General features: G+C 45.8%; 1 protein-coding gene across 1 annotated transcript; it reads right to left on the minus strand.

Annotated features, from left to right (window-relative positions):
- Positions 1-15987: 15987 nt before the first annotated feature.
- Positions 15988-26015, minus strand: LOC117902577 (delta-sarcoglycan). The gene is made up of 6 exons (XM_034814063.1): positions 25897-26015; positions 20057-20861; positions 19863-19983; positions 18146-18407; positions 16620-16743; positions 15988-16497 (listed from the first exon to the last, which is right to left on the minus strand). Exons 2-6 carry the CDS (start codon positions 20723-20725, stop codon positions 16309-16311), a joined length of 1365 nt encoding a protein of 454 aa, XP_034669954.1. The 5' UTR covers positions 20726-20861; positions 25897-26015; the 3' UTR covers positions 15988-16308.
- Positions 26016-72089: the final 46074 nt, after the last annotated feature.

Genomic DNA, 72089 nt, shown 5'->3' on the forward strand with positions numbered 1-72089 from the left:
GAAGCAGCCGCATGTAAACACATTAACCCGTGCATTCATTAATACGACAAATATTTGCCGGGGCCAGACGAGGCGGCGACAACGGATTTGCCGCTGCCTGCCACTGCCGCTGCCACTGCCGTTGCCACTGCCCCCTGCAGGTGGGCATTTTAAAGTAAACAGAATTAACAACAAAAGCGCGGCAAGGCCGCGTTTCACGGGCACGCACATAATCACATTCACATTCACATCAACATTACCCATTCCATTCCCCTTTTCCACTTCCTCCACCGCCGTGTGGCGACCACAATCCCAGGCACGATCACAATGGGTCCAGCCATTAAAAAAAACGAAACGAAACGAAACGGTAGGAACCCAACCTGAAACCAACTTCTGGCCCCAAAAAGTGCTGGCCAAACTCTGGCTGTCCAAATGGCAAACCCCGCCATTGCCGTAAGCCGCAACTTTTGCTGCTTTAACGAGCGTGACTAAAAAATACTTTTTGGACTTGCCTTTGGGGGGCACACCACCTGCCTGGAAGGGGGTGGAGAAGGAAGTACACTGTTCACTCTGCTTTTTGCATTTGCAACTCAAGAACAGACGACAGTTAGCTGCTGCTGGTTCTGGTTTCATTCTGCTCTGGAGGCTGCAGCTTACCTTTCTGCATGACTTGTTGCTCTCTGCCTTGCCTTGCCATGCCTTGCCTTGAGGATTTTCTTCTCAAGCTAAACAAAAGGAGCGATCGGTTGGGGTTCTGTTACATCAGCCAACTGTGGCCGGTTCAGTTGTTGAACACCACACGACGCAAGAAGTGGCAGCAGCAACAGCAACAGCAACAAGAGTGCCACATGTGGGTTGTACCCTTTCTTGGCTCGCTCTCTTTTTATGGAAGAGAGCGCGTTGTGTTCCCGTTGCTAGACATGTGCATTAAATGTATTTGTGTTGCGTCTTATTGTTGGGCAACCGCCACTGGACACCCGTCAGTCAGCACACCAACCGCCACCCACCTGTGAGCACAACCTGTGTGTCGATGGGCATTTTTCAAGTGACTTATTTGCGTTTGTTGTGGTCAGCGGTGGTGGTGGTGCTGCTGCTGCTGCTGCTGCCATCACTGTTTGACTTTTTTACATATGTACATATTAATGGCGTGGGGGGCCTGCAGCAAGGGCAGCAGCCATGGTGGACAGCACAGGACCAACATCAAACAGCAGGAGCAGCAGGAGCAGCAGCAGCAGCAGCAGAACACACTTTGTTGCAGTGAGTGAGTTTTAATCCCCATTTCGCCCAACGTCAGTCAGAGTGTCCAGAGTGAGTGGCGTTGCTGTTTTTTTGTTGTTGTTGTTGCCTTAAATGCCGAGGCACCACCAGCCTCGGACTCGAACTCGAACTCGGACGGCAGGCAGGCAGCAGTTTCTTTGGCATTCGTTTGCCTGCTGCTGCTGCTGTTGCTCTTTGTGCTATTGCTGCTGCCTGCTGCCTGCTGCCTGCTCCCTGTTCCCTGCTTCTCCATGTTGCTGCCTTTATTGCGCCGTTTGGTCGCTGGTCGTCGTCGCTGTTATCGTTGTTGTCTTCATTCATCAGAATGGAACCTTGAATAATTAAAAGCAGTTTCTGATTACCTACCACATCGTTATACGCTCACAGTCCACGCTCACCCTCACCCACACCCACACCCACACCCACACCCACACATACACACACCCACACACACAGACACACTGACAGACAGCAGCCATGACGTAACGCAAGGAGGTTGTGCCTCTCATTCTGGATGTGCGTCTATCTCTCTCTCTCTCTGTATGTGTTTCTGTAGGTGTGTGTGTGTGTGTCTCTAATTAAACGGCAAACAGGATTCGAGTTGAGTTGAAAGCACAACGAAACAGGAAACGGAAGCCGGTCGCCATGCAAGGGGGCGGCCTCCTCCATCCACCCACACTCACACACACACAGGCACAGTCCGGTGTATGTGTGTGTTTGTTTGTTGAGGCTAAGCATCAGCATTGTTTGCCGCAGACGTGGCATCACCAGCACCACCCATGACCCCTTGCAACGTTAGCGGCAGCGGCACTCCTCGCACTTCTCGCTCGCTGTCTCTCCTGTCCGGCCTTTGTTGGTGGTGCAGTTGTTATTGTTGTTGTTTATGCACTGAGCACGCTCTGCTCATTTTGCCATCATTGTTAGCACCCCTCCTCCCCCCCCACGCACACACACCTGCCACTAAAATTACACCTGCAACTATTTGCAGCCCATTCCAGCATGTCCATGGGCACCGTACCCCCATCCTGCTGCAATGTCTCCTCTGTATTCCTACTCTCTCTACTCATTTTCATTTTGCTCATTTCAATTATTTTAATAACGCGTTTGTAGCTTCGGTCAGTGCGGTCTTGGCTCTGGTGTCCCTTCTGGTGTGCCTCCTTCACCTGTGCCCCTTTCTGCTGTGTCCCTTTCAGCTGTTGCTACTAATTTCCACGAGTTCGAGTGGCTTTTGTGCTGCTCAAAAACTACTCGTTAGAGTTCGCGGTTAGCCGTTTGGTGTCCTAGCAAAAAAATTGTATCTGCAGGGGGCCCAAGCCATCGAAATGGAAATTTCCCCAGCCCCACCTGAGGCTTGGCAGTGATTCCGTCGATAGAAATCGCTCTAGGAGCGTGCTGTGGCTAATAAATTTTGATATAATTTGGATTCCTTCAGGGCGGGCAGACTTTGTTGTGGTATTAAATGCTTACGGCAGACGGGTACTGTGTCTCCTGTGCTGACGACTTGCTGACAGTGCTGCCCGCTTTGCCGGATGTAATTATGCAGCTGCTAGTCCATTGGCCAAACAACAAACCGCAACAGCAGCAACAACAGCAACAACAACAACAACAACAACAACAACAACAACAACTACAACAAAAGTGAGTAATAATAATAAAATCCTTTCACTTTCACTTTCATTTTCACTTGCGCTGAGCGCTGCCTCAGCGATTATTTCGCATTATACTAATCAAGGTGGTTAGCAAAAGATGGAAAGGCATGAGGAGGGTTGGGTCTACAAAAGCAGCAGGGAGAAGGAATTCCGCCTAATCCGTGCCAAGGACTTTGGCTTTCGTTTCGCTGCTGCTGCTGATGCGGCTGCCTGATGCCGCCTGCCCATGCCCCGGCCAAGCAGTAGGAACCGAGCATAATGTCGCATTCATTAAGCCGAACAGCAGGTGATGCACACCTGCGGCTCCACGCCCCAGTTGGGGGAGCTCAGGGACAGCTCCGACACCCACACCCACACCCACACAGCCACACCCGCCTATCCGTCCACCCGTTCTGCTGCTATCGCGAAATTGTTATTTAAACCAGCTTGAGGGCCTTTACCGCCTCAGCCACTGCGACTCACTCCCACTCTGCCAGTGGCTCCAGTGGTGCTCCATGCCATACCTTACCATAGCTTGGCATTCCATTCTATCCTTTGCTTGGTTTGCGTATTCTTTTAATTCTCTTATGGGGCTGCCTATCCCTAGGTCGGGGGCTCTGCCTCTGCCTCTGACTCTGACTTTGGCTCCGGCTCAGGCGTCGGAAGCGGAAGGCGCTGAAATGCGCGCTAAAAATTTCAAAATAATGAATACCCCGGTGCCTGATCCAGCCCCCTGGCCGATGGGCTCTGGCTCTGGCTTTGGCTTTGGCTTTTGGCATGGGGGATTCGTGGATGGCCACTAAAAAAAGGTCTCCAGTGCTACGGCAGTATGCGCGGCCCACTTTACGACTTATTGTCCTCCTGCTACTGCTGCTGCTGCTGTTTCTCCTGTTGTTGCTGCTTTTGTTGCTGTTTGCGCAGAATGCGATGCAACGTCGCGAATGATTTTGATTAAGCGTCGCTTGTTTGCGCAAGTAATGCGAAAGCAAAAGCAAAAGCACCAAATGGCACCTGTCCTCCTCTGCACCTCAGTTTCTTCAGACCTACTACCGAGGACAGGGAACAGCGAGGAGGATGCGTGAGTGTGGAGTGAGTGTCGCTCGGTGCAATGCGAAATTAAAAATGGCACAAAAGCGACCGACTCCCTGAAATAAATGCAAAAAGAACTGCTGAAGCGAACTCTAGCATAAGGCATATGATGTGTGTATGTACATAAATATGTACATAAATACATATGTATGTATGTATATGTACATATATGCATATACATGTGTGTGTTTGGCTTTTGTTGTGGCAGCTTTTAGCGAATGATTTGCTCAACCCCAGCATGCTGCGGACTGGGGCCGGACAATGTCCAACGACTTCCGCTTCAATGCACACAAATGGCAAAAGAACTTTGTGGTGAAAGGGGAAAAAGATATCATAAAAAGATATGTTACCAGTTTGTCAGCTGCTATGTGCTGCTAATCCTTTTCACTCGTCTGAATGCTCAGCAGTCAATAATTTGTCAATATTCAAATAATCGAACAACAGTCAATGTCAATGGAGATTGTGAGCGAGTGTATCTATGTGTGTGTGTGTATCTCTGTGTGTGTGTGTGTGTGCTTGTGGGTATTTACAACCAGAGCAGACCAGACCAGACCAGACCAGACCAGAGCAATCCCTGTCAATCATTTAACTAAATATTTAAGCACTTTGCCCCTTCGGCAAATTCAATTTTGTGTGTGCACGCGCGGCCACTTCCATTGCGGCACTGCCACTGCCACTGCCCACCTTTCGATAAACAAACCACAAATGTGGTACACACACGCGTCAGATTGGAGGCTCTACACCCCCACTCACACACACACACACACTTCCACACTTCCACTCTTCCACTCTTGCTCTCCTCCGAAGCAGAAGCCTTCATCCGTTCCCATCAACATCCCGCCTCTTCGTATGTGCACACACACACACAAATACACACATATGTATGTATGTACATATATACACCCATAACATGTACACACACGCACAGGCAGTCAATGTCATATTTGCGAAAGTGCAATAAATTTCATATGAAGTTCGTAATCGATTTTGACTTATTGAAACATTATGATTGAAAGACATTTATGAGTATACGAAAAGGTCTCTGGAGGGTCAATGCCAACAGGAACGCTGACAGCTACTGGGGCATGGGCCTTGCCCTGGCTGTCTGCCCGCCTGCCACATGGTTGGGCGGCACGCAACACGTCGAAATATGGACTGGGGGCATGTTGACTGGGTACTGGGGACTGGGGTCTGGGGACTGTGGACTGCTTACTGGATGGGGGGGAAATCGCACAATCAGCAGTTATTAGGGTTGCCTCGGAAGTCATGAGACGAGCTGGCGGCAGTAAACATATACCACATAAAAAAAATAAGTTGGAACGCAAAGTAACCATTGCAACGGGTGTGGAGGAGGGGAGTATCAGTCGGGCCAAACACTGGAATAGATCTGTGGATCTGGTTGTGAAGTGTTCAAAGTGCCGGTTTCTGTCGATTGGCTGTAAGTGACTAAGCTTGCAGGATACAGGAAACACGACGACGATGTCGAACGGAAATCGAAAAGGAGCCACCCTCCGTCCAGAGGGGTTGCCAGAGCGTCGACCTGCTGCCAACAAATCTTTCAAAACAAAACAGAAAAGGGGAAGCGGCGGCAAAGGCAAAGGCAAAGACAGTGGTAGCGGTTCAGTGGGTTTGGCAGTGGCAGGGGAAGGGCAATCATCGGGGAATCAAATTGGGATGTAAACACGTAGATAATGTGCTCATACGTTTCAATATACGCACACACACACACACACCCTCGGACCGAGCTCTAGCATTGATCTAAGCCACGTAAGTGGCTGCCATTCGATGGGCGACCTTTGGCTGGCTTCACTCTTCGATTGGGGACTGAGACAGGAGTTGGGCCTGGAGCTGGAGCTGGAGCTACACCCACACACACGTCACCCTGCCATCATCATTATTATATTCGTTCGGTGTGCTGTCAAGCTTTTCTTTTATTTTCTTTCTTCTTCGTTTTGTTTGCGTGCGGCCCCCTTGCTCGGATTGGATTGGATTGGCATTTGTGTTCCCATGTCATGTTTCTCTCTCTCTCTCTCTCTCTCTCTCTCTCTCTGGTGTGGCTTGTGTCTTGTTTGCGGTTCCTAAAAATTGGACACTTAAATGTTTACCCGCATGGGGTCTTGGCTGTTGTTTATTTGCCAGCTCCATGTTTGCCAGCCCAGAAACACTGACATTTTTATTCGCTGTCAATTGATACAACATGCTCCGCTTGACTGCGACTTGTGGTTGTGGCCCAAGGAAAAGTCAAGTCGATTCAATTCGAGGCGAGTCCTTGCCTGCCTTGCGTGTTTGCCAAGGCTTGGGGCTTGGGTTTGGATTTGGGTTTGGGTTTGGGTTTGGGTCTGGACAGTAGGCAAGTAGGCAAGCGCCACGAATAATTGTGTGGCAATTAATTGCGGCAATTGGCCAACGATTGAATTTTGCATTGAAATTATTGCATTGAAATATGCATAAATTGTATTGGCGAAAGGCAATTACTTATTTATATTCAGCATATGCAAATAAACACACATTTTTGCCCGGTAAATGCGTTTGGCAAATAAGCATCCGGACAGCACAGGACAACACATGGACAGAGGACATGGACAGCCAGCAAACAGCAGTCACATGACGACAATGGCAAAACCAATTTATTTTCCACATAAAACAACTTTAGTGAATTCACTCTCTCCTCTATGTGTGTCCTATGCGTGGGATAGACTTATGCGCATGTTAGTGCTCCAAAGAGTCTATTAATTGTTTTAGCCATAGTATGAATCCGATTATTAACTTTTCTTTCGGAAGTCTTATACCCTATACCAGTTTAAGTTGGTGGCGCCATAGATCTGCCCTTGCGAGCAGCGCATGCAATGCCTTCCGTTGAATAAGTATATCTGGGCTCTTTGGCTGTGCGTCTGACTTGCGATCACCTGCGTCTTGGTTCTCTGCTACTTATCTTTGCTAGAAACGGCTTCCGCTTCTAGTCGCCCTCTCTCACTGTTACTTGTTCTGCTAACTGTACAGAATGTTACTACCTCTGTTAACTTTACAGTCTCTGTTGCTCGCAGTGGCTGCCCACACAGATTCTTCTAGCATCTCTACTCCTCTGTTACTTTCTCTGCTAACTGCACAAACTCTGTTGTTCTCTGTGGCTGCCCGCATAGATGCGATCAAACTGATTAGGGTATCTCCAGATCCGTATCGCTCTTTGGCTCTTTGGCGTGGTGACGAGTGATGGGTGTACAGGGGTTGGGTAACTGGTTAATTGTCAGCCGTAAAGTGAGAATAGAATGTGGGAGCACGCACTGGGCAAATCCTGGAGACGTATAATTTACAAAGTAAATTTTAATTAAAAATCCTCATGCAATCCTCAGCTATTTTAATTGAAGATAAATGACGTCACAGCATACTTTTTGGGCTGTCGGTTATCCTTCGTGGCAGTGGGCAGAAGTGAGGAGCACGTCGGCAAAAGGGTGTCCCGAGCAAAAAGGGGAAACGGTAATTAAGCGTGCCAGCGAACTTGACTCGGAATCGGAGATAACGCGCCAAAGCCACGCCAAAGAGTTCATAAAAAGAAACGCACTGAAGCAGGGCCGCATGAGGCATGGGGCATGGGGCATTGTTGGCGCAGACGAGTAGCGGGTCGCGGGCGGCTGGCAGCGGGCCGGTTGTGGCAGCTGAAAGAGGGAAAACAGCTTGGCACGCTTTGTGCAAATTCTTGAGAAACAAATTAAACGCTTTTCCCCAGACATGACGTCGACCCCGAGACATCGACGTCATTAAGCTCCCATCATCCCATCTCATTTCATTTCCTCTACTCTCCTCTCCTCTCATCTCATAAATGAGTTCAACTGCTTCAGAATGAACACGAAGACAATTTGCATCATACCTATGTAGGCAGCCTTTTTCAGCTTCCGTGCATTTGTGATCCTTTAGATCAATTAAATATATTTTATTCATGGATTATATGCAGCGAATTACCTTTTTAAAATTGAAAGAACGATTCAGAAGTTAATGAAAATACCAATAATTAACTTTCAGGTCAAAGAAAAATGTAATTTGAAATGTTTTCTTGTGTGCAAGAACCAAAAAAAAAAATATAAATGAACAAACTTTTCAATAGCTTTTTATTATCTTAACTAAAATAATGTGTTAAAACTAAAAGTTATTAAACTTGCATTGACAACTCATTTCAGGTGTGTTTAAGGCGAGTCTTTAGTGATGTAACATATTTAAATTGTGCACAAAATGCATATATAATTTACGCAAATCAGTATAGTCTTCAAAACAACTCAAAGAACACAAGTTTGACAACTAAAAAGTTGACAAAAAATACAGATTTGCAAAGATGGACCACACAATCCAGGGCCAAGTTTTTGCAGCTAAATTCGGAGAAGACGTTGATTTGCTGGTCATGCCCTGCCCTTTCCTACAACTAATTTAGTTGGAACGAAATTTGCCATTACATTGGACACAATTAAGTGTTATCTTCCGTGCCTCATAAGCATTGCTTATGTCCCTTATCAATGTGCCAGCAAACAAAACTTACTTTGGATGGCCAGCAATCAGAGTGCTTTTCCTGTGCAGCCAGTGTCCAGTGCGTTCCCAGGATCCCTGGGATCCCGCTGGTGCTCAGTGAACCGTGCAGCACTTGCAACCCCAACGATAAGATCTCCTGCGAGTAACCTTCTGCTGTCCTCCGCTGTGCGAGGGAGTCCCAGAGCCACTGGCTGGGTCCGAGCTGGCGTCTCTGTTGATGCTAATGTTTGTTTGCGCAAATTATTCGCTAGTTTTTATCATTGTTGCTGCTGTTTCTGTCTCTTCGATACTCGCATGGGGATGTGGATGGAGACGGAGATGGAGATGGGTGGAACGGTACAAAAATTATAGTGCATTGCGTAAGCTGATTAGCAAGCGGAATTATGGCGACCCCAATTGATGGGGTTTGTGCGAACTAATGAGCGCTCATTTTATGTTTTCAATTAAGTGATAAGAGCAGTGCGCAGCACAGGCAGTCCCCAGTCCCCAGGGGGAGCTCAACTGTAAATGATACGTCGACTGACCAACTGACCAAAATTTTGCGGTTCATAAACCACCACGGCATGGCCTGCGCCTTGTTATTGTGGCAACAAAAAAAGGAGGAGAGTGCGAGAGCTTTGTTTTAGTTTTTGTCGTATGCTTGATGCCTCGCTGAAGCATATTAAGTATACGACAAGCGTTTTGTGGCGACTGCAGCATGGGTTGGCTGCAGTCACAAGTGCAGCTGCTACCCACTTTTCTATTGTCCTTCGCACCCATCAGCGTGCCACAGCCGCACAGCCCACACCACCCACCGCCCGCAAGTCACTGCTGTTTGACCCAAGAACGAAACGCAACGCAACGCAACGCCTGTCGACTGTTTATGGGACTGGCGGCTGCTTTGTTTAAACTTGTGTGCACAAAACTTTAACAACAACAACAATAACAATGGTAAAAGCAACAGCAACAGGAGCAGGCAATGCCAAAATGCCATCATTACCAAGCGACAAAAGTTTGTCCTTTTACTGCCGCCGCTCCTTCTGCCTTCTGGCGTCTGCCAGTGGCAGTCATAGTCACAGTCGCAGCGGCAGCGGCAGCGGCGGCGGCAGTGGCGGTAGGAAGAACCGCAGTAACGACGCCTGCAACCGCTCCTCTCTCACTCTCTCTTTCTGCCTCTCATCCATGTAAAGTGCTCCTTGACTTGGTCGTGTAGGCAAATGAAGTGAACGGTTTCGGCGTCTGCTGCTGCTGCTAAAAAATAAAATACGTAATAAAGAACAAAAAGAAAACAAACGCTCGTACAGCAGCAGGAGGAGGCGAGCGCTGCAAACAAAAGGCGGCGAATGGGCACCCGCACACCGCCACAGTGGCCCAGGAAAGTTTTTGAACCTACCCAAAAGCCACGACGACGACTGTCGACTGTGACTGTGAATGCGACAGCCGACTCTCGACTGGCGACTGGCGACGACTGTGGTGTGTGTGCCGTGCCGCTGACAATAGAAATGCGTTCGAAAAAGTTTACTTTATTTTGTCTTTTACGTTATATTATTTTTCTGCTGTTTTGGTGCAGGGAACGACGACAACGACGACGACGACGCACGAGTTTTTTATTTGATTTCCGTTTGCCACACTTTTTGTGTGTGTCCTACGCCCCTAGTCAGAAACAGACCCAGTGGCACGGTCAGCGGCAGTCGGAGAGAGCGTATGTTTGTTCACAAAAGGATTAAGTTTGCACCCCAACCTATACAACCCCATTACCATATGCCATATAACCCCCCTCAGCCTCCTTCTACCACTCTGCTGTTGTGGCAGTAGTAGCACTAGTTCGTGCCACTGAATGGTGTGAAATGGCTTCATTTTGCCCTTGGTAATGATATGGTGGACTCACTTTTTGGCACGCCTGCAAAATGGTCTTTACATATACATACATAAATGTAGATACATATGTGTGTATGTATGTATTTACATCCATTTATGCTGATATTCTACACTGCGCACTATTTCCGATGCTAACAGATGGCAGAGCTATTTATCAGCTAAAGAGATTTTCTCTGGGTGCACTTGATGTGGACATATAAGCCACTTGCCACGTGTTGTGCCTCGTTTTCCGTATGGATTCGCTCCCTTAGATTACATTGGAGTTCGAGTAAAATTCAATTGGGATAACTTTTTGGGGTTTTTTCGGCGAACCCTTTGACATTCGGATGCAAATGCTGACTCCTCGAACATTTTTGGCAAATTCTATTACTGGGCAGCCGCAGGAGAGGCAGAGGCAAGGTAGATTCAATTCAATTAAAGCCAGTTGATAAACGAAAGCGATTGGGCTTGGTTAATGACTCCAACATAAATCTCCATTGTGTGGCCGGCAATTAAAATTTATCTTTAATTGGCACGCGTATCCATGGTTGACTCATTGACAGCGTGGACGGCGGTGGCGGAGTGGGTTGGCCATTTTCACTGCAGATAAAGCAACTCCTGCTTCAACTGCTGCCAACTGCTTCTGCCTGGCTTCTTGAACTTTTGCAAGCCTTATCGGTCCCCACCCGTACCCCGTACCCCGTACCCGTCCCCGTACCCCATGCGCTTGGATGGGGGATGAGGGATCCAAATCGTGCCACGCAGTGTGGCGCTTGGCACACCTGCCGTTTAACTTTTGAAAGGCAACTTGTAGCCAACACACTCAGCGGTACACAGAGCACATGCTGGGGGGATTGGAGGTAGGGTGGGACTGCAAAAGGAGCGAAATGTAATTCGGATTTAATTGCCTGTTAACACGCACTCGCGCATAGCGGGGCACGACCGGTAACAGCTCGTAAAAAAAACGCGCAAAAAGGCAAAACAAAAACAGAAGAGAAAACAAGCGGCAGGAAGCCTGTGAGCGTTAAAAGCCGACCAACGCATACACTTTACACATTTCGAGCGTTCTCTAAGGATGTGCACGACTTGGTTTCAGAGCTACGGGTGGATGCATCTACCTCTAGATGTTGCTACTCTAATTAGCAGGATTATTCCTACGAGAGTGTATTGTAAGTGGGAACCCCTTGCCGTGTTCTGCTACCCAAGTGCTGCTGCTGCCACACAGTGTGGAAGTATGGCAAATGAGTTAAAACAAAAGGAAACAGTTAAGCTCCAAGTGAGCAGCTCGTAATTTTAAGCGGCAATTGCCAAAGAGAGTCTCGGTACACGCCCACTTTGCCCCGAACTCATCCCAGCTCTCCCAGCTACGTATTCTGATTCCGATTCCCATTCAGTTTTAGGCTTCTTTGGTTTGTTCTCGTTATTTTTTTTAGTTTTTTGGGCCAATAGGACAGGACAGGGTGCAACTAATCAACTTTTGCAAACTCCATGAGGCCGATAAGCTGGCAGCGAAAATGCGGGAAAATTTCTAGGCTCTGCGCTCCGAATGTTTTGAATAACTATTAAATTTGTTGCAAATTGCAAACGGAACTGAAGAATGGCTGCAACAAAACGAAGAAGAGAGAGAGAGAGAGAAAGAGAGAGATCCCTGCGGATATACAAACGGACTCCGTACGAGTGGTGGCATGATTGTGTGTCTGTCTGTTCTGTAGCATAGATACAGTCAGAGAAGGAGTCGGAGAGGTAGGACTTGGCAGCACGGCAGCACGGAACAAGAAAAAGAAGTGCTGAGCTGTGCATAAAGCGCAGATAGACACGGAGATATCCGGCAACTGACATTCATTACGACATAAATTCGTTTAGTTGCTTGGACTGGCACACACACAAACACAGAGGGAAATGCGGAGATAAGACAACTGACTACGTTTCTTCTTACGTGCCCCAATGGCACATTGCCGTGTGCTGCACGCATATCACCACAGAAATGCCGTAAAGAAAGAAACCTAAAAACGTTCCATTCTGGTGCTCAGATTGTTTGTTTGCATGCAAATAAATTAGCCAACTGCAGCTCGGGTTTCAGCTCCATCTCTATCTCCATCACCAGATCTCGTTTTCATTTAATAAAATTATGTTACGAAAAGGAAATACAATTACATACAAAACCCAAGCCCAAAAGGTAGACAACTGCCGAAGACTAAAATGAAATTTTGGCAGCGAATATCGTGCAATGGGGAAAAGGTGGCATCGGGGACTTAAGACGCAACCACTTCGCTGGCAATGCATCCACGTATCCACAAACATATGTACATATGTACATCCTTGGCTTGTTCTTAACGATGAAAACATTACACAGTTTTGCTTAATTGCCCACTTAAACGTCAGTTAAGCTTTGCACATGCTCTGCACATGCATATGTATGTATGCATAGACGACGCACTTGACTCAATCTCCTTCCACCTCTCTGTATTGTCTCCTTGAATCGTTCTGCGTTGCTTCTTCGCCTCTCTATCTCCACACACACACACACACTCACACACTCATACTCATACTCGTCGTACACGTTGGAGTATTGCAACAACAATGACTTGAGCATTTTGTAAACAAATGAAACAATTAATTTGATTCCACTCTGTGCGAGGCAAATCCTATTAACTGCAACGTTAAAGAAATGTTTCTCTCCCGCCTCGCCTCACTCCACCCTGCTTGGGGTTGGTTGTGTTGCTGCCACTTTCATGCATACTTAATTTGTCAGCTTGACGCTGGTTTACACCCATTTTAGATACCGTTAACTAACTAACTGTTGCGTCCGCTCCAGCCCCAGCTCCAGCTCCAGCTCCACAGTACTTTCAGGTGCGCTCCTGGGGGACACGAAGGAAGTTGACGTTGCTCTTTTTGTAACAGCAGGAGGACACTCAGAGTCTAGGCCAAGGGATGGCATTGGCGTTGGCGTTGGCGTTGGCCGTGCAGAATTTATGGCCGCTCACATATGGCGCCCGCAAGGTGTGTTCATTTAAATTTTAGGACGGCTTAAGACAGGTCGAACCCAAGGTACGTGCCACATACGTATCCTTCTCACACTACAGCTGAGTTATGCATTGAAATTTAAACTATGCATGTGCTCGCAGCTATAACAAACGCTGTGGGGAAAGGAGGGTCTCTCGAAGGGACCAACTCGCGCGACTCCTATGTCAAAATGGAACGAAGACTCTCGCGAAAGTTACATCCTAGCTGACACTACAGTACAGCAAGTGTGTGTGTGTGCGTTTGTTAGTGTGGTAATTAGAAAATTTTATGTGATTACTCTTTGTACACACACACACACTGTGTCATAGACCCGTAGACCCGTAGAAGGGTTGACAAAAAGAGTGACTCCCATACAGTAGCCCAACCGGCAGCGCCAATGAGGCAAAGCAAAGTACAAAAGCGCCTATTAGAATATTAATGGAATACTAAATACACACATATAACGTCAACATGTGTGTGTGTGTGTGCCCGAGCCCAGACACAGGCCGCATCACCAATCCCCCTGCACTTGACATTTCACTCTCCCCGCCACACTGAAGCTGAAGCTAAAGCTGAATCTGAATCTGTACCGATGGAAATGGATGCTGACTAGACACGACCCAACGGGTTCTAGTGAAAGGCATAGGCTGAGACAGTACTCAATCTAGCATTTAGCGAGTCATAAATGATGCCAATGACCCATAAAGTGTCGAAGGAAACCCACTGATGACACAGGGAAATACTCGCACAGATACGTGCAACTCCGTGGCATGTGGTGAAGCTTTCAAATCAAATTGGAAGAGCGCGCGCGGTTACTTTCACTGGTGCTTAGTGCTGGCAAAGCTCTTTGGATTTTGCCTGCCAATTTCAAGCTCGTTTTTTCGGCTCAAAGCAATCCCTGGAGCATGGAACTTGGCTCACAGAATAACTCAATTTACTTGCACGAATGCCGAGGCATAGAGTCATCGTCGTCGTCGTCGACATCGTCGTCGGCTACTGTCGTCGCTGTTGTAGTCGTTCTCGTCGGCAACTCCCACAACGCCGACGACTGCTGATGGCGAGAGGACGGGGACTGGAATCACGACCACATCGTTTGTCCTGGCTGGGCATGTGGCGGACTGGCGACTGTGTCCGCGTTGTCCGTGTTCCCGTCACTGCCATAGTCGTCGTAGTCGTCGTAGTACTCGCTTAGACGCCGCACCCACAAAAGGCACTTGAAAGCGCTTTTCAGTTGAATTGAAGTGGTGCTAGAAGGCGTTAACCAACGAGCACTCGGCTTGAGTCTTCGTTTTGAGCGCTTTGCTGTAAAAAGTGCGCACAATCCCAGCCGTCGAATAAAAAATCCGTATGTCCAACCAATTGCAGGCACAAGGCACATTTTTGCCCTCCCACTTGGCCATAGATGATGGAAATGCATCTAATAAATTCATTCCACCCATATATTTTTGTATTTACTCATCATATATGTATGTATATATTTCTCTTTAAGTATATCTTGCAGTGTTTTACATATGGTAACATTCATTGTTTGCTCTCTTACACAATTATCATGTATTTGTCTAGCTTATCATTTGTCTATAAGTATGGTATAAACATTACGTTTCCTAATCGTGCTAAAAAAATAGAACAACAAATTAAATTGAATGCCTTGCTAAAAGCATTACATTACACATTTATTTGTTATTATTATTATTATATTTATATTTTCTATGATATATATATCTATATATCTATTTATCAGTATATCCAGTGGTTGTCCTCACACACACACTTGACAAATTCAACGGCAATTTCATCTGTCAACTCTATTTATCATATCCATATCCATATTCATTTTATCTTTATCTATATTTATATTTATGTAGATATATTTTATATGCAAACCCAGATTTATTCTTCGTATTCATGTCGCAATATTCGTAGATATACATATGTATGTCTATAATATATATTCTGTATATTCGTATTCGTTAATGTTACATACACATGTATATATGTAGATGTAATAATATAGCTCATTGCGATTCATTGGATGATATTTCATTGTCTTCGTATTGTGTGTTAGTGCCAGTTGGTTTTTGTCTCTCGGAATATTTATTCCGCTGATGGTTGCCATACATATAGATACTTTTTCTTTCTCTTAGTTATTAGTCGTTGTTAGTCGGGGCTTTAGCTACTTCGATCTGTTTCGAAGGACAGAAAACCAATAGGACAGTAGGAAAGAATCTCTATGTACACATAATTCGAGCTGCAAGGGAAAAGTATATGCCGAAATCTGTTACTTGCATTTGATCAGTACAAACTAACAAAAACTGAAGTGAATATCTGCAGAGACGGTCTAGGTCTAGGACCTACATATTTGTTTTAAGGAGCACAACTGATCCGTTGGCTACGACAACTGGCCACAGGGTTAGGCTTGGGCCTAGGCACACATTTACAGGGCGGGGAGAAGGTAAGTAACTGCTGGGGATCTGGTCTACTACACATTACATACAATTAAGTTATATTCCTTATATATTCTGACGACTCTGATGGGATGGCTCTTTTTTGTGTGTGTGTGCATATGTTTGTATTGCTTTTAAGTAATAATAATAATAGTTATAATTTATATTGCATATTGTATATTCATTATGATATTGTAGGATATGCCTGTGTCTCTGAATTTGCTGTTTTTATTTTTTTATATACTAATACACAACATCCAAGTGTCTAAGAAGCTCTTGATTTTGTTCTTCGAATACAGGTTCAATACTAACTATCTATATGTCGTATCGATATGAACGATTATGAATGCCGGATGCAGTAATGTATCGTATGTTGCTTGCTGTAGAAGTTTTTTCTTCCACTAGTATATTGTAGTCACTTCACTTCACTTCACGTCACTTCACGTCACTTCACTTTATCATCTTTAACGCAAATATGCAAATATTTCGAGTTTCTGGGCCTAAGTTTCGCCATCGGCATGTGTGGATGATAGCCAGCGCTTGCTGTTGCTGTGAGATCACCTGCAGACTGTGGAATCATCGCCGGCGCATATCGAGTGTGGTGCCGCAAGAAACAGTTTGCCATTGGAGCAGGCACACAGCTGGAAGACACGATGCATATGCTCTCGACTCTGGGCAGAGCCCATTATCGGTGGCTGTGCCGTGCGCAGATTGGGCATCAGAATTTTCGATGACTCCAGTCGCACCTGCACGCGCAATCAAAGAAGGGGAAGAACGTGAAGAGAGAGGAGGGGAGACAAGGTGATGCCACTACAATTTGCAGCCACTGTGCGAGTCCCATTTTAAGGGGACTTTTAATCATACTTACGCTTCCATCGAGTGATCGCAACTTGACATCATTCAGGGCCACGAGATCTATGGCACCGGCACGTGATTGCAAATTGATATCTTTGGCTGCGGCCATCTTCAGCTGACGAGTGGGCGACTCAAGTCTGCAATTAAATCAAACCAGAAATGAAATTTCGCCAATAATACCCTCGCCCCCCCGGGACGAGCATCTGCCTAATGGAACGGAAAGTTTTCCCCGCAATTGCGACAGCAGTTGCCCGGCAGCCCGGCAGGCCGTGTAAATGGAGGCTTTAAAAATATTTTTCAATTTCAATTTGGAGCCCACGCCGCTCGCCGCTGCTTTGGTCAAATGCAATATAAACTCAGAACACATACTCCGGTACATATTTATGTATGTAGCCTGGCGCCAGACAATTTTAATTTTCATGAACCAACAGGCAGCTATCATCAAACTTGTCAATGAAAATGTTATTACAAGCGGCCGATCCTGTTAATGGCTCATATGTACATATGTACACAAGTGGCATGGGGCATGGGGCATGGGGCATGGGGCATGTGGCAAGGGGACACTGTCCAGCATAGATGGATGGGCCGTTTGTCGCATGCTCGTAATATGGCGGCAGGCCATACCCATGCCCATACCCGCTGCGTTCCCCAATCGAATTCCCAATCCCAATCCAAAAACCCGAACGATTGCATGGGGAATGGGGCATGGGGTAGCGGGCGCGCTGTCCAAACAGGACCGGAAGGGGAGAAAAATTCACAGAAACAAAAAAAAAGTAAACTGTGTGTTGGGCCCCTTTAGCGCTTTTTAATTCAGTGCCAACGTTTGTGTACATTCATACAAATGTGTATAAATATTTTCGCAACCAACTCTGCGCTTCGCGACACCTTGCAGAGGGGGTTGGCGCAATGGCAGTGGGAGTGGCAGGTGTTGCAGGCTGGTTGCTGATGCCGGGACCGGGGGACCGGGACCGGTTCAGGTGCAATGCATTGCGAACACCAAACAACACAAACACAAACACCAACACACCCCGTACCCCCGTGCCAGGTCACACACACACTCACACTTGGCCGCGATTTGTGGGTGTGGGTGGTGCGGCGGCATGGCTGATGACTGTTTTTGTTGTTACCGCAAAGGTGACGTTGACAGAGACGCACGAGCGCAGCTGAGTGTTTGCTTTTAATTTTTTATTTCTCAGATTTCGTTCAACCCTTCACCGCCGACGCCGACGCCGACGCCGACTAATATGCCACAGCATGCCCGCCCGAGTTGGTCCGGACTCTCACGGACTGTGGGCTCTCCGGCCCGCTGGCTGTGAATTCCGTAAAATTTATTACAGTCATTGAATTTCAACACAGCACAGGACAGAGTAAAGGACGGCGGCGCAATGCTTTGCAATGGCTGCAGTAGATTGGCTTTCGATTTAATTTACTTTAATTGGTGCTGCCGTTGCCTGTTCCCTTTTGCAGATCAGTCGAAAAAAAAAAAAGCGCTGCCGACCCTGTTATTCTGGAAAGGACTCTTCTTGACACTTGACTTACCTCAGCTCCCGTCCCGGCTCGGCACGCACATGCGGCGTCTGCACAGAGGCCCTGAAGACGGCGCCGCCCTCACCGTCGATCCGCAGCGAATGCGCACCGACTGTGACTTCTTTTCGATTAACGGAAAATAGGTTCCGTCCATTCGTATCGTTGATGCGAAATGTCCCCGCCAGGCACTCGAACTTATCGTGTCCCAGAAATAAATGATTCTCAATCATACCATTCGCGTCACGTGTATTGATTGAAAAATTACGTGATGATTCTGTTGATGGCAGCGACGATGGAGCGCAAGCAATTCCCCAGTGAAGGTGCGAGGCGTCGCATAGAAGAAAATGAAACAGAGAAATGTGACAGAGATGAGCAAAAAAACACAGGGAATTGAAATTAGATGAGGAATGCTTTTTGTTTTTTTGGGTTGAGGCAATTAATCTTGTGTAATTTGATCCGTAATTGCAATATAAATAAGCAGACCCAGAGACTGTTTTGCATACAAAGACACAAGCACACACACACATGGAAGTGCGAAGTTAAGATAGCACGTAATAAGTTAGCGGAAACGGAAATCAAATTTCAGTCCAACGTCAGGCATTGTCTGAGGTCGCGGTTGGAGTCGCATTGCCATTGCTATCAGCAATCAGACAACCAGCCACCTGGCCCGTCTTCTACTATCGCATCCATGACCCATCACCCATTCGCCATTCGCTATTCCCCGCTCGCCACTCGCCATTCCGCCATCTCTACAAACTATGTAGCATTCAGTGTCCCCCCTCTTCCGTGTGCGTGTCTGCGGTTGTTGCTTATCGCTGCGGGGAAATGCCGTTTGCCTTTGCCTTCACATTTTCCCTTTACCTTCAGGTCTCTTCTTATGCTCATGGACACGGACACGGTCCCTTGGAAATCGCATCTGTCTTCTTTTGCTCTGGTCGTGCATTCATATTGGGGCTATCTGTAATTGTACATCTTGCCAGCCATCAGCTGCTGCTCCTGGAGGAGTAGCCCCGATCTCATTTGCGGGCGCTTACTGCGCCCTGCGATTCGTGTAGGCAACATTGTTGATATCTCTTGATTTATGCCCCGACTGGCAACGGCACACATTTGTCGTACATCTCACTACTCCTCCCCCCACCCCCCACCACACGTCTAATGTTCGTATCCGTATCCCCGTATCCATGTTTAATCTCAGTCCGCATTTCGCCCTTAAGCAGAGGTAAACACACACAAACACACAGCAGACACACCTGAGTGTGTGCATAAAAGCGATGAGAGAGCGCAGTTCATTAAACATGCGCCAAATGCCATTCAGCCAGTCATCCGAGTAGCTCAATGCAGCAGCAGCCGAGAACCCGGCCGAGAAGCGCAACAAAGCGCGGTGCCGGTCACTTCCATGACTTTGACATTTTGCATTGGGAAGGTCACATCGGTGACCCTTCTATGTCTATGTCTGTGTGTGCGTGTGTGTGTGTAGATAACACCCAAAGGCATGGCCTGTGCCGCTAACCAGCCTAATGGAGTGGCAGCAGGTGGCTGCATGAAATGTTAAAATTTATGAAATGAATATTAATAGGCATCGGTGGAAATGGGACGGACTGGGGGAACATGTCTACACAATCCTCGCATTCTGTTTATGACGTTGTCTGCTTGCATCTAATCACTCGATAATCAAATGCCCCAGAGGCCAGGGTGGCAAGGGTCAAGGGGCTATGGGGCTAATGCTCACCTATGGACAGGGGATGGCCAGGCCTCGAACGGATTGTTGATGTGCGTAGCATGTCCATAATTATCGCTGTTCCCGACAGCTGTATGCCACCGGGTAAGATTTTCAGCTGTCCCATGCCCTCCTGCAATCGTTGAATGGTGGAAATTGATCAATTAATATTGTGGAGGAGTGTGGATTGTGCACCGTTTACGTACCAATGAGAACTGCATCACTTTGATTATCCAGAGGGTGAGCACCAGATTGGTGACAATGAGCAGCATCAACAGCAGCAGCAGCGTGTAGAGGCACTTCTTGCGCCAACCGATGAGCCCCAGGTATGTCTCAATTCCGCCCGCGAAACCATCCACATTGCACTGACCTGTCCTTGGTGCACCAACAGCTCCACCTGCTCCAGCTCCAGCTGCAGCTGCAGCACTGCGACCACTTCTGCCGCCCCTTCCATGGCCATGGCCATGTCCGTGTCCGTGCCCCCGCCCATGGCCATGTCCATGTCCATGGCTATGGCTGTGGACGTGACTGAGCGTGGCTTTGCCTGGCGTTGCTGTCACTGTCGTCATGGTGCCTACCTTTACGGACGTTTGGATGTTTGCTCCGGCTCCGGCTCCAGCTCCAATCCCACTTCCACTTCCGCTTCCGCTCGCTCTGTTGCTGCTGCTGCTGCTGTTGCCAGCTGTCATTAGGCCAAGATTGTTGCCAGCTTTGTTCGGCTTCTTGGGCGTTGTACCACTCGATAATCGCTTTTGCCGCTTCTGTTGTTGTTGCTGCTGTTGCTGCTGTTGCTGCTGCTGTCTGCTACCTTCACCGGAACCGGAAGCAGCTTTAAGATGCCGCGCAGTTGTCTCCACGCTGCCGTCGCCCGACATTGCTGATCGCTTGCAAACGCCACTACTGCGATATGCCTAGCCTTGCTCTGGGAATTTGTGCATTATTTGGACGTATTTTGTTATTTTTTGATTTTTTTGTTATTGAGTCTTAGTTTTTGCAGTTATTCACTCTGATCTGCTTTCGGAAAGCAAAAGAGAGAGAGAGAGAGAGAAATTATCTTGAGTATTCACTTTCCTGTATGTAACACTACAGGGGATCTACGATATGCCCAGTGAAATGCAGGTCTGGGCACTGCTGAGTGGTCGGTATAAAGATATATCGAAGTATAATGGACATGGAAATTTATTTCTGGGTAACCATAAATCTGCAATTGTAAGAGTAATGTGTGGCCATTCCTTTATGCAGTCGCTGGCAGAAGAGCTGCGGCTGGGGAGAAGCATTAAAATATGTAACAGTCTGTTGCAAACAGCCTTCACTACAGTCAATCGAGCTCCAGCTACAGCTGCAGCTGCAACTGCAACTGAAACTGAAACTGCGGCAGTTGATGACTTTAGTGGTGCCAGCTGTTGGCGACTTCACACGTGCAGCTTCTTAATTATGCATGTCTGCAGCTGCAGCACACACCTATACATACATATATTTGTAACTGCAACAGTGCCACACAGTGTCTGTGTATGGCTGTGTGTGGATTGTGGGTGTGCATGATGCATTTACATGCATGAGCTCCATGGAGAGCTGCACACGGTCTGGGTCTGGCTCTGGCTCTGGCTCTGTGTATATATTTATTAAACCATTCTGTCAAAAGAAATCATAATAAATACAATAAAAAGTCGTAAATGAATAAATTGTACACGTTGTTTTTGCTCATGAGGCTCATAAATAAATAAATAAGTAATTCTAGAGTTGAGAGTAAATTATTTTCCAGCCCTCAAACGCTACGGCATACACAGAGACTGATGTCAAAGGTAATCAGTTGAAATCACAATCTGTGGCCGAGCAGCAGTCAAAGTGCAGTTGAGAATGCCTTCAATGATGCACGTGGATACACACCCCCCAGGCGCGTACCGTACCGTCAACTCGCAGGTGCGTCCACTCACAAATAGTTCACACACTGATCATGATTTTTGGAATTGTCAACCATCTAAAATTAGAGAACTGTCGCAGCTCTCAGTGGCCATCGAAAGTAAACGGCGACGCGTTCTCTCCGAGCTGTTCTCTCTCTTCTCTCTACACTCTACACTAAGGGAAATACTCGTATCTCATACCAAATTAAACCATTCCAAATTAATTGGATATAATTCACATTGATTTAAACATCATTGGAAATATAAAACAGTTTAAAATGAAGATAATTTAAATGTGAAGGAAATATATTAAATTTCAAAATGAAAATTAATTTATATTTGAAAATATTTAATTTTAATTTGAAACCAAATATGTTTTTACATTATTGGTAAAATGTGAGTGAAAATCATTTTCCCTTTACAATTTCCACTCTTTATGCTAATCGATTGGTAGAAATATTGAAGCCTGAGCGTAACCCTTCGGTTTACAGGGCATTTTTCTCCGGGTGTAGATCTTTCGCAATGCCATTATGACAATCAAGTCGAATGTGGGAATGGATGAATGGCCAGTGAAATACATTTTGCGCGCTGCGCTCTCAATAAAAGTTTATAAATAAATGTATAGATAATTCTTGTTTCGGCAAAACTTATTTTTATTCATTTCGTAAGTACATGAAGCGCTCCGGCATGAATGATGGTCTCAGTGAGTTCCATATTTTCAGGTCGAAGGTCTATTTGTGGATAGATCATTGCCAAGCGGATTACCCTGCCATTGCAATGGCGCAAGTGTACGATTTTTTTAAAGATTTATTTTCTCTCTGGTAACGAATAAAGAATAAAGCGAACCTCTGTACACAGTCTCTCAGTCTCAGTCCATCCATGACCATGGTCTGATATTTGTTTATGTTTATCATAATGTTTATACAGTCTGCGGCGGCAATTACTTCAATTGTTTATGTACCATTTTAGTGCATTCTAATCGGTAAACAAAACGACCCAGACAGATACCCCACACCGAATTGATAATTATAATCGTGGCAATTAAATTTGAGGATTTGTGATCTTTAGATTTGCCAAATGCCACTTACCAAATGGCATCGATTCTTTCGATGGAGTCTATTGGGAAAAGTGTTGAAATGTGGTTTGAATCGATACCGAATGTTTAATCTTTCAGTTAAGCACAAAAGGATTAAGAGTTAGCGGAATCAGCGTCAGAGTCAGAGGCAGAGTCAGACAGTGGAGTATTCGGTGGTGGCAGCGAATATCCGACAATCAAATAAAAATAAATTCATTTAAATTGCGAATCACAAAGAACACAACACACAACACAGAACACAGAACACAGAGAGAGCAGCTAAAGGGGAATTTTTGGGGTTTTCTGACCAAAGAGCAAAAAGGGAAGATGAAATGGAGAGGCGTAAACCGTGTGTGCGAGGGGAGTGGATTCATTTAAATGCATTTGATCCATTTGCCATGAGCGGCCTGTGCCCATTTACACACTCCACAAATTATTTCCTATTTAAAGTTTCTTGTAATTTAATGCCCAAGCCCAAGCCCAAGAAAGTTGGGTGCCAACTCCATTTCCATTCTGAATGCTGGCCTACAATCTGACAAAGGTCCACCGAAGTCAGGATACCGGGGGTTAGCACGGATCGTGCTCCGTGAATTGTTCAAAGGAGTTGAAGTTGATTTAGTATCTGCAGACAGTTGGTCGGTTATTACACGCACCCAAAATGGCGGGATCAGGCCATGCTGCAGGCTGGAGCTGGTGACGACGATGGAATTACGACAGCGGAGAGTGCGATATAAACTCCATTGGAGTTGCAACTGGCAACAGCATCACGTACGCCACGTTACACTTACAGTTACACTTACAGTTACACGCACACACACACATACATAAATACTCGTACAGTTGCCGCTTGCAGTTACTTAATTTGGATGCTTTCCGCTTTTGCTTTTTGCCATGGAACAGCTTGGAAGTTCTTCCCTGTTCCTCTGTTCCCCTATGCACTGCTGTTACACGTTTCTTTTACTGTGTTAGTACCCATGTCTACAGACATACACATGTACATACATGTGTACATAAGTTTTGCCACTGCACATTTTGTCGCTTACATTGTGTAAGTCATGGGAAATGAGTGCCCAAGTCGTGCGTACTTGAAGATATTTATGCTACGGGCATAAGTGCGGCAGAGTGCGGCATTCAGTAGCAAATAGGATATGGGATCATATCCGATATGTCTGCGGATATACTCGTACATAAGTGCATGGACAAATCGAACTGCCCCAGCAGGGGATGCTCAGGGAAATCGCATTAAGTCCGCAAGCACCAAGGACATCTGGCCAAAGTGCATCTGTATGCAGAGAGTGGATTTATGTAGTGTGTGGACCGAACACCCTACACCCCCCACCACCCCTCGGAAATGGAAACGGCAACGGCAACGGCAACTTATGAAGTTGCTTAAAAGTCCTTGGCAGTGGGTAATTAAAAGCGAAATGGGCTTATTTCGAGCCCATGCCCTGACGACAGCCATCCCAGCCCCAGTCCTAGTTCCTCAGTCCCTCTGTCCACAATCGGACTTCGCTGGAGTTGGATTCGGCTGTCGGCAAGGCTGTCAGAGATGGAAGCAGGTGCTGGCCAGCCCCCAGCCCCCAGCCCCCAGACCGACACTGAGACCGAGACCGGGACGGTCCGGTCCGAGACTTGGTTGGAGTCGTTTATAGAAATAAACTCGTAAATGGAAAGTATTGCATTGTCCTGCTATTAAGTTATCAACAACGACGACGACGGGGAACGGACCCAAAACATAGATGCAGAATGAGACATGGACACAGACGCAGACACAGGCATAGACATGGGCACAGACGGCGAGACCCACATTCAGTATGCATATGTGACCAGCCAAAAGGGTTCGGTCTCGTCTCTCACCCTCTCTTCATCTCTCTCTATTGAGGTTGAGCCAGCCGGCTGTGCTGTGTCACGTTCCGGACTAGGGCATGGGCATGGGCATGGGCATGGGCATTGGTACGTACGGGCACTAATACTGTCCGAGTAGGACCTACTCCTAGTCGTGGTCCTAGTCCTAGTCGTAGTCGTAGTCGTGGTCGTGGTTTTGGAATAATGCTCCAACTCTGACTCCATCTCCGACTCCGACTCTGCCCCCGGACCACAGCAGTTTCATATTTTGTTACAATTTCATGTTGTGTTTCGTGTGGACGGTGAAAGGTGGCCGGCTGGCAGGCTGGCTGCTTGCTTGCTTGGTTGTAGTTGCCACATTTAATGGCACTCGTACGTTTTGGTAAGCACTGCCACTGCCAACCAACGCAGACAACACTTGTTGTCATTGTTGTAAGTATGTACGAGTATATTGTTATGGCCTTGTTGCCGCCTGCAGGACATTTTTATTCCAATCATGCGTAAGTGCCGTAGAAACGCCAAAAACCTTAAATTTCCAAAGCCAACCCAAACCCAACCCTCCCACCACCACCCAAGCATAAACTAATATCTTTGACTTCGCCATAAGCCCTTTTGCTGTAACAATGGCCAAACCATTACAGTGGCATTCCACTAGAAAACTATTAAAATTCTCCCTATATCTAGTTTCCACTGGAGCAAGTATTGCAGATCGCTATAGATCATTGCGGACCACATTCTTGATCTGTTCGTGTTCCAGTAAAAAGCTTCTGGTTGGACTTGAATAAGATTTCTCCCTAGCATCTGAAGAACATTTAAAGGAGTGCTCATAATGGAATGTTTCCAGATCAATGATATTTACTCATAAAATTAAACCAACATTTCGATGAGCAATTACTCTGCCCACTCCGCGGGCACTTATTAACTCATGAAGAGCCCCGATCCTCGATCTCTGACCTTCACTAAGAGTGCCGATCAGCATCAGTCCTCAGAATACAGAAGTCACAATTGAAAAACTTGGAGCGCACAACACGTCACAGATGGCACCGAACCACCAGCAGAGCACCACAAAACACACACAAAAAACATAAAACACACAGCAAAAAAAGCACAGACAATTAAGTTTACTTTGTTTTTGTTTCTGTTTTCCTTTTTTGTTTTGTTTTTGTTAGTCTAGAGAAGAAATCTTAAGGGGAAACTAGAAATTTGGTTATTTGTTGATTTTTACGCCAAAATTCGACTGCCGTATGCGCGTACGGGTTACCGTACTCGTACACGCTTGCACAACAACTGATGGCAGAATCACTTTGCCGGAATGTTGGCCATTCTGTTGCCGTGAGTTGAAGATACAGCGGAGCAGCGAAGCAGCGGCAGCCAGTCGCCAGTAGCCGCTGTTTCTGCTGCTGCCGGTGGCTGAGGTTCGGGTCCATAAAGCTTTTGCCGAACGGCCAGCCAAAGTTTCACTCAAACATGGGTTGGCTGTGGCCAAGTGGCTCGTTTCTCGTATCGCTCGGGTGCTCGCTTGCTCGTTCGACGTCCGCGGCCTCGTCTTTGCTCGGCTGCCACTCGACCATCCGACCGAATGGCACAGCGGCCCTCGCGCTCGCCCTCACCCACGAGTCTGCTCCGGTTTGTTTACGTTTTGGAGTGCCAAGCATCGAGCACATGGCTCAGGTGCCCGATGGATGCGAATGCATGCAACACGTGGGTGGGCACAACAAAGCCCACGTGTTGCTATTTATAATGTAAGTACGCCACTTGGACAGCTCTGGACACGATCATAAATATATGTGCCGTATTCCACACAGGAATATCTGTGGATGGTGATGTGGATGTGTTCCCAGCCCATCCCTTCCCATCCCGAACTGGAATTTAAATATGCACCGATTTCTCATGTTGATGCCATCCATTGGCAGGCATATCTTCTAGCGCTATGTCGTTAACTCCTTAAGCTCCATTTGTGTGAGCCAGGATATACACACAGACAGACATACATAAATATGCACATTTTCCTCACACTCTCCTCCACGCTTGTTATATGTATGGGCATGAGCAAAACTTGATTAAAGTTTCGCCTGAATGCGTAAATTATTCATTGTATTCGTATACTCGAATGTGTATGAGAGAGAGGGGGAGTGGGGTGTAATAAGCCGTTGGTTTGTACACTCAGCCGAGGGATTCAAAATGGGTGTGTGTGCATGGGTTGGCTTTTTGCTCTTTTCTAAGTTGGACTGCCCCGTGCCACGGTTCCCATTTATATGCCCCATGCCCCCAGCTCCTGCCCCATGCCCATGCGTATTTATAAATTAAAAGCGTGTTCATCTTTGGCCAAAGTTCATAATTTTTGCCCCTTCATTAGGAACATGCTCGCAGAGGCAGAGAGCGCCGCCTGCCATGACAGCCACACACACACACTTACTCACTATGTATGTATTTTTATACCCGGTACTCGAAGAGTAAATAGGGTATATTGTATTTGTGCACATAACGGTTGTATGTAACGCACAGAAGGAAACGTCTCCGACCCCATAAAGTATATATATTCTTGATCAGCATCAATAGCCGAGTCGATTGAGCCATGTCTGTCTGTCCGTCCGTCTGTCCGTCTGTCCGTCTGTCCGTCTGTCCGTCCGTCTTGTTGAGCGCCTGGATCTCAGAGACCATAAAAGCTAGAGCCACCAAATTTTGCATCCAGACTTCTGTATGCTCACACTGTTACAAGTGTATTTCAAAAATCAGCCACGCCCTCTTCCGCCCCCGCAAAAGGGCGAAAACCTCCCAAATCTACAATTTTAAAGATAAAAGAAAACTAAAAACGCCATTCCGTAGGGAATGACCATATCTATCTGATCACAAAATTGGGATCCGATTGGATCATTATTATGGCCACAATGAAGAAATTAAGTTGCAGTGGCTAAACCCACCCTGTCCAGCAGCTTTTGTTGCTTTTACACATTCTCTCATTCACACTCTGCTTCGCGCAGTGGCAGAGGCCTCTTCCCCTGACACGTCTCTGACTCATCCTCTGCCACGACTCTGCCGCTGCCTCTGCCCTGACTCTGCAGTGTGTGTCTCTAGGGGAGGGTGGCGAGCTAAAGGAGCGTGTTGGCGTGAGTAGTGTTGTTGATGTAGATGACAGATGAAGAGAAAATGTAAAATTTGACAAATAACCGCTAAGGTGCAGATGTAGTACTGAGTACCGGGTATAAGAGTTGTGACGCGGCTTAAGACGCGTCTCACAACGTTCCTCCTCGTTGTGTGTATTTTTGTTCACTTGTGTGTGCATGGTGTCCTGGTCCTTCTAATTGTCTTTGGCAACAGCTGCTGCTCGCAGCCGCTGGGCGTCGTCGTCGGCTTCATCCTCGATGAGTAGGAGGTGGGTCAGGTGCGGAACAGCGTCCAGGCGGGCTTCGGGTATTGGCCTAGAATTGTTTCCTGTGGATCTGGCGACGGGACTGCTCCTCCTACACTCCTCGCAAAAACACGCTCACGAAAACGCTGGACGTACCGCCCAGTCCATCCCTGCCACTTGCCTTTGACGTTGTGTATTTTTAAAAGCCGCGGCCACTTTTTGTGCTCTGCACAAATAAATATGTACGTCCCTTCATGTTGTGTGAGTGTGTTAAATGGGCGTGGATTGTGCACCCAAAAATGCTTTTGTAGTGCCGCTCCATATGCGAATCTGTGAAGGAACATCGCAGCCAAAGTCACAGTCACAGTCGCAGTCGCACCCGCTGGCAGTCATTGTGGAAGTTTAAGTTGGTACGCCCCCAGCAACTATAATTCTGCAAACACTGTAAACCTCAACACCCAACCGACACCCACACCACCCACACATGTTAATTGTTCTCCGCAACGGGGGCACGGCTGGCAGGTTCGTTGGCACGCTGGAACAGTTGTCGTCCTCCACTCACTATGTCGCCTTTTCTTTTATGAATTTATAATTTTTAAACTTGTTTTCAACTGGATTGTGCTCTTGGATTTGGCAGCAGAATGCCCCAACTGGAAAAATAATGAGGCAGGCAGCCGCTTCTCTCCTTACTATACAGCCCAAAGTATTTATAAGACGACGCCCATGGCACAGCACACACTTTGGCACTGGCAGGCACTGCCATTGTTGATCATGCTCAGTTTTGGATACATACACGTAATACCCAACAGACTGCGTGGACAACCAATGCCACAGTACTCTAAATGTGTTCAGTAAGGACTCCGGTTCTTGTGTTTCTGAAGCTCATCACATATTATGGGATTGTCTTTCTCGAAGTCTATGTGTTTTTCATTTAAGAATACCTCTTGGGAATATCAAAGCAAACTTTCGTGGCCAAAGTGCACACCAAATGCGAGATTAAATACACGATGCGGCTATCTGGCAGCAAATACAGAATCGACACAGAGGTAGGTTTTTTTTTGGAAGCTATTGATAGCTGATATTTTCCCAAGAAGTGCACATACATAGACGTGTGTATGTATGTATGTATGTACATAAATCAGGATCCAGCACTCGCTGCAGCCTGACTGATGTCTGACTTTCGCTTGACATTAATGCTGGATGCCGGAGCAATGTGCTTTTAAATTTATATACATTTAGGATGCTCTGCATATTCCAGTGATCCTGCCATGATTTCACAAAACTTTTGCCAAAAACTACTGTCCACCGCAAGTATTCCCCTGATTGGATACATCGAATGTACATACATACATATGTATGTACATACATATGTAGGTACAAATGTAAGTGTTTGATTGTGCATTTTGTACGAATGCGGAGCAAATAGTCGTGTGCGTCACCTGTGTGGTTGTATTTTCACACACCATCATATAGTGGTATCTGCGTGAGTATCTGAATGTGTCGTAGTTGGTCCGCTCCCTGTCTCCTGTCTCCCGTCTGCCGGGTGTCCATGTGGAGGTGGACGTAACGGCAACGAGACCACCGGATACACGATGTTGTGGCTGGCGTGGCTCGGCTCGGAGTTGTGCAAACAACCATAAATAAAGCAAGCAATCAAACATACTGTTGCCCTCTGATTATCCTAATTTGTATGCCAGAATTTGACACATGACAATTGACACTAGTTACAATAGTAACAACATCAACAGCCGACGGCATACGGCAGACGGCAAACGGCAATAGCAACAACAACAAGACAAAGCTTGCGTACATATTTGGCCATCATTTATTTTCAAGCCAATTGAATTTTAAGTAGTCAAACATGCATGTGACATACCAACGAAGGACCACCACAGCACACAGGTCCCTCTACATACACTCACAAACTCACACACAAACTTACCCATGACATTGCATTTAAACATATGTACATTCATACATCGTACATTTGTACAGTTATGTGCATACATTTCAATGTCCAGTGTATGGCGCCCACTCGATAAAAATGCTTCAGCAGGCACCAGTGCCCGTCCCTGTCCCCTGTCCCCTGTCCCCTGTCCAGAGCAATAATTCGTTCAAAACACAGCCATAAATATGACTACTAGAATCCATTGAATGGTTTCGTTCCCTTTCATTGTTACTTGCTGGGTACTGGATACGAAAATTAATTGATTCAAGTATTATTTGGCTTTAATATCGACTAAAACCCAGCCCATTGACAAGGGGTGGGCGAGTGGGTGAGTGTCGTGCGAGTGTCATCGCAGATTAATACTTGAATTGATGGGAAAAAGACTTGGGCAGTTTTATTATCATGGCCACTAGTCACGAAGAAACACCAATAGGTTTTTGCCTGCTAAATTCCAGCACTTCCATTGGACTGGCCCTGTCAATGGCAAGCAAAGAGGAGACCACTCTCAGAGGTGGAATCACATCATAAAATAGACATTCAGCCAGCCAGCAAGCCAGCCAGATTGATTGAGAGGTAGACTATCTCTGCGATGCGTTGTCGTCGTCGTCGTCGAGCTATGCACTAGTCACTGGTCCGTCCGTCCATCAATTGTTTCAATCTGAGTGCGAATGCAAAGTTATTGTTGTCGCAGTTGTTGTTTTTCGATGGCTTCACTTCAGTTAAACGGCTTTGGCAGGAGCATCAGCATCAGAAGCAGAATCAGCGAGACAGCATCAACATTCACATCAGTGGCAGAGGCAGAGGCAGCACCGCGCACCTGCACCCTGCACCTGCATCAACAGACGTCGTCATCCTCATCATGATGCGGAGCGTTGGGCTCTCCTTCCTGTTCCTGTTGCTCTTCCTGCCACACAGCCGGTACATGCCGTAGGGCACCAAAAATCAACCAACTAACAATGCCAAAGCGTCGACGCGAAGTATCGCGACTCGACCCATCTACTCTTCGCTTTCTTCTTCTGCTCTTTTTTTTTCTCCCCCCACCAGCTTTCCCAGCATCAACTGAGGTCTGAGGCCGGTGCACGGGCATGCCCGGGCAAAGCGAGAGCCCATGAATAATTCCACTTCAATTGCACTTTGTATTTTTTCACAATTTTTGCTGGCAGTGTAACCATACATACATCACGGTAACACAGCGTCAACGACAGACGACGACAGACGACACCAGCACGGATGGCAACTGGCTCTGATGGAGTTTCAGTCGGTGGGACGGACACAGCCCGGGATGGGACAAAACATTTTGGGGTTTGCGTTATTCACTTATTAATTAATAACAATTCATAGGCCACACCCATTTGCCTGGCACAGTTAATCTGCCCACACAGAAACTCGTACATGGTACTGGACTTGTTCGTTGCTTGCCACTTGCCATTTATCCCTTTACTCCGCCTGTGACATGTGCAAGGATGTGCATATCCTACGCCATGTATCCGCACAAAGTCCACTGTAAAAACGAAACTAAATAAACAGCGGGTAGCGGGTATGTCGTAGTCGAACCAATCGCCTTGCACTTCACCTGCGAGTTGGCCTGTACTTGTTTTGGTTTGTTTATGGGTTGACGTCTCTCTACACTTAAATAAACTTTTGTGTCAAAATTTGATCAATTATTCAGTTAAAATGCATTGCAAATCCCGTTAAAACACAGCCACAGTAGAAGCAGCAGCGACAGCAGCAATCACAATAACAATGACAACGGGTGGGGTTGGGGCAAATGACTGGACTGGGCTGGGCTGGGATGAGGAAAGAAACCATGTCACTGGCCACACATATGGCCATTTGTCAATTGAATGATGGGAATATGAATTTATGGCATTAAAATCTTTTGGTTTTTGGGCCATTTGAACGTACTAAAAGCAAAATGAAACCAAAAATAAAAATTAAAAATAAAGAAAAGGACAAGCCTGGAAACAAAAGCGACCGATACGATACGAAATTCGATACGTACGAGTAGTCCACTCAGTCAGTTGGTAGTTGGTGGAGTTGGTGTGAAAGCGGACAAAAGCTGACTAGGATCAGAGAGAGGGCGAACAGAACAGCAAAAGCGGCTTATTTGTAAAAACAAACAACAACAAACGAGGAGGGACGTGTGAGACGCTCCTTGCGCGTCACAACTTTTATACCCGGTACACAGTAGTACATCTGTGCCTTTTTTTCACATTTTACATTTTACGTTTTTTATACCCGGTACTCGAAGAGTAAATAGGGTATATTGTATTTGTGCACAAAGTGAATGTATGTAACGCACAGAAGGAAACGTTTCCGACCCCATAAAGTTAATATATTCTTGATCAGCATCAATAGCCGAGTCTCTGTCTGTCTGTCCGTCCGTCCGTCTGTCCGTCCGTCTGTCCGTCCGTCCGTCTGTCCGTCTTGTTTGTCCACTAGTTCTCAGAGACTATAAGAGCTAGAGCCACCAAATTTTGGCTCCAGACTGCTGTATGCTCACACTGAAACCAGTGTATTTAAAAAATGAGCCACGCCCCTTTCCGCCTCCGCAAAAGGGCGAAAACCTCCCAAATCTTCAAATCTCCCAAAACTAAAAACGCCATTCCGTAGGGAATGACCATATCTATCAGATCACCAAATTGGGATACGATTGGATCAGTATTATAGCCACAATGAAAAAATTAATTTGCAGTGGTCAAACCCACACCGTCCCGCAGCATTCACACTCTGCTTCGCGCTGTTTATGGCCTCTGCCCTGACACATCTCTGCCGCTGCCTCTGCCGCTGCCTCTGCCGCTGCCTCTGCCGCTGCCGCGACTCTGCCCTGACTCTGCAAAGTGTGTTTCTAGGGGAGGGTGGCGAGCTAAAGGAGCGTGTTGGCGTGAGTAGTGTTGTTGATGTAGATGACAGATGAAGAAAAAATGTAAAATTTGACAAATAACCGCTAAGTTGCAGATGTAGTACTGAGTGCCGGGTATAAAAGTTGTGACGCGTAAGAAGCGTCTCACTCGTCCCTTCTCGTTTTTACATATGTATGTCATATACATATGTATGTATGTATGTACATCCATGTCTATATCACTTTTCACGCACACTGCACGAAGCAGAGTGTGGAATAAGAGAATGCGGAACAAAAATTTAAAAAAAACTGCTGGACTGGGTGGGGGTCGCCACTGCAAATTAATTTCTTCATTCTGGCTGTAATAATGATCCAATCTGATATATATATTGAGGTGATCTGAAAGATATAGTCCTTCCCTACGGAATGCCATTTTTATTAGTTTTCTTTTATCTTCAAGATTGTGGATACAGCAGATTTTCGCCCTTTGTTGGGGCGGAGTTTTGAAATACACTTCAAACAGTGTGAGCATACAGCTATATGGATTCAAAATTTGGTGGCCCTAGGTTTTATAGTCTCTGAAATCCAGGCGCTCAACAAGACGGAATGACAGACGGACGTACAGACAGACAGTGCCATATCGACTCGGCTTTTGATGCTGATCAAGAATACGTATACTTTATGGGGTCGCAAACGCTTCCTTCTATCCGTTACATCCACATTTTCCCCCAAATACAATATACCCTATTTACTCTTCGATGTCCGGGTATAATAAAGAGAGCTACCTGAAAGTTAGATGTTGCAGAAAACATTGGCCCCAGCAGGAACCTTTCAGCAGCCTGATCTGTGGTCCTGGTTATAAACTGAGACTTTGGCTTTATACATGGTGGGGGTGTCTCTTGCAGCTTCTGAAGCTCAGCATTCTTCTGGCTTTGCTCGATTTGAATCTGGAATTGAAGCAGTATTAATCAGTGGGTTAGACTGAATAAAGCTCCGCTTAAAATCACCATTCCTTTCATTCATGGTTGGAAATTTGTTTTGTATATTCATAAAATGTCAGGAAAGTAGGCGGCTTTCAATATTTTTGTATACGGAGTTCCTTTACAGAGCTCAGTTCCGTTTGTGCTAGTTCAGAGGTGAGATCAAAATTGTAAAAAATTGTATTATTATTTGTATTACATTTTTTTTTTTTGTACAGTCTCTAAAAATGGAAATTATCAGCCGAATTGTCGATTATTTTAGTCCCCAGCCAGAACCAACGTATTTCGAATCATTTCTGGGAATGGTAGAAAAGAACTGGGACTATCTACAAACGCTATCAGCAGCAAACCCGGGTGTCTCGATGGCAATGCTGTGCGCTTGCCCAGTTCTTATATTGTGCGCTAAGGATGTAATAAAAATGGCAAGACGACTCTTCGATGGGACTGGTGTACCACAACAGGCGCAGAACGTGGATGAGCACGTGGAAGAGGACGGTCAGGAGGAGTTCGAGGATTAGGAGGAGGAGAGGCACCTCAGAAGATGAAGAAGAACTAGAGGATGCGTTACACGAACTCGCTGCAATCCTTTAAATAGTTATATTTTTTAGTTGTATTTTGTTCAAATTTTACAATCGTCCAATTTTTGGTAATTGAAGAATACTTTTTTCCTTTTTGACCGCTTATTTCTAGCAGCTCATTTTTGGATACATCAGATTTTCGCCCTTTGTGGGGGCGGAAGAGGATTCACTATGGTCCCAATGACCACTTTTGTTGGCCAAAACGGTTTTTGGCGCTCTTTATTAGAAAAAGATTGACCATCAAAGCTGCGTAATAGAAATTTTCATAGATGGCGCCACCGGTGCTTATTTTTGAAATACACTTGTATCAGTTTTATATCACAGCAGACTGGACGAAAAATTCGGTGGCTCCAGCTCTTATAGTCTCTGAGAACTAGCCGAAAAGCAAGACGGGCAGACGGACAGACGAACAGACAGACAGAGAGATATAGACTCGGCTTTTGATACTCATAAAGAATATACATATACACTTTATGGGGTCGGAAACGTTTCCTTCTGTGCGTTACATACATCATCATACATCAATATACCCTATTTACTCTTCGAGTACGGGGTATAAAAGCGGGAATAAAAGTGGTGGCTCAATCCCAACACACACACACACACACACATAGTGCAGTACAGTGAAAATAGTCAGCGATATGAACAAATGGCATTGTCCCGTACAAGTCAACTGAAAATACACACGATTGTGCCACATTTGCCACAGCGCAGCGCATTGATGCCCATTTTGTTGTTGTTGTTGTTGATGCCCCTGCCTCTGCCGCATTGCTGGCTGTCACATTGTGGCAGCAGTACCAACGCATTTCACTCAATGATTCACACTTGATTCATATTTGTCTTTATAGAGCAAAACGAGTAGGATGTAGAGTACAAACATAAATAATTACAAAAAGCGAAAGGGATATTAATAGCATAAATTAAAATATATATAAATATTACGACTTCTTGAGAAATTGTTCTCTGTTTCTTGTTTAGCTTTATGTTATTTTTGTTATTTTTTATGTTCACCTCTCACCTCGCCATTCCAATTAAAATTTATAGAAATAAGAAATTGGATACGACCTTTTGAAAGCTTTGTCTCCAATTAAACTTACGTTAAACTTGCATTTTAATAATATTTCTGCTTAGTTTTATTTTAATTTGTAAGTCATTGAAATTTCACTTTTAATTTATGATAAATATGTGGCTTGCTGTACGATTGTAGTTGGGGGGCAATTCATGTTCTTCTTTTAAACTTAAATACATATATCAAAGTGTCTTCATATGTATGTGCCCATCCTTGTACTCATATTTATATGCATTTGTGTGTGTGTCTACGTGTGTGCATGTGCATGTGCGACAGACAAGAGAACTTGTCTAAGCGATTTTTGATTACACTTCCGACGGAAATTATCATATATCCTTCTGCTTGAATAATTTTCATGGAAATTCGCGACAAGGCGTCGAGAACGGTAACCAACTTTACCATCAATACCGGCCTACCCCCAACCCCAACCCCAACCGAATCTCTCATCCGGTGTGCTGGCGACTCCCCTACTGTGCACCCCAGATTCTGCCACTTGTCGCAGTTGTGAGTGTCATTTAACAGAAATACAGCAAAACTTCAAATTAGAATAAAAAAAGTAAATAATAAAAACAAGCAAATAAAGTAAAGGAAAAGAAAAGAACTGCGGAAGTGCAAGATGTAGTCGATTCGAAAGTGTACAGCAAACACCAAAAAAAGAAAACAAGTAAGTCATGATGGAGGATGGGTGTTGAGGGTGGAGTGAAGTGGGGTAGCTGGAGGTCAGAGAGACAGTAGGACAGATGGGCAAGGAGCACGAAACCAGACACTAATTAAAGGCATTTGTTGTAGCATTTTCATTCAATTAATTATTTCGACTATCAACGCTGTCAATCTTTTTATCAAGAAATCTGCCAAGCAGCAGCCAAAAGCAGTCTCCAAAGTATCCCTATCCCTGTCCCTGTCCCTGTCCCTGAGTGTGTTTTGGCGCAAAAACTTATTTGTTGTGCAGGCAGGCAGGCAGGAGATTCTAGACTGTAGAGAGTAGAAAGTAGACAGTGGCCCACAGTCAGCAGTCTGCAGTCAACAGTCAAACAGTGAGCCCGTGTTGCTTGGCGGATGGAAATTCCCTCCCCCCACCTGTACTCCAGTGGGGAAAACAATGCTTTGTATAACGCTTTGTAATGCGTTGATCCGCCCCTCCCCCGTCCACATCTTCCTTTTCAACTGCTGGTTTCTACTGGTTACTCTTTCGCTGCTCTGTTCGCTGTCCATCATCCGTCAGCCCTTTTTCCCCATAGTTACACTGTTCTAGCAAATTGCCTTTTGTTGTTAATGGCCGGGGAGTTTGAGCGAAAAGAGCGCTGAACGGCTACACAACCGCATTCCCATTCATATTCCCAATCCCACTCCCGCTGCTACTCGTATTTTTAGCCAAAAAATTAACAAAATCAGTCTTTAATTCGGGCATTCAAATCAGGAATCGAAGCGATTGGCCTTATACCCGTATTGTAGCTCCAACATTGGATTATAATGCAGACCTGCAACCGGGGGGGACACGCCAGTGCACACAGCCCAAACAGCCAAAGATACGTAGACTTTACTTCCTCAATGAGAAGATGACCCACACAGACGCACACAAATCCAAGCATTCCACACACACACACACACAAACACACAGGTTGAAGGCACAGTCACACACACACATACACACAGAAGGTGCCAGTGACCCTTTTATGCAAATATTTTTTTTATAAAGGCAGCGCTGGGGCTAAGCAAGCACATAAACGTTCACCCTCAACGGAACTGTTTTCCCAACAGTTTAGCAAAGGGCCTGAGCCAGAGCCAGAACCTGTGCCACGTAGCAACCTCAGCTGTATCCTTATCTTTATCTTTGAGCGGCCATGGAATGCCTGTCGAATCATGTACAATGTGCTCCACACTACTGCATGACGCGGGGCTGAAGCGATTTTTAAAGGCGACTTTTTAAAGCTGAACAGGAGGGGCTTGGAACATTGCCATGCAATATGAGTTAGGCATTGTCCTGTCAACAGGATCTGTTGCATAAGCTAACATAACATATTCCCAGGATGGCTATTGACGATTTGATCAGCGATTTACTCAGAAGCAGAAGCACTGGCACACACTCACATGACTGCAGGCAGCATGATCTCTGGCTGAGTATCTCTGCCTGACAGAGTGTGTGAAAGGATGGAAGGGGGCTAGAGTTGGATGGTTGTGTTGTGCAGTGACGCCAAACACGGTGCACGTTGAACGTTGAACGGTGAGCAGTGAGCAGTGAGCAGTGAGTTCGCTATTGCAATCTAGATTTGAGATGGGAATCGTAAAACCGGAAATAAAACAGGAAAATTAAAAACGTACAAAAGGTGCAAAATAGACAGCCAGCCACCAAGGAAGTGTGCGCAAACAGAGAGGAAAATGGCACACATAGACAGACACACACACACACACACACACACACACACATAGGCAGACAGACAGTTGGACATTCTGGCGGATTCTAAGAGCAGCAGCAGCATTCAACACCCAGAAGCACCAACGCCGTCACCCCAATCCCAATCCCAGTCCACCCTTCCTCCCTTAATGCTCCTCAGCCAGGCACAGCAGTTGGGTAAACACACACAAAGGTACAACAAAAAAGAGAGTTACAAAAAATAAAAAAAAATATATGCAACTCCGAGGGCAATATGTAAAATGAAAATTGCAAAGAGAGTCCGCAGGGCTCCCAATTCCCACGGGGCCGTTGTGATGGGTTGCCCTCACTCTCACTCGCACTTGCACTCCCATTCCCATTGCCGACCTCCCATTCGACATGAGTCCAGCTGGGTCTGGTTAAAGGTTGATGGCCCGCCTCCCCGCACTAGGGGATGTCCAGTTCCGTATTACTCGGTGGCCGTATATTGGCTTCGATTCAGTCCAGTCATTTTGCAGTTCCTTTTCTGCAAGCAGTTCTCATCAAAGCAAACAAAACAAAAGCAAACGAAAGCGGCTCTGGGGAGGGAGCAACTCATTTTGGAGTCAAGCCTACTTCAACGCACTGAACACCTCGGCAAATCCACAAATACTTGATTCGAAAAGGGATAAACATAAACCTAGCATCATTATAATGATTTGCAATGCATAACATTCATTCTTCTGTAAATCCAAATAGCATTGGAGACTCTACAACACAGGAGCCGAAGCAAGGGCAAGTCAAGGCAAGGAGCACGTGAAAAGACCAACAAAAAAAAGACACAATTCTTTTCCAGAGGGCAGGCGGGGGGAAAACAATTACTTAAAGCAATTCTTCCGAACCATTTGTACAAAATCCACAAATTAAGGCACTTGCTCATGCTTCTCCTTCACCATACAGACACAGACACAGACAGAAGCACAGACAAAGTCACAGAGAAACAGAAGTGATAAAGGGCATGGCGGGGTGGGCGTCATGACAGCTGTCGAATGTCGAATCCCCAACCACCAACTGGCTGCCGTTCTACCGTGCCTACTACCGGGCTGCTTTCTGGCTTCCGTAGCTCGGCAGCTCGGCAGCCCTTGTGCTTTGCTTTGGTCGTTGTCTATCCGACATCCAACTGCTCGCTAAAAGCCGTTAAATCGCGGCGGTGGAGCCACAAAGCCAATGCCGAAAGTAAAATCAAAGTCAATAACGTAGAAGTGCAAAAGAAATGAACACAAAAAAAAAGGAATACAGCAATCAAATGCAATAAAATTCAGTGGCCAAATAGAGACAAAAATTTGGAAACGAAAAAATATAAGAAGTCGGAGCTGGAGCAACGACAAAATCTATGACACTGCGGTTCAAACTGCGCACAACAAGTGGCTAAGATCAGCGCTGCTGCTGCAAAAATTAGGGAAATCAATACAGAGCTCCCTGCATGTGGCAAATGGAGCCATTCAAGATACCCATCAGCGTCAGCATCACCATCAGCATCAGACGCATCGTTAGACATCACATCATGGCTGAAACCACCCATTGAGCCAGCCAAGAGAAAAACTTTCCCGACGTCAACACAACAAACAACAACGACCATCCCGACAGAGTACAATGTTTCAATCGTTGTTGGCGCATCTTTTGCATACTCCGAAGTAGAGTCTTCGATGTGGCGGTGTCTGTAGAGCTGTGCAGCGCGCTGGTTGCACTTCTTAGATGTATATCAATTCGACATTGGCCTTTTTCAATTGTTTTGTTATCAGAAATTCCAATTGAGCTATCAAATACACACGTAAATCCTACAAACACTGAAATCTGCTCACGTTTCCACTCAATTACCTGCAAGCCTCGTGGTGCCCATGAAAAAGTTTACTACTTTACTCTGCCTGAGGCACAGTCTAATTTGTACCTTCAGTACGGACCACATCGATTGGCAGCTGACTTTGCTTTGGTGATACGATTAATTTTTAAAAGACAAGAGAGAGCCACAGGAGCTGCCTGTGGGGGCTTTCTTTGTGGGACAAGAGGGCAGGCACTTCGTCCATCAAGCCTTTGCAGACATGGCGTAGCGCTCCCTCATTTATTTATGACAATTTATGCGTCCGGAAAAGAAAACATCGCGAAAAGGCGCAGAAAGACGTAGAAAGGCTGCCAAGGCAGAATCTTTATTCATTGATTATTTAACGACTTCTTAAGTGGTTTCTTAAGTACACAAAAAACTCACCGCTTATGTGCGATTAAGCCAAAGTAGTCGCAAGTAGAATTGAACGTGTGAGCGAACGAGCATGGGTGCGCGGGTGTGCGGCGTGTCTGGATGTGTGGCTTTGGTTCTTTCTGTCTAGGCCAGCCAAGTGCGGCGGCTGCAGCAGCAGCATCAGCTCACAAAGGCAGTCTCTGGCTCTCTCTCTCATAGTCAAAGTGAATTGATGAAGCGCTGTAGGAAAACTTTTACCGCAGTGCTGAAAGGCTAAGGGATTGAGGGGACATTGGGGGCGTGTGCCCACCCAAGACAAGCAAAACCGTCGACTTCGACCGTCACATTTGCAAGCTAAATCGTACGAAGCGAATAATAAGAGTCAGCTCGTTGACTCAGCTGCCCTTTCCTGCCAATTCCCATCAGTAGTTCTGTTACTTCCATGCAAAGTTGCGCTGCCCCGCACGCAGAAACTAACGAAAAAAAAATACTGGCTACAGAAACGAACAAAAAGGTCAAAGCAACTAAGACGGGATAAACTGGCGTGCTTAAGTTACTCAAATAGCATACGCCTAGAAGTTTGCCGGCCAGGCACTCACTACTCACTGCACCCTCCAGCCTGCTTCATGGCCAGGGATTCAAGTTGAAGTTGATATCAAAGCCGGCAGTTGGGAATGCGGATCGTAACCCAACGGCGACTTTTTGCGTGATTTTGTCGTTGCTGTAACTCTGTCGTTCAAGGACATTTTGGGTTATTCACAGTCATATTTATGTATGAGTTTATTGTTGTCTTTGGCATCAATTGGTTCCAGCAATTTGTAGCATACTTTAACGGGCAACCGCTTGGATAAGTCTCAGAAAGAAGGCAAATGAGGGGCTTGCCAAAGTACAAAATTCTGTAAAATACATATATATTATATATACAAATTAAATTAGGTGCCATACCACTCTCACACAGACACCCGTTCCCTTCGCTGTTCGCCTCCACTCCGCCTGGCGACAGTGCTAATTGCGCGCATTAAACGGAGACAACAAAACGAAAGGAGGTCCTTGTGTGCGATTGTATGTTGGTGTTGGTTTGCTCCTTTTTGCTGCTTGTGTTGGAGTTCCGGTGCTGGTGCTGGGGTTGGGTGTGGTGTGGTGTGGTGTGGCGTTGGCAGCCAAGCAGCGCATTGCGTTGAAATAGAATTTCCGGCGGGTAAAAAAAACCTCTAACGAAAATCCCAACGTAATGCAATATTCATTTTTCTGGTCACGTACGTAAAGTAAATCAATTAAGTTGTCATAAATTGTACCACTGCAGCCGACGACACCTCCCATCCGTTCCTCTTTCCGTTAACGTAGTCGGTGTCGCATCTCCCTCTCCCTCTGTATACTCTGGTTGTCCTCTGTCCTATGCCTCAGTCGGGGGCGTTTGCTTCCTCCTACTGCTGCTCCTTCTGCTTTCACTCGCCTGTGTGCTCCCTAGCTGCTTTTTGTTGCCCCAGCTCTTATTTGATGAGAGTTCTGTTTGTGCAGCAAATTGAGCGGCATTTGTTTTTTTATATTTCATTTCATTTCCTGTCTTGTTTTTTTTGTTCACTTTACTTCTATGATTCTCCATGGCTGTACCGGGGCGGGGTGCTGAGGTTATATAAAGTGTCGCCTCTAATCTTCAAATATACATATAAATACGATATGTAAATAGAATTTTTCAAGTGGCTAGCGAGCCAGAAACCACCGAATTGCTCTGCGAATTTCTCTTGTTATTAAACCAATTTTATTTTTGTGTGTGTTATTCATGCACTTTTTATAGCTTTAAGCCTGGGGTTAAGACTGACGCCAGCGGGAATGAATGAATGAATGACTGAATGACCGAATGACTGACTGGTTGGCTGGGCAGGCGAGAAGTCAAGTGCGTCAAGTACTGTGACAGTCATAAAATGCTTTACGCTTTCCTTCCACTTATTTTGTGTTGTTTCTTCCGCTCTCTTTTTTTTGTACGAATAGATAACGGGGAAAAAGCTTTTAAGCAAAATAAACGTTAATTTTATAAACACATTTTAAAGATACTCCAGTACGAGTAGATAGATAGTCGTGCATGTTGGGGGCATTCCTAGCCGAAAACTCTTCAATTTCCATAGCGGCGATTAGGGGCAAAGAAGCAGAATCTCAGGCAGGAACATACATTTCTCTGGTACAATAGCCAGTTTAATATGAAGGTATAAATTTGAAAGGACAAACAATTTACGATGACACATTGTCATCGTATTTTTTGGTGGCTGAAGCAAGAGCGTGAATAGGAGCAGAAGCTCATGGAGAAGCTGAAGCATTCCGAGTAACCAATTCGCTTGTTATCTGAACCGAAACCGGACCCCAAATTTGCTCTTCTCTTCGCCGCTCCATGGCGCGTTCTCCTGCTGAGTACCCACTCCCATGGATTTGGCGTCTTCGTTCTTCGCTTGGCCGCAGACTTGCCGCACTTTAGTTAAGCTCAAAATGATTGCGTATAATTTGGCAGCATTTAGTGGGGGCGAAACCACGCAGAGAGTATTTGGGGGGCGATATGACAAAGGCAAAAGCTGAAGGCAGTGGCTCTGGCTGTAGCTGCTCCATGTGCGGGTTGAGGGTTGAGTCCCACAGGCAGTCCCAGTGGCAGTGACACTCAGTCTGTGCTCTTGTGGGGAGAGTGGGGGGGTAGCCACTTGCGGCCGCAATGGGATTTCTCGTTCATTTCAACAAGGATTATTTACTTCGCCAAAGATTCAATAACAATTTTGAAATGAGCGTAATTTCGTTGAGCTTTCTTACCCGTCTTGGCATAAGCCCTGAAATAATGTGGCATAAAGCGCAAAGTGGTCCACCCTGCAACCGCTCATCTCTCTCGCTCTCTCCCTCTGCCTCCTTGTGCATGTCTAAGCGTATGCCAAAAGGGAACCCACAGCCAGCTTCGATGCTCGATGACCATTTTGACAAAAGTTTGAAATGTGTCTGTCCAGGACATACACTGCCACAAGAGGCATGACAACAATCGAGATCTACAATCACTTTCCCAGTGGCAGTCGCAGTGACCCTCGCAGTGACCCTCGCAGTGAGTCACAGTCAGGGCAAATAGTCCATGCCACTGTGCCACACTTATCAATTAAAAGCTTTGCCCAGAAGCCGCCCATAAACCCCTGTCAGTTGAGCTCCGAGTTAATGGCGTTTTATCAAGTCATTTTCGGGTTTTGTGTGCAATTTTAATTAAAGCTGATTAAATGGCCGGGGCTGTGGGGCTGTGGGGCTGTGGGGCCTGGAGGGGCCTGGAGGGTGTACATGCATTATGACTTTCAGGCAGGCAATCAGCACGCCAGCCGCAAAACAATCAGAAATCACCGACCAACCCACCTACAACAATATGCGGCGCTGACGTACTGGTCATATCAGTGAGAGAGCGGCAGAGTAGCAGATTGGCAGAGAGGAAGAGTGACAAGAGTCCTGCCTGGGGTCAGAGGATAGGCACAGAGAGGCAGAGATTCGTCGGCAGTCAATCAATGTCTCGATATAGATTTTGCAACCGTTTTAAGGAAATTAAACATCATGATTTTTGAACATCCATCGACTGGCCCAGATGTATTCATGTAATTGTTGGAAATTATTAAGGAAATAAGCTCTCGCATAGCACTGCCCATTCCCCGCCCCCAAATCGTTGTTCTTTCTTCCATTTCAGGAAGGTGGTGGGGGGTGGAAACACGTTCTGCAGTGCTCCTCCTCTGCTCTTTTCATTTTCTATTCTTGCTTTTACTCTGATTCCGATTCGCATTTCCATTGCCGCCCATTGCCATTCCGCACCCAAAAAACTCTCAGTCCAGGATTCGTACCAAATGCTGGATTGCAGTGTGCAGTTTTGCAGTATGCATGTGCAAATCTAATAATTCTTTGCCAACTGTCACTCCATTAGCGGCGAATCCAGCGGAATGAAGCACTGACGCGGGTGGATGTACCCCCCACCGAGCTGTGGCACGGTGAGGGACCCGGGACGCGGGCGGCGTCCAGAAGTGGGCAGGAAAACGGCCAGAGAGCCCCAAGCACTTCCTGTGCGCTCAATTTTTCCTTTGGCTGTGGAAGAAACCTTAGCACCAGCTTATGGGTAAACGATTCCTTCTACATTTTTTTGTGTGTGTGCGCGTGCTGTTGTTGTTGTTGCAAGGGTCAGGGCACGGGGCAAGCTAAAAGGGGGTGCAGATTTGGGGGCATTATGTGTAAGCATGCGTCTAGAACAGCATGCCCCCTTGAACTCCTGCTAATGTTTGTGCGATATTGTGTGGAGTACATCGATCTTTCAATGTCTCTCGCTGCTCCCCGTCCCCTGTCCATTTCGCTCAGTGTCTGTCTGTCTGTGTGTGTTCTATTTCGAGGTTTGGCGATTTATTTTGCACAAGTTTTAATTTCCGGCAAATTTCCTAGTACAATTTCCCTTCTCAGAGCTGGCATTGCGCTTTTACTCGCACTGCACACACGCACAGACACACAGAGAGTGGCGCATTTCCAAGTTTACTTCTGCGTTGGCTTCACCCTCCACCCCACTGAAAATTACCCTAAAAGAGCGACAGAACTTCATTCGAATCATGTTCCGTGCGACTGTGTGCGTATGTGCGGAGAGACAGAGGCAGAGACGGAGAGCCTGCGTGTGTGTGGGTGGGTGGCGGATGTCCTTCGGGTCAAAATACTCATATTTTTTACATTTGTGCTATTTAATGTAAATTAGGCAAAGCAACCTGCCCGCTGGTATCTACATTTTACGACCTACTCCTACTCTAATTTACTTCGTTTTTCCTTTGCCAAATCTCATCTCTTGCACCATCGAATTTGCATCACCATCTTGGATGATTTTGGATGCCAACAATTGCATCTGTTGCAGGATTATTGGCATCCCATTCGGAAGCGTGCCAGCAGAGTCCCCAGTCCAGACTCCAGTGTCCAGTCCTTGCCAGACGGCACTCTTCTCTTTCCAGGTGTCGTACTTGCTCGTACTGTGTAACGCGGATAATCACTGCAGACTCTCAGCCTGCGCTTCCGTTCGACACTTCGAGTTGGATGGATGAACAAATCCATCCCCCCCCATTCCCCCGCACATCCCTGTGCCAGATAGAGACAGTAACAGAATCGGCGGAAAAAAGTAAACCTGAATGCCAATCATAGGCAATAAAGACTGTACAGTTTGTTTCTATTTTCGGGATTGGCGTGGGATGTGTAGGCCAAAGTCGCTTTGCCACTATGCAACATGACTTTCTACTCCCCGCCTACTCGCCATCTCTTCTCTTCTATGCTCTACTCAACTCAGTTCAGCGGTTTTACAGCTACAGACATTTTGTCCCAGGACGCCCCTTAAAATGAAAATGAAAATGCCTGTGCTACTACTAAGCCAGCAACTGGCAAACGGGCAAACGGGCAAAGCGGCAAACGGGAACTTGATCTGAACGGGCTCCAAAAAATCGTTTGATTTCGCTCCCCATACAGAAGGCAGCGAACGATTGCTATGCTAAACAAAACGTGGCCAAAAAAATGCAACAAAAGAGAAACGAAATGAAACGAGAACGTTTGCGGGAGCGAGAACGAAGAAAAACAATTGGCATTCAATTGACGGCAATCATCGGCTGACCGTGATTCCACTACTGCCACATAGAGCAACTGCCACAGACCATGGGTTCGGAGCGGTTGAGGTGCAACTGAGGAGGTCCTTTCATCTGTTTTGATCTATGTACATGGACATTCCATTTGCCAGCAGCACAGATTAGCCAAATACAAATTAATCCTGTTAGGTGTTTAGCTCATTTAAGGAACAAAAAGAGGAGAACTCTATGACACAGATCTCCACACTCCGGTTGCAAAGGATGCCAAATAGATGCAGATCTTTATACAATGAAAAGTATTGAATATTTTCTATTTGTTTTGAGAACTAATACGAAAATGTATGCAAAGTATGCAAAGAGTAAACATATCTACGATCCATCAATTGCATATAATTTTCATATAGAACGCGCATTTGTATGCACTCTGCAAATATTTTTTTTGCTGGCAAACGAGTAAAAAATATAACAAGAGATTTGGGAGAAAAAGATGGAATGAACACCTGGAGCAGTTGAACAGAGGTCAACCAGGGTCAAGTAACCACAAGTCTTACTTCCGTTTCGAGCAATTAAACTTATTTAACTTGGGCCACAGTCTACTGCCTCATTTGCAGCCTTCGCTCTTTGCCATTATTTCTGCTGCTGCGGCTGCCTGCCCCAAAGCCCAACTTCTTGTTTAGTAGACTTCCATTGGTAATAGCTCCACGGGCCGCAAAGGGCGCAGAGTGCTGCACGCGGTCAGGACTGCGCCTGTCCAATGGTAAGTATATCTTATTATCAGTAGTTGCCAGTTACCAGTATAACAAAACATTGGCAAAAAGAGCAGCCACAGCTAGAGCCTATGCCCATGCCCCTGGTTCTCCCTGCCCCTGGCCACTGGCAACACCCGCCGATAACTTTGGCCATAATTCATCAGTTGTGCGCGCTGCAAAGTCCTTTCAACTGCTGCTCAGTTGCCAAATATGGTTTTTGTGCTTGCCTTTGCAACTCTATATTTTTGCAAGGAATTTGGGAGTGGATGGTGTGCGAAGGGGTCAGCGGAGGAGGGGTCTGGAGCTGTGCCTGGTCTTTATAAGTTTATATTTCTGTCTTTCCCATGTCTAAATATGATACATGCCCTTGCCACAAGTTGGTAGTTGCCAGCGCCAGTGGCAAGTGCAGCAATCGGGGCAGCAGCAGCAGCAGCAGCAGCAGCCTACTGCCACCCGAGCAGCCGAGACAGCAACATGCCCTTCCTGGCCCCCCTCACTAATATTCTTCTGTTCGAGATGACTGCCGCCGCTGTTCAGCTTGTTTCAATTTTTCTAGCAAAGTTGATGCCGGGAAACAGATTGTTTGCAGCAAACAGCAGCGGCAGTGGCAGTGGCAACAACAACAATAGAAGCAACGGAAAAAGTGCCAACAGTGCAAATTTTTCTTAGCAGTTTGAACTTCTTGCCATCCAGTAGCAACAACCTACCGAACCAGCCCTGGTTGCATCATACTCTGTGTGATCAGGAGGCTCCTCGCCTCGCCACTCGCCTCGCCTAGTGGGCATGCACTCGTATCTGCTGATGGTGTAAATTTCTTAAAGTTCCCAACTTCTGCATTGTTTCTGCCCTCCCCTGCCACAGTTCCGTTTCTCGAAGCTCAATTTTTGCTTTTCGTTTTCGTTATTCTTAGCGCCGTCATCTGCCGCCGGATCCAGTTTCAGGCTGTTGCCGTACCCCTACCCAGTCCTGCTGCTGTTATTGTTGCCGAGCCATTTGTTGTTACTGTTTAACATTGTGGCAGCATTTTCGAGCATTATCCCTTGCCCATGCAGTCGATGCAGGTTGTCTCCCCTGCCCGGCCACTGGCAGGGGATATATCCGTGGATATATCCCACCACAACCGTTTGTCTGGCATTCCAAACCTTCTGCCCTGCTGTCTGCTAGCCTGCCAGCCTTGCCATGCCTTGGCTGCAAGGACTGGCATAAATAATATTGCAGCTAAATTAGTTAATAAATCATTGGAAAACGCTTTCTAGGCGTTGACTGAAGAGACATGGTGGCAGGGGTGTGGCGTGGTGTGGCTCTAGCACCCACAGCAGCAAGCAGTTCCGTTCACACGATTTGAATTGAGTTGGGAGTGCCGCCGTTGGGTTGCAGCCGGGGAAGAGACGGTGTCCAGTCCATCCAAGAATTTTCTGCTATGCTCTGCGATGCATCAAACTGTTGATTCGAACTTAACTGGCTGGACAGTAAGGACCGGCAATTATCAGCTCGATTAAACCTGGCGATAGTCAGCTCCAGTCGGATTCAATTATTTAAATTGCCATCATCCAGTAGTGTGTTCAGCCAAAGAAATAGACAGCTCCACGGCCCACTCACTGCCATGGTCCAGGCCACTCAAAACCACTTTGTAAATGAGTCCTTTCCCTTTCCCTTGCCATTGCCATTGCCCCTGATGCGTGCATATTTGTTGATTTACATGGAAAAATCGCTTTTTAAACAGTGCATGGAGAGGAATCGCATGCAACCCACCAATGCCATCCGGGGTAGCTGTGCAATATCAACACGGAGCAACTCGCTTTTCGCCAGTACACAGGCTGGCACGCTTTTGACGATTTTTACTGCTACTTTTGGTGCATATTTGCATTTTTTTTGCCTCGAATATGCTCGCATGTATTTTGCAAAAAATATATTTCACATTCAAACGGAATGGAAACGCACAAATGCAAACATTTGCTTCATTTTCATCCTTTCTCTGCATTTAATTGAGCTGCCGCCACATTTTCGCATGCCCTGAATGAGTACTGCCCTGCCCTGTCCAGGCAAATAGGTATAAGTACCTCTTTTATTTACATATTTATGTACATACATATGTAATATGGACACCCTTTTGGCCGACTTTGTCTTTAACTCTTTGCAATCCAATTGAGAATTATTTGATTTGATTTTAAAATGAAGTCTCGTACAGAAGGGAACCCTCCCGGGTAGGGGTGTTCGCTTCCAGTTGAGCCTGTTAACAATTGTTAATTCCATAATTTGCATTTTTGCTGCAAATCAAAAGAATTGCATCAAAGGAAACTTTGTCATCCAGCTCGACGACACACTAAAACGATTTGCAGCCAAGTAGATAACAAATATTTTGTCCTTACACAAATACGCATTTTTGTGCCCCGCTGTTTAAAAAAAGTTTCCAGCCGCACACACACAAGAGGCACGGCAGGGTCATGGTGGCACCCCCGCAGAACATGGAACGAAAGGAGCAAAGACCCAGTGAACGATTTTTTCATACACTTTCATGGAAGGGAGCATATCCGATTCCATCACTCAGATACACATTTATTTTCTGATCAGTTAAGAACTCTTTGTAATATAATTTCTATGAAAACTATCAACATGAAAATAAACATTTTTGTTAAGCTTTGTTTGAGTGGTGGAAAGGGTATTGGAACCATCTATCTACGACTCTGACAGCGCTTCTTGTTTGAGGTTCTGAAGGAATTTTTAATATTTTAATGTGCAGCATGCGGCAAGATGCCGTTGAAGATGTGAAGAAGTAGACAAGAATCAGGAAAGTCGGTAAGCCAAAAACTCATACTCGCAGGCTCCATTCAGGATGGTCGAATAAATGATGCGTGGAGTGCCAGCACGGAGGCTGCTGCTGGTCGTGACTGGCGAGTCGTGAGTTGTCGTGCATCCTACATATGTACGTAATCGTTTCTCACGTGGACATTAGCAGGAGTCTGAGGAGTCTGAGGAGCCGAAGGAGCTGTAGGAGCGGCAAAGAATTACAGGGCACACTTTAGCACAGGTAAAATTATTTTGCAATAAATTTTGTGACATATTTCCATGAATGTGAAAAACGAAGAGAGAAGTAAACCTGTGGAGGAGGAAGAGCAAATGGCAGACAGGTAACATCTGGGGGGTTGCTGTTGTTGGTTCAACGTAGATTGTCTGTCTGTGTGTGCCACACGCCCACACACACACAGATGGACGGACGGACGGACGGACACATATTAAATGCACATCAGTGTTACACAATGGCAACTTAAATTGTCTAAGAAAATGTCAAGCGGAAAAGGGGATTTTTGACGTTTGACTCGTAAAGTAAAAGCAAATAAAATGTGTAGCAATTCGCGGACCAGGAGCAGAACCAGCACCAAGACTAAGACAAGCCTCCCACCGGACGAGCAGAAGGCAAAGATTGTTCGTGGGACAATCTGGGAATCCGGTGACTTTATGACAGTTTGATTTATATATTATTGAAAAAGTTTTTGTCAGTGGCAGAACGAACAATCAGTAGCCCTGCACCGACAATCACGTACCCGATGCGCGACAGACACCAACACTGACAGCGACAGTGACACTCACACCCAGACCCAGTCACCTCGAGCAGACTTATAGACTCTCCGATGCCGGTAGACACGTTACGCATAGTAAGCCCATAAATAATTTTTATGCCCAAAAATGTTGTCTTTGAGCTGGAGGCAGCCCAGCAACCCAGCAGCCGGCAATGAATTGAAATTCATTTTTAATGCGCTCCCTCGATGGAATCAGGATAAGTTAGCGAAAGGAAAGCTGCAGCTCCCATATCCCGTTCCCTGACATCCCTGACCCTCCTAAGTATCACATCCAGCCCTAGTTGCTGAGTGTGTGTGTGTGGCCTAGCCAAAGTTTTTCTTGCAATATTCGTAGAGCGAAGGCTTCCTCGCTCGTTAACAGTCGTGCTGCTGCCCCTCCACCGAATCGCTGTCTCGACCCACTCTGTGAGTTACTTTTTGGCATGGAAATTAATTAAAAAAGTTTTCAATCAGTCTTCGAATGTGTCAGTCGCGTGAAAAGGAGCGCCGGTATAGCTATTCCGTTTGATATGATGTGACGGGCTAAGTGCGAACGAGAAAACTTCAATCAATTACTGTACCAATAAATATAAAAAAAAATAACTCAGCTTCCAATTCAGACTGAAGCGTGGGCGTGGCATGAATGACCATTCTCTGGGCAGCTCCTCTGCTCCCCTTTTCCTGCTATGCCTCTCTCCGGCATGGGCACTTATCTTACCCAAACAAAATTCATGAAAACAAAAGGCCCGTAGATGGCCCTTCGCGGGTGCCTGGATATAAAAGTATGTGTATAAAGACATATATAGAAGATTGTGTATGTGTGTGTGTGTGTGGGCGCGTACCTTGATAAAAAGTTTTAATTTATGTCAAAAGCTTTCACCAAGAATTTTAATATGCGCACAATTTTTGCAAAGTTCCTGCTGGCAAGCCCCCGCCAGTTCGTTGTCAGTTGCCTTCGTTTCGTTTCATGTGTGTGGCACACGGTCACTGCCTTTTTATTTTAGATTCTAACTTATCGAATTCTTTCGGATCAGAATTTGGCAACGATGATGCCAAGGTGGATTGTCAATAACAATTTGAAGGAAAAGAATCTCCCTGCAGGAGCTATGCCAGCGTTCAAGTCCTCCTGTCGGTTCCTTTCCTCCCATCTGCAACTCTCGATTTTGTGGTGCACTTGTTTCACTTGTGATTTCTTTGCTCTTCAGCCACAATTGTGAACTACTTAGAACCACAGATGCCCAAAAAAGTGTATCCTCCCATACGTTTCAGGGCGGTGCCACTATGTTTAGGATTCAAACCCTCGAAGTTTGCCTTCAATGCCATGTTCCTCGTGTTGTCTTTTGCATTTAATTCAGTTTACATTTTGAATTTCTACATTTGTAAGTGAAAACAAGCAGCAAGATGGATGCCTCCATCCATCCACCCTCATTGTATATTGAACATATGCAAACACTGAGCTCCTCCTGGTGTGTCAACCAAATAAAAACGAGAAGGGACGTGTGAGACGCTTCTTACGCGTCACAACTTTTATACCCGGCACTCAGTACTACATCTGCACTTTAGCGGTTATTTGTCAAATTTTACATTTTTTCTTCATCTGTCATCTACATCAACAACACTACTCACGCCAACACGCTCCTTTAGCTCGCCACCCTCCCCTAGAGACACACTTTGAAGAGTCAGGGCAGAGTCGCGGCAGAGGCAGAGAGGTGTCAGGGGCAGAGGCCATAAACTGCGCGAAGCAGAGTGTGAATGAGAGAATGTGTAAAACAAATATAAGCTGCGTTTTGGCTCTCAGCAAATTAATTTCTTCATTGTGGCTATAATAATGATCCAATCGGATCCCAATTTGGTGATCTGACAGATATGGTCATTCCCTACCAAATGGCGTTTTTAGTTTTCTGTTATCTGTAGATTTGGGAGGTTTTCGCCTTTTTGCGGGGGCGGAAGGGGGCGGGGCTCATTTTTGAAATACACCGGTTTCAGTGTGAGCATACAGCAGTCTGGATGCAAAATTTGGTGGCTCTAGCTCTTATAGTCTCTGAGAACTAGCTGACAAACAAGACGGACGGACGGACGGACGGACGGACGGACAGACAGACATGGCTCAATCGACTCGGCTATTGATGCTGATCAAGAATGTATATACTTTATGGGGCGGAAACGTTTCCTTCTGTGCGTTGCATACATTCACTTTGTGCACAAATACAATATACCTTATTTACTCTTCGAGTAGCGGGTATAAAAAAGGATACGACAACGACGGGGTGCCATGACCATTTGCAATGTTCCTTGCAAGGAACGAATCCGATTTTCTCCAATGACAAGTGCATCTGAGCATTGTTGCTGTGGCCAGCAGACCACAGAAAGTCGGTGACCCATTTGAGGATGGACTTGAGACCACGAAACATCTGAAAAGGATGTACGATAACATATCCCCCACTCACATTATTGGTATTTGTCCAAGAAGGAGCTTTGGAAAGTGCAGGTTTGCTCCAAGGATACTTTAGATTCGAAGCTAAGCGTTAACTTTGAAAGTTTAACCTGAGATAAGAGCCAAATATGCGGTAAATTTTAGCTTTTTAAATCCATGTTGCAAACTACGGGAAGCTCTTTGAGGATAAGTAAGGGTTTATGGACTCAATGGAAATATGTAAGCTTCCGGACGTCAGACATGAGCTTTGGGCTTTAACAAATCGCGGTGCATGCGCAGTTCCGGGATCCTTTTTGGGACACACACCGCAAAAGCTGTGCACACAACTTTCGGGATGCAAAAGCTGAGGTAAGTTTTGCAGCTAACAAACAGCTTTAAAACCCCCAGTACACCTTGTTCTGGAACCCAAGGACGTTGGACAAAACGAGAAGGATCCAGTCATAGCATATATGTAGATGGAAAGAAACCTCATACCCTTGTGGCTAAACGGAACTTGAAGCTATCTTGAACCCCTATCCACTACCCTATCCTATTGTTCTCTATCCCCATACGCTGCAAATCCTGCGAAACACACACAAAAACACCAGCAGCCGTGAGGAGCGTGTTCTCCATTCAACATGAATATCCTCTCATTCCATATGCAAAAGGCAGAAGGCAGCAGGCAGAAGCTGCCATCATTGCAGTTCACATCTGCATATGTCCAGCATGAGAAGAGTGTCCAAGTGTCCGAGATGTGTCCAGCATGAGCCATGAGTTATCCGATTTGAAGTAATTGAATTTAAGGAAGCTTCGCTCACTTGACAATTCTATGGTCAGTTTACTTCGGCCTGATTGCATTGTTCGCTGCATTGATTGACAGCCTTTTGACGCGCGACATGTGCGGTATCCGAATACGAGGACGACTACGGGTGAGTACGAGTGTGTGTAAAAACTTGTTTGGAAAATGACATCTGTATGACGGAATTACCATCATTCTGATGAACATATGTACATACACACCTACATACATTCGTGGTAAGCTTATCTCAGAGCTGAATTGGCAGCGGCTTTGATTTACACTCGCCCTGAAATCAATCCGCTACGAGTGGCAGGAGAAGGGTTCCAAGTTCCTGCTATGCATATGGCACTTTTAAATAGATTTTTAAGAGCGGATATTTGGGGCGATGGATGATGTCCAACGACACTCTTTGTGGTCAGCCTATAGGCAGAGACATAGACATAGACGGAGACCTTCGTCCAGTGTTCCTTTCTCTGTGACTTGCACAGGAAGTGAATGCGACTCGAGTTGTATATGTATATTTCAGTGACGAGCAACTGCCAACTATAGTGGAGGAGGGCCTCCTTCCTTCCAACGGCCAATTCAAATTCCAATTCCACTCGCAGCCACGACATACTACAACTGTATGTATGTACGTCTGACGGCACTCCACTCTGGTTACATCCAATCAAGGTTGATATGTGGTTCAGCACATGTGTATTCCGCCTCCCCTTTTGCATGTGTATGTTTGGACAGCAATGAGTCGGAAACCGAAGAGTTTCCCGGCAATTGAACACAGTTTTATCCTCATCACAGACGTCAGCAGCATCACCCATCACCCATCGCCCCCTACCCACCACCAACAGGAAGAACTCGAGGGAAGCAGGGAAGGAGCGACAGAGAGGATACCACTATTTGTTTGCTTTCTTTGCGGATTGGTGGATTCGAGAGTTTTGTGCACACAACTAACTGAATTTCGAATTGACAGCGATCAGATGAATTAAACAATTTTCGTTTGAAATCTTGACCAGTAGAAACATGTCCAAAGGGGGCTCCCGTCTCCTGACTGATATTATTGAATCAAATTACATATTTTGCAGTTCAGTGAAAACGCCTTCAGCTACTTATGATTGACTGATAAGGGTTGATTAGCGTGTTTCACCACAGCCCAAAGCAAACGTCCTGGCACATCCGTTCTCTGGTATGTTCTCTGCTCGGACAAGAACCTTCAATTGTTGCTTGGCAACTGTCGGTCATCGAAGAGTTTGCATTTTGGCAGAGATAAGTTAAGTTTGCTAATAAACGAATCATTTCATTTATTTTCCTTACGATTCGTTTGATTTTCAAGGGTTCCATCCACTCCTTTGATTTTGTTTAGTGTATGTTTAGTGCTAAATTTGAGGGCAAAGTAGCGACAGCAATTCACCGATCAAATGAACAAATGAGTTCTGCTTAGTCAGGTATCAAAAATGTATTTGTTCCTGCTGTCGTTCGTGTTTGTGTTGTTGTTGTCCACGTTTCATGCATGAGGTCTTGCTTACCCATCGGACCCACTTGTTATAGACCATATTGAGGCATTCAAGTGTCAAATGAGCCTCACAGATGGCTAAGGACAACGTGCACAGTCCACAGACTTCACGTCCTCTGAGTTCCACCCGTTTGGCAGCCCAGCCCAGCCCATCCCAGCCCAGCCCCCTCAGACCAGTTCAACTGCTACACTGAGCACACCTTAGAGCCCCACCAGCCCTAATTCCGAGAACGAACCCTTGCAAGCCTTTGGATACAATATGTGTCAATTATGAAAAAATGACACCACCTATGTTTTGAGTAATTACTTGCCTTTAACATTAGCACGTCCTTTTCCAAGCAAACTGCTTTTTGGGGGGACGGTGCATCAAATTGCAAGGTGAACGAGAGAAAGGATGTCTGTAAGCAGATATCCCAAGTTTCCTCACATCTCACAGGCTGCAGGCTGCAAACTCTGTGGCACTGGACTAGAAGTGATGGATCGAGCAGTCAGTCTCTCCAGCTGGAATGGATGCAGATGCATATGCATACCAATTGCAAGGCAGCCAACCCAAACGGCAACGACTACTACGAGGACCTGCAACCAAATACCCAATATGGTCATGGCAACACAGCAAAAGTGGCTTCAGCATCCTGCATCCTGCATCCTTCTTGTAGTACGAGTAGGCTGATACTTTCAATGTGTGCGTGCCGTGCAGGAACAAATTGTTACCATACGCTTCAAGGCTTCAGCTGGAGCTGGAGCAGCAAACAAAACCCAATGTCTAGCAACAGACCAGACCAGACCAGATCCAACAATTTCTCGCTCGTATCTTGACCTATGTATGTAGATGCCCCCGACTGCTGACTGCTGACCTTTGCGCGGGATGTTGTCGGCGACAATAGAAGTAGCGGTCAGCGATGTATGCGAACTGCAGTCAAAAGGTGACCAGGAAATACTAGAATATGACAATATTGCTCTTTGATTTATGATGCCATAAATTCACTTTTTCGTGCTTTAGCGCCTTGTTGCCACATCCTATTCCAGCTCCACGCCCCGCTTCAGTCGCTCCTGGAAGTGGTTCCCCCAATACATATGCTGTGTGTGTGGCTGTCTGTGGATGCATCTTTTGTGGCAACTGTTTATGCCTGCCCTTGGCTGAGTCGTTCACACAATTGCACAGAGCTGGCTGGCCACTTCATTCATCGAATCTAAACTAAGCCCCCCAAACAAAGGACATTGTATGAGCAAAGACAGGTAGAAAGGACTCGCACAATGTTCATTTAATCAATGATAAGAGAGGGGCATGAGATGACCAATTGAGGCCTTAGATTTTACTTAGTAATTGGTAGCATGCAACTTCAAATTGGCACATAAATGTGCCACATGTTTTCCCTTCTTTCCAAAAGACTTTTAACAAGGACTCCTGCAGCAGAATATAATCCAATGAAGCACACTTGATTGCATTCTAGATTGGTGCTGCTCCAGTTATGCACACATCTGGAGAGTGATACAATGCAGCACAGAAGCCCCACACAAATATTTGTCATATTAAGGGAAAGATTGATTTGTAAGCCAAATTTTGGAATTTGTGGCAGGACACACAGTTACTGTCACATCCAGTTGGAAAACTCACTAGTTTTGGGCATACATTTCCACAGTCAATTATGCATTCAAATTCCACGGCAACTTGTGCTCAATCATAGCCAAGACCGAGAGTGTTGTGACTGCAATTTCGAAAGATCTCGCAATTTGTATGGGGAGTTGTAAGTGGTAGGTGTTAAAGGAAATCCCTACACACGAGTACTCGTACTCGTACTCTGCTCTGTGAATTCTGGCGCCCTGGCCATATGGCTCTCGCGCTTACCCAACTAAATGGTTGAGCAGGGTCCAACCGAGCTGTGGGTTCGGTTTGATCAACGTCGCCCCATGGCGCATTTGAACAATGCAAGAGAAAACAGAATTGAAATGAAATGAATCAAATTGAAAAGCCAGCGACAGTTGTTGTGTAAACACATACAGAGACAGCGAGAGACACTGGACATTGGGCACAGGAGAACAGGCACGAGCAGCCATGTGCAGATAGTAGTAGGTGTCGAGTATGAGTATGAGTGTGGGTGTGAGTTTGGGTGCCGGTGTGCATTTATGTTTGAATGTATGAATGCATGAATGTATACCGCTCGAGCGATGAATGACTTGTAGCCTGCCCAATTGTAAAAAAAATGCTCCTGGCAAGGACGGCAACGGTATGGGCTTTAGCTGGAATGTGTCCCATCAGGCGCGATTTGAGCTGTGAACAATGATGCCGCTGGCTGTTACCTGGCTACCTGACTGCCTGCCTGGCTGCCTGACTACAACATCCCAATACCAATACCAATCCCAGTTCCAATTTCCATTGCCAACGTCAATCGGTCAGCACAGAGATACAGCCACACACTCTATTCCAATGCAAATGGGCAAGGAAGTGACCAATTTTGCATCCTTTTGGGTAGGCAAAAACTTTCATTCTGCCTTTTATAAAACTGCCCTAGAATGTGCCGCATAAATGTATTAAGATAAAAGCAATTCCCTATGTGGCATCAGTAGCTGGAATGAGCATTGCCAAAGAGAGTATGCAATTGTCGGTGGGCCAAGGGTGGTTTTTCCTCTTGTTTTTTTGTTGTTCCTTTTGATCATTCTTGAAGCGCATTGTCCGGGAGTTGGTGTGCGCATTTTTCAATTTATATAAACAAAACATTTTAATTTCAGAAATTTAATTAAACAACACCCCCGATGATGATATGAGCGGCATACACATACGTGTCGTTGCCCATTGTCCTTGTCATTGCTCTGACTCCTGCTCGTTGTCGTTGCTCCTGCTCTTGGTGGAGCCTTTGGTCATCATCGTTCCTGGTCATTTTGCTGACGACCAATGCACAATCACAAATACAGGCCATAATGGTGGCAATTGTAAATTAGCAGCGTTGCTTAAGTACTCAGCCCCATGGGCCGATGAACAATTTTCGATGAGCGCTTTCACCGCAGGAGATCACCCCACTCCCCCCGGAAATACTCGTAGGGGATGCACATGCTCTGTGTGCAAAGCAGGGGGTCGTTATTATCCCTCATTAGAATCGCCAAATCGCTGTCAAACCGGAGTCAAACCGGTTCTTAAAGAGGGCAGAGATAGCTCTAATCACTAATCCGTGGTGTGTCCAGTTCGGGAGTGTTGCGAGCATTAACTACAACACGCAAGTAACCCAGGGACACATAGCTATAGCCATACCCATACCCAACCACCCTGCTACCTTGTCTATTGTATGGAAAGAGTAGAAGGCATAGAGAACGTATCTATTCCAGCTTTGACAATCACAACGGGCAAAACTAATTAATCGGAAAATACTTTGGACGAGACTTTGGGCTCGTGTTGGGAGCTGGGGCCGGAGAGCAAGGCAACCCTTTTAGATGCCATGCCACGCCAATTTGGAATGCATCTTGGTGCATGAATACAGAAAACCTTTCGGTTAATTAATTACCAAATGGGAATATAAAGATCAAAGCGATTAAAATGTGTCCACACATTTACGTTTGGTTACTATTTATGTCGTCTTCCGCTCAAGTGGGCACACGGACACACGGGGCACATCAGGGTACACCGGGGACACATCAGGGGCACAACACAGCAGGAGCACCCAACGTTGGTGCTTTTGGTGCCGTTCTGCCGATGAGTTTGTCGGTCCAAAGGTGTTGGACTCAGATTCACAAGAGTGAAACAAATCCCTTTACTCATAATTCATTAATTTCTGTATTTAGATTTGTGCACCAGGTTTTTGCTGCCACCCGGAGGTTGCCGAACCCAACCTTTTGACGTTCCCACTCCACTCTACCATATCCATGCTGCCCGCTGGAACTCTCAGCAGGATACGTTGAAGGATATACCAGGTACGGAGACTCCCGCACGTGAGCATTTCGGGTCAGGATGATGCTTCAAGCTGTCCCTTACGTGGCTTTTCCATTTTGCGAGGAGAACAGTTTAAAATTTCAAATCTTTTGTGGCTTATTTACATTCTGTGGCACACAGAGAACTTAATTTTGAATTGCTTTGTGGCATAATTTGTTATGTTATGTTTGTGGGGAGCGGCAATACGAACTTTGCTGAAGATCATCCAAAAGCTCCTTTTGGAGCGCCTTTTACGAGGTATCCAATATCCGTTTTGCATACACTTTTTTCTCTTTGCGAGAGCTTTAATATTGGAAATTCATTGAAAATCGAATTAGCGTTTTCCTCCTTTCATAGGTTTCCATCAGAACTAAAGTGGACAAAAAAAAACGCATAACATTACATAACATGCAAACGCAATGCAGCAGGCGAAAACGTAGCTGATAAAGTTACTCCGGGGAGTGACAGGGGGCTTGGGGGTACTGCGGAACGGCAACATCGGTGGCATCACTTGATGACTTTATTGCATGTAGTTGGACAGGACGGGCGGAACACTGGCCCCGGCACGGCACGGGTACGGCACGGGTACGGCCTGACAAAGTAAAAGAGGCAGAAACTACAAAAGCAACAACGTTTGCTTTTAACGTTAATTTATGCAACTTTTGTCAAACGCATCAGGTTTGTCCCTGTGTGCGCTCACTTGTTGAAGCGTTACATTTACAACAGCCGCCAGGCGGCGGTAGCTTTGTCACGGAGACACTGGGGGGGAGGGACACCGTGAGTGGGACTGTGACTGCGTGTGGGTGTGGGTGTGGGGAAGGCGTTGCTGCGGTGCTGGGATTGAATCTGGGTGGACCGATGGCTGTTGTTGGTCTGTTTGCTGGAAGATGGGAGATATTGGGGCACCAAACCCATGCCCAAAAACCCCAAGCCCCTTTGAAGCAACTGATTGGCTCTGTGACTCCAGAGTTGGCTCTGTAGTACCTACACGTACACACGTACAGTCTCTGTTTCCCATTGTTTCAAGGGGAATGTGGTATAGGTGTCGTCGTTTTTGTTTGCATGTAACCGGATGCACTTCCGCTCAGTGACGACAACAGCAACAGTAACGTCAACAACATCAACAAGAACAATAAGACCAGTAATGCCACAGAAATTCAATAAAGTTTTACCCACTCAGTATGTGATCAGCATCCAACTCCAATGAAAACGCCAAGCATCCATCCCCGTTGCACCAACCCCAACACCGCACTATTAATTTCTCTCAGCAAACAACAGACCTTCGATATTTACTCTAGCCAAATGCGAACTATTTTTTCAGCTCGGTTATCATTTACAACCCCGAAAACTAATTATCGTTTTACTCTAAAACACAAAACGAAAGTTAAAGTTTCAGGGAAATCATTTGAAAAACATAGATGGTTCATCTTTTTATCATACTGATTTCCATACATACACATACATACATACATATTTATAAATGTACATGGCATAGTCTGCTTAAAATGTATTCGTACTCAATATAATATTTATTTATTCATAAAAAACTCATGTTTGAGCATCTTTAATACTATTTTCATATTTCTACAAAATATCGCAAAAATAGAATTATTTCCACTTGGGTTTAAATCCAAAAATTATAATGATAATTATCTTTAGATAAACTATAGAAGCTACAGGTTATTCGATGAATTTATTAAATATTACCAAAAATAGTATTACAATCTATTGTGACACCTACAACCTCCTTGATGTACTTTTCCATCATCTTAGGTTCTATAAAAATACGAAACGTCTTCAGCTGGTACATCAAAAAGGAAAATACAAATTTTGAAATATTAAAACTACATTTTGTGTAAGTTTTTGTAATGGAAAACAAAAATTTGTATTGGCGAACTCCCTGCAAAATCTTTGCTTGTGAATCCCAAGTCTTCAAGATGAAAATGTTGAGGATAAAACTCACTCGCACAACCGCAAGTCATAAAAATACGGCAGTGGCATTGGCATTCTCATTCTCATTTGTAGTCGCCTTCGCCCTTCGCATTTGCCTTCGTCTGCCGCAATCATGAGTGAAACGGACGTAGGGTAGTGGCTGGACCACCGCAATGGCAATCGGCTTTGGGCAGAGGCAGGCGCAACGCCGTGTGACAGGTTCAGTATGCAGGCAGCACACATGAAGCTCCTGTCCACCCATACCCACACCTATTCCCATACCCATTCCCATACCCATTATGCAGATGCTGTTCCCCTACATCGGAAACGGATCCTGATAGGTGCGCCTAGGAAACACTTCGTGCACCTGCAACGAGCATAAAAGAGGGGAAATGCGATTCAGGGAATAGCCAGGGAGTCGTTGGTGGGCACACAGAGAGGTTTTCGGTTCTAAGCTGCCGAAGAACCTCGCTCTAGGCGGCACTCGTGGCCAATGCGCATGACTAGAGCCACACACACAGGCTGTGGAGGGGCTGGCTGGCGGGTAAGAGTGCTAATGCGATTCACGATGTAGGTGCCCCGATGTAGGTTCGTGCGGGACCGAACCCAAGCTGAGCGCTGAGCGAACTTCGCTCCGCTCGCCTTTGCCTTTAGTACCTGTTGCTAGAGAGCGAGCAACAGTTGAGAGCTTAGGAGTTTTTCAGTGTGCGTGAGGGTTTTGCTAGTGTGTGTAGGGGAACAGCATTTGAGAGTGTATTGGTGTATGTATTTGTGCATGTATTAGTGAAGGGGGGGCTGAGGCTGCAACAGCAACAGGCTGCGACGCTTGGCTGGGAGCCGACGACTTGGACACAATAATCGGTTTGTCACAGTATTATGCTCCGTTGGTTAAAGTTGTGTAAACTTCGGTAGACTTTTGCAAAGCAGGGACAGCGCCCTTGGGCGGCAATCTTATATGCGTGTGTCTCTGCTTCTCTGACTTTGTTTTTGCCTTTACTATTGCCTTTGCCTACAGGGCGGAGAGTCCAGGGCACATTCAGATTTGTCGCTGCAGAAGAAAATAGGGCAGAGTGGAGTATCTCTCTCTGATCCAACGTTGTGCCCCCTTAATGGAGAAGCCAAAGACCGAAGGCGAATTAGTTGCACCATGCAAGCAGCAAGGGCGACGCTAAGCCATCATCAACCCTCGGCAACTTGTGGCAGGGCGGAGGGAGAGAGTGCAGTGGAGGTTTTTGCAACGCATCCTCCACGGCATTGCCAATGATGGCATCAGCCTCGACGCCGAAGTTGACTGCAAAAAGCAGGCGGCAGGTGCAAGCCGGGCGAGCCGCCTAGTTGCATGTATGTATGCATACGTGTGTATGAATGTGTCTGTGTTGCCAGCTTTCAGTTGCATTTGTGTGTTGTTTCGTCAACATTATGAACAACACTTCTCTTTCTCTCCCACACAAAGGAGTTCCGCCTGTTGCGGAAGCGGATGTGTCATACATGCATCTCTATATGCCCAGGCTTTTTGGTGTGAGTGTGAATGTGAGTGTGTGCAGGAGAGTGAGTGTGTGAGACCGCATACATGCGCATGCCTTTGGGTTCGATGTGTGAGTGTGTGCGTCTCCTGCCTGCCGCCTGCCTGTTGCATACGGCTTCTGCATTTGATAACGCACAGCAACAGGCTGACACTGACCACACCACCTGCATCGTGTGGTACGTGGTACGCCACCGCAGACTGCAAAACTGTAGACTGCAGACTGCAGCCGCCCCCAATGCCGCCGCTGGCACGGCCGCTGTTACTGCCACTGTCGTTGCCGCAGTCATAGCATAATTTTCCACCAAATTAAATGCCTTTAAGGCCAGAAATGAATGTATACCATAAACCAAACCAATGCATATACATAAATACATACCTAAAGTAATTGGCGCACCCACACACCTATCCAACCATCCCCACTCTACCCTGCTAAGTGCATTAATTGCTCAACTGTTATTTAGCTGAATCCCATTTTGCTGCCTGCCTGCCTGACTGTCTGCAGATCCCAGATCCCTGGGTTATGCTTCCTACTCTCCTTTTGCTCCTTGGTATCAGAGGAAGCCACGTCTCTGTCTGTGTCTGTTTCTGTTTCTATGTCTGCGTCTCTTTGCCGTCTTTGGGTGTGTCGGGTCGAGCTCATTGTTGCTCATTGTTACTATCTTCGTATTTTTTGCAGCCTTTCCCTTACGCTTTTGTTTTTATTCACACACTTGGCTGCAAAAGCAAACAAACACCAACACATACATACATATAGACAGACAGTAGTGATGGCTTTAGCAGTCGCTGCGGCTGAGGCTGCGACTGCAGCTGCGACAGTGCCAGTTGCCAGTTGCCTGTTGCCTGTTGCGCGATTTCATTCCAGGCCCAACAGGACAGGACAACCCGACCCAGGCGAAGAAGACCAGCCTGACGCTCCTCCGACAACGCTAATATATATATATATGGATATAAATATATGTACATATGTATATGTATAGATTGTATGTGTGCAAAAAGAGAATCGCGCGAGTATCGTGCGACGAGTCTGCGTGTCTATCGTTGCAATGTGCAAGGATTCAGTCGTTCAACTGCCGCGTTCCAAGGCAGTTTAGTGTGCTCCCAGCTAACCAGTATATACTCTTGTACTTTTACTCAACATACCACCGCCACACAGAGCAAACAAGCGACGCCGAGTCATCGGCGCACTTAACAACCAAAAGTTACACAATCAGCGAAGGAAGTTACGCCTGCCATATGCCCACCCATGGCTTACGACAAAGCAAACCAAAAAACCAAAAAGAAAAAACAAAACAAAAACATATAACATTTTTTTTAATCATTTTTTTGTTGGTGCAGTGAACCAGAGCATTTATTTTTGCGGTTGTATTTCAACAATTGTATGCAGGTAAATATTAAGTGATTATAAATAAGATAAAGAACTTGAAATAATCCTTAAGCATGCACATAATCTTATATATTCCATATATACATGTCTATGTATGTATGTATGTATACGCCATACATAATCTGTTGCTGTTACATGTATGTATGTACATACATATGTACGTGCTTCTCCTTGCTGCATTTAATTTCCGTGTAATCTAATTAGAGCTTGTTGTTGGTGCGACACTTGCGAGTGCTCCTGCTAACGACTCACCTCACCACTCCACCATGGCTCAGCACAGGCAAAGGCTCTGCTCTGGATTAAAGTGTAAACAAATATGCATACACCATACACCATACACCATATGCCATATGCCGTCTGCCATCTGTGTATAAGTGCCCAGATATGTATACATACATGAGAAGAACTAGCTGGCAGCTCCTTGAGCTTGCTGGATATTCTGGTTTATTTATCTCCTTTTAAATGATTAAGTTACATATAATTGCAGTGACTTTGTGACACTGCACATAAATGCACATTCTGTCACACGTTCAATATTGAATTTCCAAAACATTTACATATGTACATACATATGCACATGCTTATGAACATGCATACATACATATGTACATACATGTAGTTGTTGTTACTGCTCTTTAGCCACGCACAAATGTAGGCTATGCTTCTGGAAGTCAACCTAAAAGCCAACGTACATATAACCTGGTAAAGGGCAAACCACCTTTAGCTCTTGTGCCAGATCTCTCCTGCCACGATCGTAGATAAGCTCTCAGTTCTCAGCACCAAATCTAGGTTCTTAGAGCATTAAGTGTACGGATGGGGGAATTGAATGCGGAATGCGAAATGCAGGAAAGGTGAAGTGGGATTGGCTGGCTAAGTGAATAAAAGGATGCTGGGGAAGCATATACATGCCATTCACAATTTGAGAATGCAAAAACGGGCAAGTGTTAGCCCGACCATTGTGTACCCATTGTGTTTACAGTTCGAAATTGTACCCTGGAAATTGTTTAATTTACTTCGCTGGACGGACAGTTGAACGGACAATTGAAGTTTTCGTCGTCTGAGCAGTGTTCCCCTCTGCTTCTGCCGCTGCCTGATGTTCGCGTAATCATGATTAATTGCAGTGTAAATGACTGTGCTGCTTACTTTGGTGCCGTGCCATGCTATTGCCCTCAGTCGAAGGAGTCACAAAGCAAGCCAAGGAAGGACCAGGGTAAGATACACAGGAGGCCATGTCTAAGACCAATTCGGAGACAACGCCAATGGTTGGACTGCGGCACGTGGCTGGATATGTTGCAGCACAAATTAAAACCCCAACTTTGGCACTGCGAAGAACTGCACAAACTGGTAAACTGCACAAAGTCAAAAACAAAGACAAGCGTCGGATTCCAGCACGGTCCTAGACCTCGACCTGTTACTGGTCCTGTACCAGGGTCCTGAGTCCTGGAACCTATTGTGCTGTGTTTGTTCATCGTGATAAATAATTTACTTGAAACCCACTTGGAACGCAGCAAACGAACGTTGAGTTGGCGTTAAAAATTTACGGCTGCAAATTGTTTTTTTTTTTTTGCTCCAGCTACACAGCTACAAAAATTGCGAGTGAGTTTCAACATAAAAGACGCTTAATTGCCGGAACTTTAACTAACGCTAATGAAGACATACGATACAACAGATTGCTGAGATTTTAGCTAAATTTTAAAATGATCAAAAACCAAAGAGTAGAGCTGGAAAAATGAGCTCGAATATTTATGTAAGTGGCTGCCGTCAGATCATATATGGCTGGCGCAGAGACAGGCTGAAAATGCCATTGCCTGGACTCTCGCTCACTCTCCCAATCTCGCTCACTCTATGTGTCGGCTATTCTGTAGTTGCGTAAAAGTTTCAAAATGAGGAATAGGTTTTTAGCCCATTTCGGACAGCAAAAAGCGGAGGGGTGGAGCGCGGGCTCGGCAGCGGGTGCTGGCATTGTTTAACTTTTGCAAATGCTGACAACAGGAAATGTTATCTTCATTACTACAGCCCCGTTTCGCTCTGTCAGTCGAGCTAGCACTTCACTCTGCATCCAGTCAGCTTTCTCCCTCTCTCTCTCTTTAGAGAAACTTTTGCACTCCACCTGATGACGTATCCGCGGCAGACCCCACCAGCTAGTGGGGAAACGTAAATGCTAGATTGAGACCGACCAAAGTCTGCTCTTCTCTGGTCTGCAGGTGCTGTCCAGGACCTGGACCCGGGCTATTCCATGCTCCAGGGGCGGTTCAACAGAACCGGCAGCAACCCTTGTCAGCAGGATTGGCTAGCCACGCAAAAGGCTTTGCTGGCCCTTTTTAGCGCCATACTTATCCGCGCTTTCACCGTCAAAACCCACGCACCGCCGCTCCACCGAACATTCATCTTCATCTTTGCAGCGTTTGCAAACATTTTTTAGCTAATTTACTTCGCGGTATAGCCCCGAATGCCCTCCCGAACGCCTCACATTATCCCAGCTTTAACGCGCATTTCCTTCGCTTCGGCACTTTCAATGAAGTTTCTGCGAAATGCCTGCACACAAACACACAGACAAGCAAAAGGAAGAAAGAAAACCGCTTCACCCATCATCGAAGTAAAGAAAATAAGATTAATTAAGAAAAAATATGAGAGCAGTTGGGATTCAATGCAATTCCAGGAAGCTGACCCGCGCCGAACCCCTTAGCTAATATAAAAATAAAATAAACGAGAAGGGACGTGTAAGACGCTTCTTACGCGTCACAACTTTTATACCCGGTACTCAGTACTACATCTGTACCTTAGCGGTTTTTGTCAAGTTTTAAATTTTTTCTTCATCTGTCATCTACATCTACAACACTTCCAACGCCAACACGCTCCTTTAGCTCGCCCCCCTTCCCTAGAGCCACACACTGCAGAGGCAGAGGTACGGCAGAGGCAGAGGCCGCACGCTGCAGAAGCAAAGTGTGAATGAGAGAATGTGCAAAAAACAAATAAAAGCTGCGGGACGGGGTGGGTTTAGCCACCGGAAATTAATTTCTTTATTCTGGCTATAATAATGATCCAATCGGATCCTTTTATTTTTATCTTAAAAATTTATCAAAATTTTAGCTTTGGGAGCCGCCTTTTGCGGTGGCGGAGGGGGCGGGGTTTCATTTTTGAAATACACTTGTAACAGTGTGAGAAGTCTGGATGCAAAATTTGGTGGCTCTAGCCTTTATAGTCTCTGAGATCCAGGCGCTCAACAAGACGGACGGACGGACAGACAGACATAGACTCGGCTATTGATGCTGATCAAGAATATATGTACATACTTTATGGGGTCGGAAACGTTTCCTTCTGTGCGTTACATACAACCGTTATTCGCACAAATACAATATACCCTATTTACTCTTCGAGTACCGGGTATAAAAGTTCATGAATACTGCAGTCAACTCGCATCCATGTCAGTGTTTTGAGAATTTGTCTGCGTATGTGTGTGTGAGTGTGTGTGTGCTGTGCTTTAACAGACGACCCTTTTATGTGTGCCTCAGGTGGCAAGGATGGCTTGAAGCTTGCAGCTTAACGCAGGAAGAAGACGCAGAGTTCAGTAAATGAAGCAAAGTGCTAAGCGACTCTAAGCAATTTGCTGCGAATGCCAAAGAGCGTAATAAAGAATAAAAAGTCTGGAAAAAAATCAGGAAACATAACCCAAAAAAACGCTAAAGAGTCAAACACAATTTGACCACAAATTGTCTTCAATTCGCAGTCCGCCTAAAAGTATGCAAATAAAATGGCAGCCAGGCAACAGCGCGTGCCGCCAAACCCCATGATCCCGCCCCCACAACAATCATCAGCTCAGTTCTTCGTGTCGGCTCCTTCTAAGGCGGACGCATTAAATTCCATACCCATCGTCTTTGCTCATTTATTTCAATTGTTATTTTTATCTGCAGCCGCGCTAGTTATGCCACACCATCTGTATACGTATACATACATCAGTATGAATGTATTTGAGTATGTATGTATGTTTTTGTATTTACGTACATATAAATTGTATGTACAATAGCTATTCGCAAAGAGAAAGCTTTCAACAAGTTTATGGGCCGTGGTCGGAGCTAAACCAAAACAAAATCTTTGTTGCCGATGCCACCGCCACACAGCCATTTGCCCATGTCGCCACTGACTTTGGCCTTGCCTCTTGCCTTGTTATTGTGGCAGAATGCTTACTCGGTTGCCTTTCTTTTTCCTTTCCTTTCCCTCCAATTTTACCCTTTGTGGTCTGTGGCCTTTCGTCACCAATTTAAGTTCATTTTGTTCTGATTTTTGGTGTCATATTTTTTGACTGAAACCCTTTTTTCCTGTACAAGCCTCTGTCTATCGTGTGACTGAAAGTTGCCCCAAGTTTATGGACCAGTACATATTACATTATTAGTATGCCCTAAAGCCACGTTAACCAGCTTTTGGCTACTAATTAGGGTAAGGGACAACACAACACTAGCATAATTTTTTGGCAACTTCCCAACGGCTATCCAATAAAAAAGCTATAAATTGCCATTTGCCACTGGCTCCTCTCAGCTAAATGAAACGATTGTATTGCAAATGGCAAATCACTGGCTACGAAAATGGAAATGCGAGCTCGAGGACGAGTGTTCTTACGGATTGGTCGCCGCTCCTCGCAATTGAGACCGCACACATAATGGCTGGCCCGGTCTGCACCGCGGTGTCAAAAAAAATACGAAACAAAATTTTTATTTTGCACGTTCGGACTTAAATGTCAGCACGTGACTCAATTCAGCCGGCACTGCTGCTCTGTATACTGTGCCCTGTGCCCTTTAAAAGCATCCTTTTTGCAGCAGTACATCAGTTTAGTCGGCCCCGGAGCTTACCACACGTACAACATACTCGGATACTGCCACTCATACTATGTGTGTTTCATCAGCCATTTTTAGCTCAATTCAGATCATCAATTGTGATCAAAAATTGGCCAAAGCCTCGGGCAAAGGATAGGCACACATCGAAACGCCGTTGTTTAACAATTTCCTGACTGTCCTGACACGACTCCAATCGACTCGACAGTGTGTACTGTGTGTGGAAAGCAGAGTCAGTTGTTGGCCAACATTGAAATATGTCACAATGAAGAACTGTTGGAGTATTCAAGCCATAAAGTCCGGCTCTTACATATGCAGATACATATATGACCATCGCACTATGGGTAAAAAGTCGAACACCACTTAATTCTACATGAATTCGTTAATAATATGTCACTTGAACCTCGGTGAAGTGGTACAAAGTGCTGTACAAACACACGTACATACATTTGTTAGTTTAAAGCTAAAAATAAACACGAACAAAACATCGTATATTTCAATAACAAGACACAACTATGGAAAAACATGTCTTAACAATTAATTTACAAACATGCCATGACCATGCCAATTCCATACTTACAATTTTGATATTTTAATATTTAACCCAAAAATAAAGTACATTAATGCCAACAATTTGTGACTTTTTACCCATAGTGCATCGGTCATACGGCTGAAGGCTTCTTGTTCATTTTCTCATTCCTCGTTCCTCGTTCTCCGGAGATTTTGTGGTTGCCAGTGGAGCCGAGCTTTCTGTTGCAACAGCTCTTGTCACCCGGACCGGCTGGAATATGCGTTATCGGCAGCGATCCTGCGCTTTAATGACCATAATGTTGATCCTGAGGTGCTCACTGTAGCTTCAACATTGCTCTCCTGGGTTACTAGCAACGATTTTGCACATTTTGACTGTCCCCTGGCATCGCACTTCGTCGCATCGCATCACATCGCATGGCATGCCATCGCATCGCATTGCTCCTGCCACCGCATGGCATCCCTGCAACCGCGAACTTGCGAGAGCTCTAATGTTACACATAATTTGTTAAGCCAATTCATGCCAACGGCAACATGTTGTTGCTCTGTGACTCTGTCATCTGACGAGGGGGGTGTGCGGTGGTGTTCGGTGCTCGTCGGTGCTCGGTGCTCGGTGCTCCTGCTGTCGGTGATAGTATTTTGTGTTCGAGCAAGCCGCACAATTTTGGTTTCATATTTGTTGCTGCTGCTGTTGCTTTTGTTTTTGCATAGCAACGCGGGGCAGGCAACGAGCGCACTGTTGTCGATGTCGAACAAAGAACAGAGCGGCAAAAATACGAAACACACAATTCTGTGCAAATGTTTCACAATCAATTTTAAATCGCACATTCCATGGATGCGGCGTCAGCCGCTTATCGCCCAACCCAGCTCAGCTCAGCCCAACCCTGACCCACCCTGATCCCCCCCATTGAAACCATGGGGCCTTCCTGTGGCAGGCATACGGCCACTGCGATGGTTGTTGCTGCTGCTGCTGCTGCTGCTGCTGCTTCTACTGTTGCCTGTTGCCCTGTTGCTGTTGCCTGTTGCCAATCCGTGCCAAAATCGATTGGCAACCATTCTAAAAGCATTTTATGCAGCAATCACAATTTCCTTTTAGCGCCGCGACACACAGATACAGATACGTGTATTGGAACACAAGCGTACACCCACACACACCCATACATTCGTTTTAAATGGGCAGTGGCATAGTGGCAACAGGAAGGAGTGCAAAAATGGGCGGGCGAAACGCCAACGGCGTCAGATTGCGTCCTGGCTAGCCACCCAGCCATTTGCACAATATGGCAACGATCATTCGCACCATGTGACGCTGTGCTTATGCCTCTCGTCCTCTCCACGGTCCTGCAGGACTGCTGTTCCTGACTCTGACTCTGACTCTGATACTGACCTCCTGCTGCTAACAGCTAGACCCATGGCCAAGGCCTCTCCTTCTTGCCCCTCCACTCGCACTCGGGGAGCCCAAAAAAGCTGAATCTCCGCCTGCGTTCAATGCAATTATACGGCGGGAGCGGGCCAACGGGCAAAGCAAGCTGTGCTCGTCGCTCGGAATCCACTTCATCCATGATTTAGCATTCTTTTTGGTTGTAGCTGATTTTTTTTTCCGTCCTGCCTCCTGCGCTGTCTACCCGTCTGCCCGTCTGCTGGCTGGCTTGCTTGCCAGGCATAGTCTTCCGACCACACACACACACACAGAGAGAGAGAGAGAGAGAGAGAAAGAAACCCGGCAGCACATTTATATGCATATCTATGTATATACGACTATTTATATATATATATAGATATATGTATATATACAAACATGTACTGCTTTAGATTGTCCTTTTAACTTTGCGCTTGTTAGCTGCTGCTGCTCCATAGACGGCGCAGCAGCAACAGCAGCAACGGGCGTGGGCTGGGAGTTGGTGATTGCTGTGGCTGTGGCTGCTCTGGCTATGGCCATGCACTCCGAAGCATAGGAAAAAATTCAAGAAGAAAATGTATACGAAATGCGTTTTCATTGCGTTTTCCGCTGGCCCTTGCCTTGCCATCCCATCCCATCCCATGCCTTGCCTTGCCCTGCCTTGGCTCAAAGTTAACGCCGTCTCTTTCTTCATCTCATCTTGCACTCCGCACTCCACGCAGGGATGAATGGCCCCGCAAGTCATGAATGTTGCAATTTAAATGGATTTATTCATTTGGCATAGCTCTGGGTATCCAATCCCAATCCCAATCCCAATACCAACCCAGGCCTGTGCCGGTTTCTATTCTTTCTTCTCCTTCTGCCGCTGCTGCTGCTGCTCTTGCTGCTGCTCCTGCTCCTCCTGCTTCTGTGTTTTTCCCTTTCCTTGCACTGCCCTTTTCTTGGGCTTCATGGCCTAGCGCAGTTTAGAGTCCGTTTAGGTTTCCTTCTCATTATACAAGTACATAAAATAAAATACGGCCATGGAAATCGCAACTGCAACGTCACTGCCAAAACGAAGATCAGAACTCAATTCAAGACGCTGCCATGCATATTATAGACGTTTTTTGACACAATAGAGTTTAAGGATCCCCGCAAATTTTCCTTCAAGTTTTCTCTTTCTCTGGTCTCCAACACCACGCGGTGCTTAATTATGCAAATGTTCAGTCTCTCTGCAAAAGTGATTTAATTTTGAGGTCCAGGCACGAAATCGAAAATTCATTTATGCAAATTAACATACATAAGTACGATGCTTATGGTATAAATCGCCTCATGCTTCCCATTATTTTTTTGCTATTGAATGACAATCACAAGCGAATTAAGTGTTCAATAAATTAATATTTCATAATGCCAAATATATGCCCATACACACGCACACACACACACACACATGACAATCTTTCTTTTCATAGTCAAAATATTCCTTTGATTGATTCGATTCTCATTTCTCCGTCCCATCAACTTAGTTGCAGGTGACGGCGGCTTATTCTGTTATATAACCTCTTACCCATCCGTTTGTCATTGTCAGACATACTGGGAGGCTCAATGCGGACAGACGAATCTCAATGACACAATTCCAGAGGTTCATTTGGCATCACTCCACCCCGCGCTGTGTATCCGTGTGCCCCAACCAGCCAATCCGCCAATCTCATTCCAGCCCATGGCACACCCACACACACTGAAACACCCGTCACTCCATCCGCAATATCCCCCCAATCTGATAACCGGAAATCGTCACACAAATTGAGTTTCATACTCATTTCCCTTTTACATTACAAACTCTCCTTCCGATGGCTTCCAAAATGCCAAAAATTCATTTGGCGCTTTAAGTGTGTACATCCTCCCTTATCCATCCATACGACTGGGTATAAGGTACTCCCAGTATTTTGTTGAATTATTAATCGGAAAACTGTATAAACATTCAA

The sequence above is a fragment of the Drosophila subobscura genome, chromosome A (genome assembly GCF_008121235.1).
Source record: "Drosophila subobscura isolate 14011-0131.10 chromosome A, UCBerk_Dsub_1.0, whole genome shotgun sequence".
NCBI lineage: Eukaryota > Metazoa > Arthropoda > Insecta > Diptera > Drosophilidae > Drosophila > Drosophila subobscura.

Coding starts and splice junctions, on each gene's coding strand:
- LOC117902577 (XM_034814063.1), bottom strand. CDS start 20,725: ATGTCGGGCGACGGCAGCGTGGAGACAACTGCGCGGCATCTTAAAGCT. Junction 19,984..20,056: donor AAGTGATGCAGTTCTCATTG/GTACGTAAACGG, acceptor CAACGATTGCAG/GAGGGCATGGGACAGCTGAA. Junction 16,744..18,145: donor GAGCCGGGACGGGAGCTGAG/GTAAGTCAAGTG, acceptor ATTTAATTGCAG/ACTTGAGTCGCCCACTCGTC.